The sequence below is a fragment of the Heptranchias perlo genome, chromosome 20 (genome assembly GCF_035084215.1).
Source record: "Heptranchias perlo isolate sHepPer1 chromosome 20, sHepPer1.hap1, whole genome shotgun sequence".
NCBI lineage: Eukaryota > Metazoa > Chordata > Chondrichthyes > Hexanchiformes > Hexanchidae > Heptranchias > Heptranchias perlo.
The window spans coordinates 7,883,395-7,955,483 of NC_090344.1; the positions used below are offsets into that span (position 1 = coordinate 7,883,395).

Here is a 72,089-nt window from a genome sequence, read left to right on the forward strand (position 1 = left end):
CGGTCTTGAAATCTTGGAAGAGAAGATTGGACGCCCAATTAAAAGTACCGGCCACGTTGAAGTATCTCTCATGCTGGGACAGAGGTAAATGCGGTCAATTAATTCCAATTTATGTATTTGAGCATTGAAGAGATCTTTAAACCGGAGCACTGCGAGCCGAATTCAAACCAAGGCAGGAAAACTCCATTGGGGTTTTGAGACAACAGCTTGAACCACTCGTCCATCGCAGCTGGAAACGGCATGTTCATTCAGACAGGATTCCATTCAGAAACATGTAAATTCTTCACAACCCAGCATTGGTGGTTCAGGGGTAGAATTCTCGCCTGCCACGCGGGAGACCCGGGTTCGATTCCCGGCCAATGCATGATCGTTTTGCATTCTGCACCAAGGAGGAACTTCGGAACAGGAGTTTGGTCTTTGATCCTTCCAGCCTGTTCCGTAACTCAATGAGTTGTGACCGAACTCCCTGCACCCGCTTTCCTCCCATATCTCGAAATACCTTTGGTTAACAAAAATCTATAAATCACGGGTTTGAAATTAACAATTGAGCTCGCATCAACTGCCGTTTGTGGAAGAGATTTCCACACTTCGACCTCCCTTTGCTTGTGGAAGTGTGTCCTAACTTCACTCCTGAAAGTCCTGACTCTAATGTTTAGGCTGTGCCCCCAAGTCCTCGACACCCCAACGAGCGGAAATAGTTTCTTTGTATCTACCCCATCAGTTCCTAATAATATCTTGATAATTTCGATCACATCAGCCTTTAATCTACTGAATTGCAGTGAATACAACGACAGTTTGTGTAATCTCTCCTCGTAATTTAACGCTTCGGGCCCAGGCATCATTCTAGTAAATCTACACTGCACTCCCTCCAAGGTCAGTATATCCTTCCGAAGGTGCGGTGCCCAGAACTGAACACAGTACTCCAGGTGTGGTCCAACCAGAGCTTTTTGTAGCTGTAGAATAATGTCTATTCCCTTGTATTCTCGTCCTCTAAATATATAGGCCACCATTCCATTATCCTTTTTGATTATTTCCTGTACCGGTCCATGACATGTTATTGATCTATGTACAGGGAAAACCTAAGTTCCTATGGAACGCCACAGTTTCCAATTTTTCACCTTTTGTAAAGTATTCTGATCAATCTTTGTGATGTCCAAAGTGGATGATCTCACACTTGCCAAAATTGAAATCCATTTGCCACGGTTTTGTCCATTCATTTATTATATTAATGTCTCTCTGGAATGTTATGCTTTCATCTACACTGCTTACATCGCTTCCCATTTTGTGTCCATCGGCAAACTTCGATATGTCGTTCTCTATCCCGTTATCCAATATCAATTAGACCGCCTGACCTTGGGGAAATTCACATTCAGCATCAATCTCTTCATCATCTTGAGACATTTTATTTACTTTACATGTGTTGCCCAGGCATAAAATGTAAGAGCAGTGAGGTTGTTCTTGAAATGAATATAACACTAGTTAGGCCACAGCTGGAGTATTGCATACAGTTGTGGTCACCACATTACAGGAAAGATGCGACTGCACGAGAAATGGTACAGATGTGATTTACGACGATGTTTAGAGGACTGGAGAATTTTAGCTATGAGAATAGATTGGATAGGCTGAGGGTGTTTTCTCTGGAACCGAGGAGGCTGAGGGGAGATTTAATTGAGGTGTACAAAATTATGACGGGCCTGGATAGAGTGGAAAGGAAGGACCTGTTTCACTTAGCAGGGAGGTCAATAAAAAGGGGGCAGAGATTTAAGGTAATTGGTCGAGGATTAGAGTGGAGCAGAGGAGATTTTTTTCCACCCAGCGGGTGGTGGGGGTCTGGAACTCACTGCCTGAGAGGGTGGGAGAAGCAGAAACCCACATCGGATTTAAAAAGCACTTCAATATGCACTTGAAGAGCCATAACCGACAAGACTACGGACCAAACGCTGGTAAGTCGGGCGATGCTGGATACCTCTTTTCCGGCCGGTACAAACACGATCGGCGGAATGGCCTCCACTGGCGTAAATTTTTCCGATTGTCTGATTCTCTGATATGATTGCCGTCTGTCTCGGCATGGTGATAACATACACTCTACCATAAGAATACTTTAATCAAATTGGTGATTTGATTCACTGTGAGAGCGACGATACATAAATGTGTAGACATTGGCTGCAGCAGCTGGGTTGCACCTTTACTTTTCCTACCGTCTCAGTCTTTCTTTAATCTTCTCTGCTGGTGTTGCAGGTTCGATCAGCCGTCGCCGTTCCATTTCACGCTCAGGCCTACCCGCACTCGGTACTGTCATGGCCTGAACACGTCTTTCGTGTTCTCACAGAAAATGCCACTTTTGCGAGCAGATTTCCCAGGAGCTGCATCGATTCGGCCCGTGCGTGCGTGTATTGTGGAAATGGAAACAGAGACACCCGCTGCTTGTGGGAGTATTTCACCTCAATTTTCCATTTCACGCTCAGGCCTACCCGCACTCGGTACTGTCGTGGCCTGAACACGTCTTTCGTGTTCTCACAGAAAATGCCACTTTTGCGAGCAGCTTGTCTGGACTGGATTGCACTGAGCTGGGACACTGGGAGTATTCAATTAATGAAATCAGTACTTCAAACAGAAATAAATCTTCACTCACTCATCCTGATAAATTAGGGTCTCATTAGAAGCCTAAAAAGCCCATCAGGCAACAACACAAGAGACAGAGATAGGGAGAGAAAGAGAAATGCATGCAAAGAAAATATAGGTTTTCAATAGAATCAGACAATCATAAAATGGTTACAGAACAGAAGGAGGCTATTCGGCCCATCGAGCCCGTGCCGGGTCATTTCAAGAGCAATCCAGTTAGTCCCATTCCCCCGCTCCTTCCGGTCGCTCTATATTTTTATGCCTTCAAGTATTTATCGAATTCCTTTTTAAAACCCACGATTGAATCTGCTTCCACCATCCTTTCAGGCAGCGCATTCCAGATTATAACTACTCGCTGGGTAAAAAAGTGTTTCCTCATGTCGCCTTTGGTTCTTTTGCCAATCACCGTAAATCTGTGTCCTCTGGTTCTCGATCCTTCTGCCAATGGGAACAGGTTCTCTTTATTTACTTTATCTAAACCCTTCATGACTTTGAACACTTCTATCAAATCTCCACTTAACGTTCTCTGCTCTCAGGAGAACAACCCCAGCACGGGGTAAATGCGATCAATCAGCTTCAATTCATTAATTTGAGCATTAAACAGCTCTTTAAACGTTACTGTGACATTATGGTAGCGTGGCCTCGCGGTCTAAAGTGTTCCATCAAATTTCTATGGAGGCGTGGGTTTGAATCCCACTGATACTAGAATTTCTGGCAATGTTTATTTTGATCTGTTCACAGAAAACCCGATTGTCGTGCGATGGAGCAGAGGATGTGAAAGAAGCTAATAGTGAAATGCAGATATTATTTTCATCAAGGGGACAGGACACGTTTCCACAGGTAAGCATCTCTCACCTTAAGATTCTTTCCAGCAGAGTGGGACAGTTGATCAGAGTGACCGGGCTCCAGCGGCGCAATCAGTCAGTGCGTCGTCCTTATATGACTGTACAGGGTCGGGAAATGGCGAGGTTGTTAGTTGAGTCTCACCGAGATAAACGAATCTTTTTCCTTTTGAACATTTCGAACGGAGCAAAAGGAATAATTGAGGTGTTCCAAAATGCATCAATTATTTGTCTCGCCACGTGGTTCCTCTTGTTGCAATAGCAGATGTGATATTCAGTGTTATCAGTTTACAGGAGGTAGACTGCGGAATTGGAGCCACGCACTATGATTTTGATCCATCTGTAAATTATGGGATTTAGCTTGAGCTTTGAACCAGCGCGTTCGACCGCTCAGCCACGATAATTTCCATCTTGCGATCTTCAGGAGCTACTTCTACAGCATAGAATTACTGCAAGCAAGAATTCTACCCCTGAAGCACCAATGCTTGCACGGCAGCCGGATGCATTTGTCCAGTTGGAAACCTGTCTGATGGAACATGCAGTCTGATAGAACCGGAAGTCCAGCAGATTGACTTTTGCGGTGAGCAGATGATGAGCCTCCTTCTTGAGAGTGTTTCGCCAATCCAACTCAGAGTGGATTAAGCATTATAAATTCGGGTGGGACTGGAGCCACTTGTATCAGAGGAAGTGGAGGGGGTTGTTTCCCTTCCTTGAAAGGCATTAATGATCCTGTTGAGGTTTTGATGCAAAATTTCACTTCCCAGCGCCGAAATCACCGAACCCTGAGCTAAAATTCAACGATGGTGAGATTTGGACATACAACTTTTGCAGTGATTAGAAGAAGTCCCACGTGCTACCCATGGCGCCACAAATCGGCTATCGATTAGGTTATTTCACGTTACCCATATGCTGTTTTGGAACTTTTGCTGCAGTGAAGTAAGTGGTTCAAAAGCTCAGTGGAGATTCAAAGCAGCTCCTGAGAAAGCGACACAGCGACGGTTTGTGCAATGCATAGTCCTCTCTCTCTCTCCCATTTGCTCACTCTCGCTTTCCATCTTGAGCTCTCACTCTCCCCGTTTATCTCATGAGCGCTGGAATACCAAGGGGTGGAAGTTATGTTAAAGCTGCACAGAGCTCTTGCAAGACCCCATCTGGAGGACAGCATTAATTTCTGGGCACCCCACCTCAGGAAGGATGTATGAACCTGGATGTTCGAGGGGCTGAATGGCCTACTCATGTTCCTATGTTCCAATAAATGAAAGAATAATTCAAGTATGGAGACCCGAATGCATCAGGATGAGTGAGTGAAGAATGTTTTCTGTTTGAAGTGCTGATTTCATTAATTGAATGCTCCCAGTGTCCCAGCTCAGTGCAGTCCAGTCCAGACAAGCTGCTCGCAAAAGTGGCATTTTCTATGAGAACACTAAAGACGTGTTCAGGCCACGACAGTACCGAGTGCCGATAGGCATGCGCGTGAAATGGAAAATTGAGGTGAAATACTCCCACAAGCAGCGGGTGTCTCTGTTTCCATTTCCACAATACACGCACGCACGGGCCGAATCGATGCAGCTCCTGGGAAATCAGCGAGGCGACGCAGGGCTGTCGTGGATCGTTTGAAGCAACTGGCACACACCAGATTCGGCCCGTTTCACGTGGAATCTCCTGTTTCTGAATCTTCTTTCCTTCCTGCTTCCTCTGCACCTCCAGCTGCCAGTTGAATTAGATGCTTGATGCAAACACAGCGAATACATGAAACCCATCTTGACCTGGTCAGCAGGGAGAGGGAAAGGATGGTGCTGGCCATTGAGAAGGGATGGATTTTGCACATACCGGGAAAAATAGACGCAAAGGTCTCATCTCCCTGCTTCTTTGCTTTGCGGAATATCTTAGCATTCAGAGATGATCTCACTGCCCCCCAGGCCCATGATCCCCACTCGCACTCTCCTTCCAATCTCAAACACTTTGCTTAGGTTTGAAATCGTATATGTTTTCACACTGGGATTTAATTTGCAGAAAGCGATGCTGTGATAACCCGGGGCTATTGAGGAGATGCAGTGCAAGAAGATACATAAAAGGCTAATGATAATAATGACTATTCTCACACTGTGAGCTACAGTTAAAGGCTGACAACATTTAAAGTCTCATGCAGCAGGTCTGGGCCCAAATCTTTCACGTGGCATCTCCTTCTGCTTCTGTCACTCCGTTTCCTCCACGGAGAGTTCATTTGGAATTCCTGTGCGGCTGCATTGCGCATTTTCCAGAACTGCTTCGAGCGCAATTCGCTCCAGTCCATCAATTGCAGATATTAGTTTGATCAAGGGGAGAGGACACCTTTTCACAGGCAAGGGCTGTTCATCCTGTTGTTTTTCTGCCAGATTAGCGCAGATGATCAAAGTAACCGGATTGGGTGAACTGTCCGGACTGGTGCCTGGTGGGCTCGTGGTTATGATTCGGCGCTTACACTGATATAATTAATTACATGAAACCAAATAAACTCTACGAACAGAGGAATATTTCTGTAAACACCATCAACCAACCTATAACATTTTGTTGCAGACTGAAAGAAACCCTAACATGGTTACCGAATGACACTCGCGAGTTTAATAATGATTTGTTTTGTATTTGAAACGCTTTTCCGACTGCATTTTAGGAGACTGTTTGGAAATGTTCAGTGTGTATGAGACCAGGAGTTTGGTGCAGCCGTTGTTAAATTGAACAGGAACAGCCAATTGTCGACCTATCAACACAGGATAAGAAACTCGCCCCTGGAGGTACATCTGGAGCAAGTTCCAATATAATGAAAAAATTCTGCCCGGGATCGAATCGGGGGCTTTTTGCGTGTGAGGCAAACGTGATAATCGCGATAATACAGAAACCGCAACACGGTAAGTATTTTAAAAAATGCTCAGTGTTTATCACACCAGTAACCTGGTGCAACCGCTGATCAATTTCACAGGACCGGTGCTTTGTATCAAACAGAAGTTAGCAGCAAAAAGTGTTATTAATGGTAATAGTGGGACTGAGAAATGCTCAAACAACCGGCACTCTGTAAAACAGAACTCCAATTATCGGTTTAAATAAAATCCTGAACTGACAGAGCGGAGGGCAATTAAAGATTGAATTATATCGCAATTCACTGAATCCAAACAACGTTTAAAGAAGTGAATCTCTCAGGAGTAGGATTCCTGCGCTTTTGGTGAGGAAGTGTGGTTGGCTGCTGCTTTCGTCCCCTGCACTCCCAGAAGCGCGGTGGTGGTCAGTACCGATCGCCATCCATGTGGATTTCGGATCCACAAGTTTCCTGTGGAGCTGGTGGCAGAACTGCAGCATCTGACTTCAGATCCGAAGACTAAGTGTTTGAATTACGTTGGGTCGCAGCATTTTCACTGCGGCTCAGGGCTCTGCGACTGATTTTATGTCGGGACAGTGTTTGAGGGATTGGATGTTCAGCATTTGCGCAGTAAAGCAAAATTACATTTCATACATCAATGTTTTTTTTCTGTTACTTTCTGTTTAGACCCTTTCCAGTTTTATATAGAAACAGATATCAGTATTTAAGGGATGTGCTGAGCAATGTTTGTGGAATCAGTGTAATTAAATTTGATACCTCAATGTTGTTTTTCTGTAACTTTCTATTTACACCTTCTCCAGTTTTACATAGAAACAGGTATCAATGTTTGGAGGGTGTGGTGTGCAAAGTTTGTGTAATCAGCATAATTCAGTGTAATACAATGAATGGCTTTTTCTGTTACTTTCTATTTAGACCTTCTCCAGTTTTATATAGAAACAGGTCTCAATTTTTAAGGGCTGTGGTGTGCAATGTTTATGGAATCAGCGTAATTAAATTTGCTTATTTAGTCTGTTCCGTCTCCAGCCCAAACTCTTGTCGTTAGATTTGTAACTTCACCGAGTTCAAACTGGGATAAATCCACCGTCCAGCCACTCGGCAATCATAAATTTTAATTGAACTTTACTCTGGCCCAGAGTCACCCGCTGTAATCCAGTCTTTCTCGGGCACATTAACATCATAACCACTGGTTTAAAAGAGAAAACTGCCATCCGTTTCACTGGAAGTGCAAGAGACAACTTTGTAGACACCGGCTCGTTGGACCTTCTCATTTCAACTCATCTCATTTTCAGCAAACCAGAACGTTACTGAAATAGAGGGTGGTGAATAACAGCTCGAAAAATCAATGTTGTCTATCATTGGGTGACTGAGTCTTCCAACATACAGACATACAGACATTTCGGGGCAAGGGGAGTTTGAAGTTCAGAAATAACACAGCACAGATTTTCACTCGTGCAAGCTGCACACCCTTTATTTTTGAAAAGTAAACTGATGGTAAGACCGCTGTTACATTGATCACGACAAGCTGAAGCTTTCGCTCGGTGAATTAATGGTTCAGTGCGCAAGACGTCGTGTTTCTATAGCGCAATTGGTTCCTGTTAATTAATAATGGTTGGTGGTTCAATTCCACTCACAGAGGGTGACTGTTACCTTAACATTCGTTGTCTCGCATTGCCGGGATTCTAAACTGCTGCTATCAGCTGAGCACGGCTGATATTCCAACATTTAACCTGCGGTCGGAGAGCAGGCACACGAACAATAAATAAAAAACCGAGATTGGCTTCAAGGTAATCAGAATTCTTCTTGACAGACCAGATCCGAAGAGAATGCTCACGGTTTGCCGGAGAGCTGTCTCGCTGTGACGTGGATATTTGTGCAGTGAGCGAGAGGCAAACTGTTTCCCATTTTTCCGTGATGAATGTCACTCCCCTTACTTTGGAAAAGTAAAATGGTATTCACATTCCGACAGGTTTCAGTTGATTTGTGAGGGATCATTAAAGGATCCTGCAGCGCTGCCTCCGTTAACAACAGCAGTTCTGAGCCGCATCTCAGAAGCAGCAACAATCCCATCAGTTTTTTGCTGTTCCCCAGCTCCTGGAGTGAGCGAGACCGTGACAGCAGCACCATTCAGGCCGCCTGTCCGGCCCTGCCCTCTCCAATCACCGGCTGCCGATGGAAAGCAGCGAATGCAGTCTCAGACCGAGCATTATTGCCCTTCCCTGGGAAACTGGATACCACGGCCCGACCAAATGTCCCCATACACCGAGCACAGGCAGAGGAAACTCCGGGGAGTTTATATACTGATCACTCGGCCTTCCAGCAGGATTTAGCGAGAATCAGAGAGAGTGAAACTGCCATTGGGCCTCACTGAGAAAATCGGGGTCAGTAAATTAGAGATTCTGGAGTCAGGATGAGCCAGCGGTTGAGGTCGCTGTATTCAGATCGCAGTTTCCCTAGTGTTGTGGTTTTGAATCCGAAATCTTCACATTCAGTCCTTGTACGAAATTCTTTCTTGTGCCTTAGGCTGGAGGTGTTTTTTTTTCTGCACAGTTGATTTGCTACTTCCAGAAAACCAACCCGACATCCGTCCCCGGCAGGTTTGTTTTTATTTGTTGTAAGAATGTGTAGTGTTTGGGGTCAGTAGAACACGGCCCGTGGAATCAATCCATTGTGGCATTGACCAGTTGTTCCAATTCCTTTGCCACGAGACTCATCTGGCGAAATGGAAATCCAGATGTGGCTCATTGCAATTGCGATTATTAAATAAAAATGAGTCATGGACACGGCCTTTAGGCCTATGGTCTCAATACTCATATTCGCATGTGGACTTTAAACTTTTTGTGTGTTGTTGATAAAATGGTGAAAAGCAGAGTGCGAATGTTTTTGATCGTTGTGAGTCCTTTACTTCCTCGGTTACTGAATGGTGGGAGATGTTTGTTATGAAACAGACACATATGAAGTACATCTCACTGTATATTGTGCGCGTGCAAGATGTTTTCTGCTAAAATTCGTTCATGTGACTTCAACAATGCCACCATAGCCACACCTGCGGCTAGTCAGCAATTTCTCTTGGACAACACTGACAGAGAGCATGGCCGAGTGCACTGAGTCCGGACATTGATGCTTCAGGACTGTCAGGGTGGGATTCGATTTTCGTCTCGAACAAAATTTCCATAGCAACGGAAAGAATGGCGGCTGCTGTTGCATAAACATCACAGTCAAACAAACACACACTCTTTGTATCTACTCACTTGAGGTTGTACAAGAGTGGGGGGCACTAGTTAATGTACTTTAACTGAGGCGGCACTAGTTGGGGTTGTATGATAGAGTGGAGCAGCCGTTGCCCTTCTGTATTACGAAGGTGGGAATCCAGACTGCTTGTATCACAAGCACGGAACATTTTTAACCAAGTCCTAAAATACCGCCTGTAAAATGAGAACTGGTGACAATTCAACACAGGGAAATCACAGCAAACTCATTTAAGTTTAGACTGTCACTTGTTAACCAAGGTGGAAAGCCAACAAAGTGGAGCATTGTTCAGGGATGTCCTGTTCATAATAGGCTGGAAAAAGCCAATCCGGCAAATTATTACCCCATCAGTCTACACTCAATCATCAGCAAAGTGATGGAAGGTGTCGTCGACAGTGCTATCAAGCGGCACTAACTCACCAATAACCTGCTCACCGATGCTCAGTTTGGGTTTCGCCAGGACCACTCGGCGACAGACCTCATTACAGCCTTGGTCCAAACCTGGACAAAAGAGCTAAATTCCGGAGGTGAGGTGAGAGTAACTGCCCTTGACATCAAGGCATCCTTTGACCGATGTGTCTTCAAGGAGCCCTAGGAAATTTGAAGTCAACGGGAATCAGGGGGAAAATTCTCCAGTGGCTGGAATCTTACCTGGCGCCAAGTAAGATGGTAGTGGTTGTTGGAGGCAAATTATCTCCGCCCCAGGACATCACTGCAGGAGTTCCTCAGGGCGGTGTCCGACGCCCAACCATCGTCAGCTGCTTTATCAATAGCCTTTCCTCCATCATAAGGTCAGAAATGGGGATGTTCGCTGATGATTGCACAGTGTACATTTCCATTCGCAATCCCTCTACTAATGAAGCAGTACGTGCCCGCGTGCAGCAAAACCTGGACAACATTCAGCCTTGGGCTGATGAGTGGCAAGTAACATTCAAGTGCCAGGCAATGACCAACTCTAACAAGAGAAAACCTAACCAACTCCCCTTGACATTCAACGGCATTACCATCGCCGAATTCCCCGCCATCAACAGCCTTGGGATCACCATTGACCAGAAACTTAACTGGACCAGCTACATAAATACCGTGGCGACAAGAGCAGGTCAGAGCATGGGTATTGTGCGGCGAGTGACTCATCTCCTGATTCCCCAAAGTCTTTCTACTATCTACAATATACAAGTCAGGAGTGTGACGGAATACCCTTCACTTGCCTGGATGTGTGCAGCTCCAGCTTCAATCAAGAAGCTCGACATCATCCAGGACAAAGCAGCCCGCTTGATTGGCACCCCATCCACCACCCTAAACATTCACCCCCTTCACCACCAGCGCACCGTGGCTGCAGTGTGTACCATCTACAGGATGCACTGCAGCAATTCGCCAAGGCTTCATCGACAGCACCACCTAAATCCGCGACCTCTATCACCGAGAAAGTCAAGGGCATATGGCACATAGGAACAACACCACCTGCATGTTCCCCTCCAAGTCACACACCATCCTGCCTAGGAAATATATCGCCGTACCTTCATTGTCGCTGGTTCAAAATCCTGGAACTCCCTTCCGAACAGCACTGTGGGAGAACCTTCACCGCACGGACTTTAGCGGTTCAAGGAGCAGGATCACCACCACCTTCTCAAGCACAATTAGGGATGGCAAATAAATGCTGGCCTTGCCAGCGACGCTCAAATCTCATAGAATCGTAGAATGTTCACAGCACGGAAGGAGGCCATTCGGCTCCACGCAATCGTAATCCAGCTAGTCTCACTCTCCCGCCCTTTCCCTGTAGCCCTGCATTTTTTTCCTTTCAAGCAATTATCCAGTTGCCTTTGAATCTGCCTTCACCACCCCCTCGGGCAGTGCATTCCAGATCCTAACCATTCGCTATTTAAAAACGTTTTTCCTCATGTCACCTTTGGTTCTTTTGCCAATCACCTGAAATCTATGTCCTCTGGTTCTCGACCCTTCTACCATTGGGAACAGTTTCTCTCTATCTATTTTGTCTAGACCCATCATGATTTTGAATTCCTCTATCAAATCTCCCCGCAACCTTCTCTGATCCAACGAGAACAACCCCAGCTTCTCCAGTCTGTCCAAGTAACTAAATTCCCTCATCCCTGCAATCATTCTAGTAAATCTCTCCTGCACCCTCTGTAAGGCCTTCACATCTTTCCTGAACTGCGGTGCACAGAACCGGACACAATACCATAGTTGTGGCCGAAACAGTGTTTTATAAAGGTTCATCATGACTTCCATACTTTTTGACTCGATGCCTCTATTTATGAAGTCCAGGATCCCGTATACCTTTTCAACCGCATTCTCAACCTGCTTTGAAGCCTTCAACGATTTGTGCACATAAACCACCAGATCTCTCTGGGCCTATACCCATTTTGGAGTTGCGCCCTTTAGTTTATATTGCCTCTCCTGGTTCTTCCTACCGAAATGTATCATGTCGCATTTTTTGTGTTAAATTTCATCTGCCACTTGTCCGCCCATGCCACAGGCCAATAGATAACCTCTTGAAGTCTGTCACCATCCTTCACACTGTTCACTACCCTTCCAAGTTTTGTGTCATCTGCAAATTTTGAAAGTGTGCCCTGTACAAGAAAGTCCAAGTCATTAATATAAATCAAGAAAAGCAGTGGTCCCAGCATTGACACCTGGGGAACACGATTGGACACCTCCCTCCAGTCCAAAAAACAACCAATCACCACTACTCTCTGCTTCTTGTCCCTGAGCCAATTCTGCATCCATGTTTCTACTGCCCCCTTTAATCCATGGACCTCAATCTTACTGATAAGCCGACCGTGCGGCACTTTATCAAACACCTTTTGAAAGTCCATATGCACCACATCAACTGTGTTGCCTTCATCTACCCTCTCTGTTAACTCAACAAAAAACTCTATCATGTTAGTTAAACACGATTTGCCTTCAACAAACCCATGCCGGCTTTCCCTAATCAATCCACAGTCGTCCAAGCGTCTGTTAATTCTGTCCCGGATTATCGTTTCTAAAAGTTCCCCCACCATTGAGGTTGAACTGACTGGCATATAGATGCTGGCTTTATCCTTACAACCTTTTTTGAACAAGGATGTAACGTTTGCAATTCTCCAGTCCTCTAGCACCACCCCCGTATCTGTGGATGTTTGTAAGATTATGGTCAGTACGTCCTGCTATTTCCACCCTTCCTTCCCTCAGCAGCCTACGATGCATCCCATCCGGACCGGGTGACTAAACTACTTTAAGTACAGCGAGCCTTCCGAGTACCTCTTCTTTATCAATGTTTAGCCCATTCAGGATCTCAACTGTATTTACCTTTACGAAGACTCTGGCAGCATCTTCTTCCTTGGTAAAGACGTATACAATGTATTCATATAATATCTCTGCCATCCTCTCTGCCTCCATGCATAGCTCTCCTTTATGGTCCCTTATCAGAGTACGGCTCCTACTGCCCGTTTAATGTTTACATGCCAGTTTATGTTGGCCGCCAGTTTATTCTCACACTCTCTCTTTGCCCGTCATTTCCTTTTTCACTTCCCCTCTGAACTTTCCACATTCAGCCTGGTGAATGAATGAATGAAAAACATGCTGGATTTCCGTCAGTCTGAAATAGAAAGTTATTGGTTGATTAATGGCGATTTGAACAACTATTCGTCTTTTTACTGAGTTTAATGAGCTTTGCGAAATTAATACAACAAACTATTTTGTAAAACTTAATCCCCTGAATGGGACCCGGCCCCGTCTCCCAGCACTGAGAACATTTGAAGACGGCAACTATCTTCCGAGCATTTCGTATAACCGTTTGCACAGCAGAGTTTCCGTAGTGTAGTGGTTATCACGTTCGCCTCACACGCGAAAAGTCCCCGGTTCGAAACCGGGCGGAAACATTTTCAAAACGTCATCCACTGAAAATAAATAAATATGAAAACACGCAAGATTTCACTCTGTAGTGAAATATGAATAAAATACAGAACTGGTATATTTTCCTTTCTCTGTCCAGTTCTGCACACACTCAAACATTACACAGATACCGAAAATATATCTCCCTCACTTCAGTTTCCTGCCCTGCCTGTGCAGAAATCTCCTCTCAAAGCTACTCATTGCGACTGTTTTTTGTTGATTTGTGAGAGATTTTTAAAGGACCCTGAACGGAAAGAAGAATTGTGTGTTTGGTTCTTCAGATTTAAAGATTTCGTACCGGCGCCTTTGCCATATCAGCTGACGCTAATCGCCCCCTCTCCCCCTGTAAACAAGTAAACTCGCACCTACTGTTGTAAGACGGTAGGCCAGAGGAACCCAAGTGCCCACGTGGGAACACTAAGAAGCAGATGCGTGACGGAACATACCAGTTGTACCTTGAACTCCGGTCAAAATGTTCGGAGTAAAATGCTCGACTGTTCTCGGTGAGGCTGAAACTCACAACCTGGGCATTTCTGAAGCTGATAAAAGTGCCGCACGCTGACCGCTTGCTCTACAAGAGCTTCGAGATCTTTCTCCGATTTCTCCAAGAAGCCTCCAATCAAGATGCACTTCGATAAATATCCGCAGTGGCCTTTAAAAGCCATGGAATCTGAAACAAAACCCCAGAAGATAAGAACTTTTAATGATATTATTATTAACTTAGGGACAATTTTTGATGGTGCTTTAAGGAGGATTTGGGGAAAGTGTGAGACGAAACTGGGAAACTCTCCCTGGGATGTCGTTGATTGAAGAGATGGGCGTTATTTCATTTGAAAACCGAGGCTCGGAACTTTCTGATGGAGAAGTGTGACAGAAGATTGTGGTTTGTGACAGTTGCCGGTGAGATCGAGAGGAGAGGGAGAAAAGTCAAAGTCACAGCTGTGACAGCTCAAGTGCCCTGCTTATCTGTAATATTTAAAAAGTAATGTACACTACGGGGCAAACCGAATTGGTATCGCTTATCAAAAATATTAAAAGACACAGGGTCAAACGCGGATTTGTGAAGAGGGAATGGTTTTAACCCCCAAAGCGAAATCATTCCACATGAATCTGAAGTGTCTTGGGGAAAACGGCAGTGCGAACCGTTACGTTCGTGTCATGACTTGAAAGACCCACCAATTACCGACAGTATCTTTGAACGAGTTGTGTCAGCAAAACCGTGATTGAAGCCGCTTTGCGTTTGTCAAACGTGTAGGGGACGATATTGGGATTGATAAAGGTCGATTTCAATTATTTGAAATATCACTATACGTCATGACCCGAAAATCGACTGTAAAATCGAGTTTTTCCTGTAAGTCGTGAATTGAAGGGAAAGGCGCACCAATCAGATCAGGGAAACGAAGAGCAGAATAGGTGAATGAAACTTGCACGATTGAAAATCCCTGTTTGTCGGAAGATTCAGTCCCCAGTGGTGGAGAGGATTGGTATTTCGAGCAGTTATTCACCAGCCTCAATTTCAGTAATTTCCCGTTGCTGACAATGAGATGAGTCGAAATGAGCAGGTCCAACGAGCCAGTCTGTAACACAGGCCAATGTCTCAGTGCAGCTCATTACCCAGTCACTGGGCTCCATTATAGCCGCTCCTGTCAGCAACACACAAAGAGAATTTGTAAATCTGAAACAGAAAGAGATAATGTATAAAACTTTATATCTACCACCAGGTTTTCCCTCTTTTCGGCTTTTAAAACAATCTGTTTCATTGTTTGTCAAACCCGAAACAGCCTCTGGGATTTGCCGATTGTAATTTCAATGGAAATTGCGACCGTCACTAATTATCGGAACAAATATACCCGCTGAGGTTTCGGGGTTGTTACTGGTTTATTTATATCAGTGAGTGACCGATTTTAAACTCGGTCAGGGTCTAAACATAAGGTAAGAGCCTGGTATAGACACGAGATTCTTCAATGTATCAAGTTAAATTACACTGATTCCACCAACACTGCACATCACATCCCTTAAACATTGTTACCTGTTACTATATAAAACTGGTGAGGGTGGAAATGGGAAATAACCGAAAAAAACCTTAATTGTATCAAACTTATTATTATTGTGATACAAACAATGTACAGCCTATCCCTTAAAAAAGACTCAATGTAAAACCAGTCGCCAGTCCCAGACCCGCTGTGACCGTGATGTGATTTGCATCCGATTCTGACTGACTTAGTATCTGACGCGCTCCCGTCCACAGTAAACGGATGGGGCGGGATTCATAAGAGAAAAATGAGGACCGACCTCCGCATAACCTGTCCTCATAATTTAACCATTTTAGCCCCGGTATCATTCTGGTGAATCTGCGCTGCACCCTCTGCAAGGCCAATATTTCATTCCTGAGAGGTGGTGCCCAGAACTGAATGCAATACTTTAAATGGGGTCTCAGCAGGGATTTCTATCTGTAACATACTTCCCCCCTTTGAATCCCGGTTTCCCTGAAATAAAGGCCAACATGCCATGAGACATTTAAATTCATTTTTCCAACATTCCACTGGCTTTTAGCGATTTCTGTACTTGGACCCCTAAATCTCTCTGCTCCTCCACAGTTCCTAGATTCTCACCATTTAGAAAATACTCTGATCTATCTTACTTCAGAAAAAAAGTAGATGAGCTCACACTTGCCCATTTTGAAAGTTTGAACAGACTGGGGCTCTTCTGTATAGAAATGAGAATGCTGAGGGGTGACCTGATATCGGACTTTAAGATTATGCAAGGGTTTGATAGGTTAGACGTAGATAAGGTGTTTGCACTTGTGAATGCGGGGACTCCAAATCATTGGGGCCATGATTATAAGGTAGTCACTATTTAATTCAATATGGCATTCAAGAGGAACACATTCACCCAGAGAGTGGTTAGAATGTTCAATTCGCTCCCACAAGGAGTAGTTTAGGCGAATAGCATGGATTCGTTGACGGCGAAGCTCGATAAACACATGGAGGAGAAAGGAATATAAGGGTCTGCACATACAGTTAGATGAGGAGGGGTTGGCGGAGGCTTGTCTGCAGCATAAACACCGGCATAATCCAGTTGGGCCGAATTGCCTGTTTCCGTGATGTACATTCTTTGTAATTCTATGTAACTCCATCTGCCACAATTTTGCCAACTCACTTAATCTTTCAGTTTCCTATGCTCCCATTTACAATATTCACTGTGACACCTAACTTGGTGTCAGCGACAAACGTGGATATAAGAACATAAGAACATAAGAAATAGGAGCAGGAGTAGGCCAATCGGCCCCTCCAGCCTGCTCCGCCATTCAATAAGATCATGGCTGATCTGATCCTAAACTCACATCTAAATCCATGTCCAATTTCCTGCCCGCTCACTGTAACCCCTAATTCCCTTTACTTCTAGGAAACTGTCGATTTCTGCTTTAAATTTATTTAATGATGCAGCTTCCACAGCTTCCTGGGGCAGCAAATTCCACAGACCTACCACCCTCTGAGTGAAGAAGTTTCTCCTCCTCTCAGTTTTGAAAGAGCAGCCCCTTATTCTAAGATTATGCCACCTAGTTCTAGTTTCACCCATCTTTGGGAACATCCTTACCGCATCCACCCGATCAAGACCCTTCACAATCTTATATGTTTCAATAAGATCGCCTCTCATTCTTCTGAACTCCAATGAGTAGAGTCCCAATCTACTCAACCTCTCCTCATATGTCCACCCCCTCATCCCCGGGATTAACCGAGTGAACCTTATTTGTACCGCCTCGAGAGCAAGTATGTCTTTTCTTAAGTATGGACACCAAAACTGTATGCAGTATTCCAGGTGCGGTCTCACCAATACCTTATATAACTGCAGCAATACCTACCTGTTTTTATATTCAATCCCCCTAGCAATAAAAGCCAACATTCCGTTGGCCTTCTTGATCACCTGCTGCACCTGCATACTAACTTTTTGACTTTCTTGCACGAGGACTCCCAGATCTATTTGTACTGCAGTACTTTCCAGTTTCTCACCATTAAGATAATAACTTGCTTTCTGATTTTTTCTGCCAAAGTGCATAACCTCACATTTTCCAATATTGCATTGCATCTGCCAAATCTCCGCCCACTCACCCAGCCTGTTGATATCCCCTTGTAGTTTTTTTATGTCCTCCTCACTCTCTACTTTCCCTCCCATCATTGTATCATCTGCAAACTTTGATGCATTACACTCGGTCCCCTCCTCCAAATCGCCAGAATATGCGGCAGTCTATTCCGTCGTCTACGTCATTTATACACCGGGTCTCTTCCTCCCACCTTCTAACCAACTCCCAAACCGTTTCGATAGGTTGCTTTAAATTCTACGCGCTCCCATTTATGTTAACAGTATCTTCTGTGGTACCTTATCGAATCCTTCTGGAATTCAATATTATATAACATCCATAGACACTCCATTATCTACCACGTTAGATATATCTTCAAAAAGTTCAACTAGCTTTGTTGGACTTGACTTACCCTTTATAAATCCATGCTGGTTCTCTCTGATTACTTCATATTTATCCAAGTGCTCAGGCATTCCTTCCTTAATAACGAATACTGGTACCGTCCCCACCACGGACGTCAGACTAATGGGTCTATAATTTCCAACTTCATCTCTGCTACCCATCCTAAATAATGGAGTGACATTGACAATGTTTCAATCAAAGGACCAATTCCTGAATCAAGATATTTTGAACGATCATGACTAAATCATGTACAATTTCCTCGCCTATTCCTCTTCGTCCCCTCGGGTGGTAACGATCAGGTCCTGGAGATTTGTCTATCTTTAATCTAATTATATTCTCCATTGCCATTATTTTACTTGTACTGAATCCCCATGATTTATTTGCAGTTGTCCTCGTGTCTCTGGTATGTTATCCTCATCCTTTTCTGTGAAGTAAATATTTAGCAATTCTGCTATTTCCTGATATTCAATTACAATATCACCTCCATCTGTCTTTAAAGGTCCCACATTACTCTTAGTCACCCTTCTTTCTCTTCATGTACTGGTAAAAATCTTGATTGTTGTCCTCATTTTCCCTCACAGGTTTTTCTCCTTTTCCCTGATTGTTCCTCTTCCGGTTTTTAGTTTCAGCACCGCAAGAAATAATACTTTGCAATAAAGTTCGGCTCATTAGTTCTTTACTGTCAGAGAGAGAATTGTCTGATCCCCTAATTTATTTAATGTAACAAACACAAGCACACATAATCATCGGTGTATCAATGCACTGATGGATACACAAAGATAAACACACCAAAAAATGCAGGAAGTATCGGGATGCACAGGTAAACGGACAAGCGAAATCGACAAAATCAAACGGTCTGAACCCCGAACAGACAATAACGTGTCGCTGATAGATGTTATTGAGAGGAGGTGTGAACAGGTTGTCACCAATTGGCGCTGTGGCTTAGCTGGTTAAAGCATCTGTCTAGTAAACAGGGGATCCTGGGTTCAAATCGCAGCAGTGCCTTATGCAACTTATTATTTTCACCTAATTTGTGGAATTAAGCGACAAAATAACACTGTGGTGTTTGGATTTGTTCAGGTTTCAGGCGGGAACAGATATCAAGATGACTGCTCAAAAACGCACTTTCATTATTCAGACAGACCTCTCATCAAATGTGTCTGTAACACGTTCTTGTTTCTGGTCTCGTTGGGGTCGGGGTATAATTCACGATTTGAAGTTTAAACCCGGAAGTAGTCCTAATTCTGACCGAGACTTGTGATCTTGACCAGCGGTGCAAACTTTTGCAAACTGGAAAATGAAAGTTCCCAAATCACTCCACCTGAATCCCCGGGCCCTGACGAAATATATCCCAGGCTGTTAATAGAAGCAAGGAAGGAAATAGCGGAGGCTCTGACCATCGTTTTCCAATCCTCCCTGGCTGCAGGTGTGATGCCGAAGGATTGGAGGACTGCTAAAGATGTACCGTTGTTTAAAAGGGAGAAAGAGATCGATCGAGTAATTACTGGCCAGTCAGAATAACCTCGGTCAGGCTGAAGGTATTCCATTAAATCTACACTGTACTTCCTCCACAGCCAATACTGGGAGGAGGGGACTCTTGACTGACAAGCCTCAGCTACACCAGGAGAGCAAACCCACGCTCACTCTTATTCCTGGGATGTGCTACTTTTGAAAAAAAAAAGGTGAGTATCTCTATACCTTTAAACTCTCTGTTTCACTGAACAGCATTGACAGTGGATTGTAGGACGGTGTGAGTGTCTTTATACCTTTAAACTCTCTGATTCACTGCACAGCATTGACAGTATATTGTAGGACGGTATGAATGGGATGAGGGTCTGTGGGGCGAATTGTAGCCGATTGGGAGCAGCGCCCATTTGCGGGCTGAGTATTGCACGTTTGATTTTGTCTCTCCCTTTTATCTTTCTTTCTTTCTTTCTTCCTTTCACCCCCCTCTCTCCCATTCTTTCTTTCACTCTCATTTCATTCCTCTTATTTCGTGCTTTTTCTTTCTGCCCCAGCACCTTTGTCTGTATCCTGTTTTTGTATTCTCGTGTGTCTCTGTTGGACGATCCAAAATTCAGACCAGCCGCTGCCTCCAGCTTTTTCTTCCTTCCACAATCATGGTCGATTTCATTGAGACTTTCCTGCGGCCTTGCCTACTCTAACACTCACTTTCACATTCTTACGCCTTTAAGTTTGCTCTCCATTGACCGCTGTTTCTCGGGGGCACATGTCCCGTTCGCATCAATGTTCATTTGTGCCTTGAAACCAGTCGATACATTTCCATCTGCTCCAGAGACAAGCTCAAAGAAAGCAGGGCTGGCATTCGGTAGGACAGCGCATACTTTTCCGTGAAATTTCCATGGGGTATCTTGTGACACGGGGGATGTTAACTGAAGAACTGGATTTTGTTTCCATGGTCGTTCGCGCTTTTCCCCGAACAGTTGATTTGCGGTGGAGACGGGCGGCGCGACATAGCTGCGAAAGACGGATGAAAGCTGGACTTTTAGCAATCTGGGCGGTGCAGGAAAGTCGGAAATGTTCCGCTTGATCGTAATAGGTCTGTGGAAATGTCCGATTGTAAAGGAATGAGGTGAAATGAAAAGAGCGGCAATGGTAAAAAAGTGTCGATTACAGGAGATTGGCCGTGACCGAAAGGTCCTTTGAATGTTCGTCGCGGAGGTGATTTTGTTCGGAAACAGTAGACTTTAAGCGCCTGGGGAAAGTGAAGTGTGAGCTTTGTCCTTGGGTCAAATTGGGTGTTTTCAGGAAAACGGCCATTGTGAAATCACAAGAATGAAAACAGAAAATGCTGAAAACGCTGAGCAGGTCAGGCAGCACCTGTGGAGAAAGAACCAGAGGTAATGTTTCAGCTTGATGACTTTTGTCATCCGAACTGAATGGTTTGCCGTGTGTGTGAGTAGCTTTGTTGTCTAAGATGCTGACTTCCATTTCTGAATTATGTTGGTGCGAATCGCACTGCTGCCAAAATTTGTAGAGCTTTTCATTTTGGCCGCCTCACCAAAAACCCTTCATTGGTAAGAAGTGCTTTTCCGCATTGCTGGTTTACACGTGTTTGAACAATTCAGCAAAGTCTGGATTACCACCCAACTGTATCTTACACGGAGGTGTTCGGAGTGTAAGGGGTGATCGAGGTGAAGTTTCAACCAATGTGCACAATGGCGCCCTGGTGAACCGAGTACCTCTTTTTCGTCAGCATAATATAAAAGATATGGACCATAATTATGAATTTCTTCTTTGCATCACACTAAGATTTATTATCAGAGAATGTACATGAGCAGGTCGATTTGCGTCACGCTCCGGTCGCTTTGCATCGCCTCCGACAAATAGAATAGAATCAAAGAAAGGTCACAGCACGAAAAGAGGCCATTCGGCACATCGAGTCCGTGCCGGCTCTCTGCAAGTGCAATCCAGATAGACCCACTCCCCCACCCTTTCCCTGTAGCCCTGTATTTTCTTTCGTTTCAAATACTTATCCAGTTCCTTATTGAAGACAATTATTGAATCTGCCTCCACCACTCCCTCGGGCGGTGTATTCCAGACCCTAAACACTCGCTGTGTGGAAAAGTTTTTCCGCATGCCACGTTTGGTTCTTTTGCCAAACACCTTAAATCGATGTTATCTGGTCCTTGAACCTTCCACCAATAGGAACAGTTTATCTCTTTCTACTCTGTCTGGATCCTTCATCACTTTGAATACCTCTATTAAATCTCCTCGTAACCGTCTCTGTTCCAAGCAGAACAACCCCAGCTTCTCCAATCTATCCATGAAACTTATGCCCCTCATCCCTGGAATCTTTACAGTAAATCTCTTCTGTGGGGATTCGGTATTAACATCGCCGAATCCCCCACCATTAACATACTATTGGTTACCATTAACCAGAAACTTAACTGGACCAGCCACATGAACACTATGGTTACAAAAGCAGTTCAGAGGCTGGATATTATGCGGCGAGTGAATCACCTTCTAATTTCCAAAAGCCGTTCAACCATCTATAAGGCGCAAGTTGAGTGAGTTGGAATAATCATGTGATGGCCATCGACCTGAAACGTTAACTCTGTTTCTATGTTTAAAGATTCTGCCTGACCTGCTGAGGATATACACATTTACAGTTTTGATTTCAGGTTGACAACATAGCCAGTATTTTAATTTTGAATAAAGGGGCTTTCGCATATTTTTGCGTGCGACGAGGTGACCGAGAGGTTAAGGGGATGGACTGTTAATCCATTGTGCTATGCACGCGTGGGTTTGAGTCCCATCCTCGTCGTTATTGTGTTTAAGTTTTGTTTCTCTCCTTCAATCCACACAGAAGGTCTGGTCAAAGTCCCATCCTTCTCGAAACGGCAGACAGAGGGTTTTGCATTATTTGCTGAAATCAGCAACAGTTCCTTCCAGGATGGTGTTGAGATTGTAAGGTCGCGAAGTATCAGATTGTACAGTGGTGTCATTGTAAAAAGAGTAAATCTTATGTTCAACCTAAGAGAAACGTATGTACCATCATGATGATTTATGTCCGGATCATTCAGTGTCTGTGTCTGTTAAAAAGGGATGTGCTGTAAGTCCCGGATCATTCCGTGTCTGTGTCTGTTAAAAAGGGACGTCCTGAAAGTTCCGGATTATTCCATATCTGTGTCTGTTTAAAAGGGGTGTGCTATAAGCCCCGGATCATTCTGTGCGCGTTTTACCCGATTTTCTTGATACCTTTTTCCTTCTGAACTGAAATGACGATCCTCTCTCGAGAAGAAGGTTCACCGCCTGCTTCGGGCAACTGGTTGGATAAGTAACAAAAACTGATGAGGCCAAGTTCATTCTGCTGGGCTTCCATTCCAATCTCCGCACTCTATCCCCCATTCAGACCCACCCCCGCCTGGACATTATAAGCTGCGATATTCATAAGGGAATGGAGAAGCCGAATATCACGGTTATAATTTTCTTGGTTGCTCAACGCTGAATAGCATCAATTACAATGATTCAGAAGGTAATCATAGAATCATAGAATCTTACAGCACAGAAGGAGGCCATTTGGCCGTCTTGCCAGTGTCGGCTTTTTCGAAGACCTGTCCAAATTAGACCCACAGCCCAGATTGTTCCCAATAATGCTGCAAATTAGTCCTCTTCAATTATGTCCAATTGCCTTTTGAATGATCCTGTGGAATCTGCTTCCACCATCCTTTCAGGAAGTGCGTTCCTGATCTTATCAAACCCTCTGTGTGAAAAAAATTCTCCTCAATTCCCCTCTCGTTCTTTTCCCAATTATTTTAAATCTGTGATCTCTGGTTACCGACCCACTTGCCAGACGGAAACAGTTTCTCCCTACTTGCTCTTTCAAAACCCCTCACTATTTTGAATATCTCTATTAGGTCTCCCGTTAACCATCTCTGTTGTAAGGAGAACAATCCCAGCTTCACCAATCTCTCCACATAACCGAAGTCCCTCATCACTGGTATCATCCAGGTCAACCTGCTCTGAATCCTCTTCAATGCCTTTTTATCCTAAAGTGTGGTGCCCGGACCTGTACAAAATACTTCAGCTGAGGCCGAACCACTGATTGTAAGGATTAGTATAATTTCCTTTTTGATATTCAATGCCCCTATTTACAAAGCCAAGTATCCCATACGATTTCTTAACCGCCTTATCAACTTGCCCTGTTTTATGAATATGAACTCCCAGGTCCCTCTACTCTTGGAACCCCCCATAAATTGTTCCATTTAGATTATGCTGCCTCTCCATGTTCTTCATCCAAAAGTGCATCACTTGACACTGATCGGCGTTAAATCTGTCACGTGACTGACCGTTTCACCAGTCTGTCTGTGTCCTCCTGAAGTCTGCTATTATCGTCGTCACTATTTACTACGTTGCCAAGTTTTGTATCATCCGCAAACTTTGAAATTGTACTCCCTATTCCCACATCCAAGTCATTTAAATATAACATGAAAAGCAATAGTCCTGATGCCGACCCCTGGGCGATTCCACTGCATATTTCTCCCCAGTCAGAAAAACATCCGTTCACTACTAACCTCTGCCTCCTATCCCTCAGCCTATTACTTGCCCACGTTACCACCGACCCTTTAATCCCACGTGCTTCTAGTTTTCGAATATGTCTGTTATGTATTAATTTCTAAAATGTGTCCTGAAAATAACTGTATCCCAGTAATTTTATTGTTAAACAATGAGAATACAGATATTAAGACCGAGTGATCGATCGGGTTCATTCCCATTACCCGAAGGTGACGGGACCCGAGGAGGGGAAATCCCATCTGGGTTTATATTTTTCGAAAACGGAGACGGAAAATAGCAAAACTCATTCCGTCGAAATCCAACAATTGGACGAAGATCCGACAAGCCTTTTCCCATCCGGGGTTTCCAGACCTGGCCGTTGAAGGAAGCTTGATAAGTCCATTAGGGAGCAACACCGAAAGTGAAGAAACGCAGAGATAGAGAGATACATGAAAAGAAAAATAGTATAAATCTCCAATTGTGTGATACAACAGAATTTAAGCTGCAGCTTAAAGGAAATTCTTCGCATGTCGTGAAATCTTAGAGGTGTATGTAGGGCTGGATTATAACTTTATTTCTGAGAGAAGTAAATACTGCCTGGAAACTACAGCTCTTATTGATTTAACCATTTTACAGTGGCGGTGTGAAGTGATTTCGAATCTCAGTGAATTTCAAGACCATGCTTGACCCACTCGTTTGGTCACCCACAGGTAGCACGCGGTTGGAGACTGCGCAGGCTCATCACAGGAACTCTGCCAGACTGCATGTTCCAGACTTGTATCCAACGCTACACGTGCAGCCTGCAGCCGTGTGTGGATTGGTGGTTCAGGGTCGAACCCTCGCCTGCCGACGGCGAAACCAGGCGTTTGGTTCCAGGCCAATGCAGCTTCCTTTACCTTTTGCATCTGTACCCATGAGATCGCCTGAATTGGGATAAATTCATGTGCCGGCTTCAATCTGTCCAACTTCTTGAAAGATTATCTTCATTTCGTCCACGTGTCTTTCGTGGACAAACCCTCTGCATTCTCTCCTCTCGTGTTCAAACATGCTCTGCTGGAGATAAGTCAAACCTGCCTTTTGCATCGCTGAGAAGCCAATTGGTGATTTTTGAGCAAAAACGGGGACACAACAGGGGTCATCCTGGATTTGAGCCAGTAAAACTCCCTCAGCGAGAATCAGATCCAAAGATCAACTGGCAACAGAGCCGTGCAGCCAGTGTAAAATTTCGCTGCCTCGCAGCCGATCCGCCATCCTTTCAGAACACCATGGCCATCCAATCTCGCTTTCTTGTACGATATACCGTGTGGAGCAATTTCAGATTCCACACTAATTATTTCAAATCAACAATATTAGTCTCTCTTTATCAAATTCGTTTTGAATGTACGACTTTTATTATCAAGTAACACTTTACAGAATGAATTGCTCTGAAACGACATTGTCGTCTGTCTCGGCACGGTCATAGTTTATACTCTACGATAAGTATACTTTACTCAAATTGCTGCTTTCATTCACTATGAGAGTGAAGATCCATGAATGTGGATACATTAGCTATGAATTTATCAGCTGGGTTGTACCTTTCCTTTTCCTACTACCTCAGTCTTTTTATTCTTTACCCTTCTCTGCTATTATTGCAGGTTGGATCAGCCATCGCCGATCAAGGAAGCCTGAGAAGTCCATCGGGGACAACACAGAGAGACAAGAGACAGAGACAGGGAGAGAAAGAGAGATGCATGCAAAGAAAATAAAGAGTATAAATGTCAGGTTTTGCAAACTACCAGAATTTAAGTTACAGATTGGGAGAGATTCCTTCTCTGGTCTTGAAATCTTGCAAGAGAAGATCTGACACTAATTAAAAGCACCCGCCACGCTGGAGAATCTCTCATTCTTGGAGGGAGATAAATGCGGACAATTAACTCCAATTAATCTATTTCAGCACTGAAGTGATCTTTAAACAGTAGCTCTGCGATCAGAATTCAAACCTGGGCAGGAAAACCTCAATTGAATTTTGAATCCAACGCTTCAAACACTCGGCCACCGCAGCTGTAAACGGCATGTTCATTCAGATCGGATTCCAAATGGACACATGCTGCTGTTACAAACGCGCGCATTGATGGTGCTTGGGGTCGAATTCTTACTTATTACGCTGGAGACCTTGGTTCGATTCCCGATACAATGCAGGATCATTCTGTAACAATGAGGAGCTGAGGAGCAAAAGTATACTATTTCGCCCCTCGAGCCTTATGCGCAATTCAGTGAGATCCTGGTTGATATGTAACCTAACTGCATATTATCGCCTTAGCCCCATGTCCCTTAATGCCTTTGGTTGACAAAAATCTATCAATTTCAGTTTTAAAATTCACAATTGAGCTCGCATCAACTGCCGTTTGCGGAAGAGAATTCCAAACTTCTACCTCCCTTTGCTTGCAGAGGTGTTTCCCAACTTCACTCCTGAAAGTCCTGACCCTAATATTTCGGCTGCTTCCCCGAGTCCGAGACACGCTAACGGGCGGAAATCTTTTTTTTTCTATTTACCCCATCAGTTCCCCTTAATATTTTGAAATGTTCGATCAAATCAGCACTTAATCTACTGAATTCGAGGCAAACCCGAGTTTATGTAATCTCTCCGCGTAATTTAAACTGTGGAGTCCAGGCAACATTCTAGTAAATCGACGCTGCACTCCCTTCATAGCCAATATATCCTTCCTAAGGTGCGTTGCCCAGAACTGAAGGCAATACTCCAGGTCTGGTCGAACCAGAGTTTTGTCACTGTATCATAATGCCTATCCCCTGGAATCTAGTCCTCTGGATATAAAGACCAACATTCCATTAACCTTTTTGATTATTTTTTGTACCTGTCCATGACATTTTAATGATGCATGTTCATGGACCCCTCAGTCTTTTTGGACCTCCACTGTTTCGAGCTTTTCACCATTTCGAAAGTACTCTGATTTATCCTTTTAGTTCCAAAGTGGATGACCTCACACTTGACGAAATTCATATCGATTTGCTACAATTTTGCACATTCATTTATTATATTAATGCCTCTCTGTAATTTTATGCTTTCATCTGCACTGCTTACAATGCTGCCCATCTTGGTGTCATCGGCAAACTTGGACATGTGGCTTTCTATCCCGTCATCGAATATCCGCCTGAATTGGGAAAAATCCAAATTCAGTTTCAATCTCCTCGTCATCTTGAGACATTTTATTTGCTTCATGTGTATTGCGTCGACGAAACTTCGGCATTCAGTCCACTGGAGCTCAAACATCCTCCGGATAGAATTCAGTTCCACCAACAGCAAAACTGAAAAGATGTGAGAAGACAATTGGTGACTTTTCACTAAAAGGAGAAACACATGCGGCCTCGTCCGGGACTTGAACCCGGGACCTCTCACATATCACTCAATAAAACTCCTGAAGCGAGAATCATAACCCTAGACCAACGAACCGCTGTTACTTTAGTTGTGCAGCCAGTGTAAAAGTTGGTTGCGTCTCACAGCCGATCGCCCATCCTTTCAGACCACATCGATCCATTCAATCTCGTTTTCTGTTCGGGTGGACAGCAATATCAAGTTGTGCACTAACTATTTCCATTCACCAATATTAGTCTCCCTTTACCAAATTGCTTTCGAGTGCACGACTTGAGATATCAAGTAAGACGTTTCAGAATTAGTTGCTCTTAAAATACATTGCTTGTGAGGTAACTCAGAGTCGTGTCGATTTATGGCACGCTCTGTTCCCTTTGCATTGCAACCAACACATAGAATTGAATCATAGAAAGCTTACAGCACGGAAAGAGGCCATTCGCGCCATCGAGTCCGTGCGAGATCTCTGCAAGAGCAATACAGCTAGAACCATTACCCCGCCTTTCCCCGAATCCCTGCATTTTTTTTCCTTTCAAGTACTGATCCAGCTCCCCTTTGAAGGCCATGATTGAATCTGCCTCCATCACACCCTCGGGCAGTGCATTGAGATCCGAACCTCTCGCTGTGTAAAAAAGTTTTTCCTCATGTCACCTTTGGTTATTTTGCCAATCACTTTAAATCTATGTCCTCTGGTTCTTGACCCTTCCGCCAATGGGAACAGTTTCTCTCCATCTTCCATGCCTCGATCCTTCATGATTTTGAATACCTCAATCAAATCTCTGCAAAACCGTCTCTGTTCCAAGGAGAACAACCTCAGATTCTCCGGTCGATCCACGTGAGTAAAGTCCCTTATCCCTGGAATTATGATAGTATTTTTTTCTGCACCCCCTCGAAGGCCTTCACATCTTTCCTGAAGTGCGGTGTCCAGAACCCCACACAAAATTTCAGTTGTGTTCGAACCAGTGTGTTGTAAAGTTTCATCCTGACTTCTATACTTTTATACTTTTGTACTCGATACATCTATTTCTAAAGCCCAAGATCCCGTATGCTTTTTAACCGCTTTCTCAACCTGCCCTGCCACATTCAACGATTTGTACACATAAACCCCTCTTTGTTCCTCTACCGCTTTTACATTTGTGCCCTGGAGTTTATTTTGCCTCTCCTCGTTTTTCCGACCGAAATGTATCACTTCGCACTTTTTTTGCGTTAAATTTCATCTGCCCCGTCTCCGCCCATGCCACCAGCATGTCTATATCATTTGAAGTTCATCACTATCCTTATCATTGTTTACTACTCTTCCAAGTTTTGTTTCATTTGCAAATTTTGAAATTGTGCTCTGTGCACTCAAGTCCAAGTCATTAATATATATCAAGAAAAGCAGTGGTCCCAGCACTGATCCCTGGGGAACGCCACTGTACACCTCTCGCCAGTTCGAAAAACAACAGATCACCAGTAATCTGTTTCCTGCTGTTCGTCAATTCTGCATTTATGTTGTTTCTGCCCCGTTTATTCCATGGGCCGCAATCTTGATGAGAAGCCCACCATGCGGCACTTTAGCAAACACCTTTTGAAAGTCCTTATACACCACATCAACTAAATTGCCGTTATCTATCCTCTCTGTTACCTCATCAAAAAACTCTAACAGGTCAGTTAACCACGATTTGCCTTTAACAAATCCGGGCTGCCATTCCCTCATCAATCCACCCTCGTCCAAGTGGCTGTTAATTCTGTCCCGGGTTATCGTTTCGAAACGTTTCCCCACCACTGAGGTTAAACTGACTGGCCTATAATTGCTGGGTTTATCCGTACACCCTTTTTTGGACAAGCGTGTAACCTTTGCAACTTTCCAGTCCCCTGGCACCACCCACATATCTAAGGATGTTGGTAGATTATGGCCAGTACCTCAGCAATTTCAACCCTTACTTCCCTCAGCAACCGAGCATGCATCCCATCCGGACCGGGTGGCTTATCTACTTTAAGTACAGCCAGCCGTTCAAGTGCCTCTTCCTTATCAATTTTTAGACCATCCAGTATCTCAACGATAACTTCCTTTGCTGAGACTCTGGCAGCAGCTTCTTGGTAAAGATAGATGCAAAGTACTCATTTGGTACCCAGGCCATCCCCTCTGCCTCCATGAGTAGACCTCCTTTTTCGTGCCGAATCGGCCTCACCCCTCCTCTGACTACCCGTTTACTGTTTGCTTGCCTGTCGAAGTCTTTTGGATTCCCTTTTATGTTGGCCGTCAGTCTATAGTCATATTTCTCTTTGCCTCTCATTTCCTTTTTCACTTCTCCTCTGAACTCCCTAAATTCGGCCTGGTGAATCAACGCATAAAAAAAGTCAGCATTTCTTTCAGCCGGAAACAGAAAGTAACTGGTTGATCAATGGCGATTTGAACAAGTATTCGTCTTTTTTACAGAGTTGAATGAGTTTTGCGAAATTAATACAGTGAACTAATACAGTAAAGTTGAATTCCTGATCGGGAACCGCCTCAGACGGCGCATTACTGCCCATCCCTGGGAAACAAGATACTATCGAAACTTTGACAACACATCTCAGGTCCCGCTGCAAAGTCACAGCTTGCCAGCTGTTCCGAAATGTGGAGCCTGGACAGGGAGTTAAACGCTGGACCTTCAGCTCACTACTCACTTTAAATGTCTGATACTCTACCGACTGAGCTACCCAGGCTCGATACTACATAAGCTCCCATCGTACATATTCATGGGAGATCTCTGAATTATCCCTGCAGCCGTCGAACGAGGGTGAGGTCCGTTTGATAAAATTCTCAGCAACGTGTTGAGGAGAATCCTTGTTTCTGTTGAACATGATGTAAGAAACATGAACAGTGAACTCGTGAGTTTACAATTCTTCTTGTTTGTGCCAAATGTCGTGTCATTCGTTAGCAGCAATTAAAATAGCACTTTACCCAGCGGCTCAAAAGCTGAACTTGTCCCACACGGGAGTTGGAAAAGGCCTCTCGACCTTTCAGCCTATTAACATCTGTAAGCTGAATAATTTCACCCGTGACACAGTGAAACCAGGCAGCATATTTCTCTTCCAAATTTTCCCAACACGAAACTTCCAACCGATGAATATCGGTTTAAAGAAAAGAAGAATTGTGTGTTTGGTTCTTTAGATTTAAATATCTTGTACCGGCCCCTTTGCCATATGAGCTGCCGCTAAAAGCCCCCTCTCCCCCTGTGAACAAGTAAACTGGCACCTGCTATTGAAAGACGGTAGGCCAGAGGAACCCAAATTCCCACATGGGAAAACTAAGAAGTCGATTGTTGACCTCCATACGTTTGTCCCACAAGAGCGTATTGTAAAAACGACTGGTTGTTAACAAGTTGCGTTATGGAAGATGCCATTTCTACCTTGAACTCCGATCAAAATGTTCGGAGTAAAAGATTTGATTGTTTTAGAAGACGCTCGAACTCACAACCTGGTCATTTCTGGAGCCCATACTGCTATAAATAAGTAACGCACGCTTCACAATTGTGCAACACGAGAGCAGCGAACAACCGACAGCATCAGCGCTCCTGTCAAACAGCTTTATTTTCGGTCTCTCAATTATTATGATGTGGAGATGCCGGTGATGGACTGGGGTTGACAATTGTAAACAATTTTACAACACCAAGTTATAGTCCAACAAATTTATTTTAAATTCCAAATTTAAAATAAATTTGTTGGACTATAACTTGGTGTTGTAAAATTGTTCTCAATTATCACTTCGAGATCTTTCTCAAACACAAGCCTCCAATCAAGATGCGCTTCGTTAAATAACAATTCCTAAATCAAGAGAGTTTTGATCGATCATGACTAAAGCATGTACAATTTCCTCACCTGTTCCATTTCATCCCCTGAGGTGGAAACCATCAGCTCCTGGAGATTTGTCTATCTTTCGCCTCCTCATTTTCTCCATTGCCATCATTTTACTTGTACTGAAACCCCTTGATTTATTAACAGTTTTCCTCGTGTCTCTGGTATGTTAGCGTCATCCATTTCTGTGACGACCGATGCAAAGTAAAAATTTAGCAACTCTGCCATTTTCTGATTTTCAATTACAATATCACCTCCATCTGTCTTTAAGCGGCCCACATTACTCTCAGCCTCCCTTCTTTCTCTCAATATACTCGTAAAAACCTTGAGAGTTGACCTAATTTTAAATCATAAGTTTTTCTCCTTTTCCCTTTTTGCTCCTCTTACGATTTTTTTAGTTTCAGCACCACAATAAACAACACTCCGCTGTAAAGTTCGGCTCAATAGTTCTCCAATGTCAGAGCGAGAATTGTCTGAAGCCCTGATTTATTTAATGTCACAAATACAATCACACATAATCATCCATGTATCAATGCACTGAAGGATACACAAAGATAAACTCAGCGAGAAATGCAGTCAGTGTCGGGATGCACAGGTGAACGGACAAGCGAAATGGACAGAGACAAAACGGCCTGAACCCCCAACATTGAAGTGTCGCTGATAGATATTAGTGAGGAGGTGGGGGCCCCATGTCATCAATTGGCGCTGTGGCTTAGTTGGTTAAAGCATCTGTCGAATAAACAGGAGATCCAGGGTTCAACTCCCAGCAGTGCCTTGTGCAGCTCGTTATTTTACCGAATTTATGGAATAAAGCGACAAAATAACAATGTGGTGTTCGTATTTGTTCAGGTTTCAGGAGGAAACGGATCACAGAATGACTGTTCAAAAACGCCCTTTCATTCCACAGACAGACCTCTCAGAGAATGTGTCTGCAACACGTTAATTTGAGGACACGTTCTTGTTTCCAGGCTCGTTGGGATCGGGGTATAATTCACGATTTGAGGTTCAAAGCCGGAAGACATCCTAATTTGGACCAAGACTTGTGATCTTGACCTGCGGGACAAACGTTTGCAAAGAGGAAAAAGAAGTCCTCAAATCGCTCGACCTGAATCTGCAGGCCCAGATGAAATATATCCCAGGATGTTAACAGAAGCAAGGAAGGAAATAGCGGAGGCTCTGACCATCATTTTCCAATCCACCCTGGCAAAAGGTGTCGTGCAGGAGGATTTGAGGATTGCTAACGTTGTACCATTGTTGAAAAAGGGAGACAGGGATAGATCGAGTAAATACAGGCCAGTCGGCCTGAACTCGAGCTGAAGTATGAATCGTCATTTAGAAAGGCACGGATTAATCAAGGACAGTCAGCGTGGATTTGTTAAGGGAAGGTCGTTTGAATTGAATTATTTGAGGAGGTATCAAGGAGGATCGATGAGGGTAGCGCGATTGATGGAGTCAACATGGATTTTAACGAGGCTTTTGACAAAGTCCTACAGGGCAGATTTGTCAAAAATGTAAAAGTCCATTGGATCCAAAGGACATTGGCAAGTTGACTCCAAAATTGGCTGAGCAGCAGGAAGCAAGCGGTTGTGGTCGACGGGTGCTTTTGTGATTGGAAGGCTGTTTCGAGTGGGGTTCCATGCGGCTTCGTACTCGGTCCCTGCTTTTCATGGTACAGATCATTGATTTGGACTTAAATGTAGGGGGCATGATGAAGAAATTTGCAGATGATACAAAAATTGTTCCTGTGGTTGAGAGTGAGGAGGAAAGCTGTCGACTGCAGGAAAATATCCATAGAGCAGGCAGGTGGAAAGAAAAGTGGCAAATGCAATTCAATCTGAAGAAATGTGAGGTAATGCATTTAGTGGGGTGGGGGGGGGGGGTCAAAAAGGCAAGGGAGTATATAATAAATGTTGCAATTAATTTGCCATTTACATGCCCATTCTGCAAATTTACTAATGTCTTCCTTTATTATTCGCATTTTTCTTTGTATTAACTACAGCTCGCAATGAGGTGTCGTCCCTAAATTTTGAAATTGTACTTCCGATTCCCGTGTCCAAATCATGAATGTAAATTTTGAACAAAAGTGGTCCCAGCACCGATAAATTGTGAACAACAGTGGTCCCACCACTGATAAAGTGTTAACAACAGTGGTCCTATCACTGATATATTGTGAACAACAGTTGTGCCAGCATCGATAAATTGTGAACAACCGTGGCCCAGCACCGATAAATTGTGAACAGCAGTGGTCCCAGCACCGATAAATTGTCGTCCCTGGAATTTTGATCTTGAACTGCAGTTGAAACTTTTGCACAAAAGAAAATAACGTCCCCAAATCGTCCCACGTGAATCTCAAATGCTTTGGGAAGAAGTTCAATAGAAACAATCAGGACTTTAAAGGCACCTCAACGACCTGAACTTTCGTTGAATGAATTGTGTTAGCCATTGCATTCGAACGTGAAATCGCTCTTGACTTTCATCTCATTGAAGCAGAGTGTGGCCGCTTTGCATCTGTGAGCATGTCGGTGGCGTGTTTAGATTTGATATTGATCGCTTCCAATTTGTAAAATTTCATCAATCGTCAGGAAAAGGAAACCGAGAATCGAGTTGTCCCTCTTAGCGATGAGCTGAAGGGATTGGTGATCCAAGCAGATCTGGAAAATTCATGGTGCAATCGGTCAGGAGTTCCAAATCCACCCTCCAGCCACTCGGCAATTATATTGAATGAACTTTACTCTGGCCCAGTGTCGCCGCTCTGAAATCGAGTATTTCTCCGGCATGTTTTTCTTCATAGTTGCTGGTTTAAGAGTGAAGACTGGCTGGTTGGATTTTCACTCCTACAAGCTTTAATCATTCATTTTTCACTGACTGTAGACAGTTGTTATATTGGTCGCTGCAAACTCAAAGTTTAGCCCAGTGAATTATTGGTTTAGCAGGTGATCTCTTCACCTGTTCTCGGCGGTGTTATCCGTCAGCGTGAAAGTTTGATGGTTCGAGCCCTTATTTTATTCTCAGGATTCATCGCCTCAAAGTTCCAGGGTTTCAACGCATGTTTTGGAATCAAGAAAATGTACCGGAATCATTGCCAGCTGAGCAGGGCTGATATTCTACCATTTACCCTGCGGTCGGGAATCAGGCACATGAATCATATAAAGGAATGGAACATTGGCTTCACGGTAATTACAATTCTTCTTGACAGACAAGCCCCTGAAAGGCCCGAAGGGAGGCCGCATTCGCAGCAGGAGAGCTGGTTCGCTGTGACATGGAGATTTCTGTCGTGAGCGAGACCAGACTGTTCCAATGTTCAGAGAATAAATTTCACACCCTTTATTTTGGAAAAGCAAAACGGTGGGGATTTTTGTCATAGCCCGATGCCTTTCGTGTTGTATCAGATGTTCCTCGTTTCGTTACTTTCATCTTGATCGGAGAACTAGTTCGGGCGTCCCTGTGATAAACAGCGACAATTGCCAGTTAATGTTAAATTTAACAACGACTCCACTGCGTTTTTAATCTCACTCTTAAGATGCAGTCCATAAAATGAAAAAAAATCATCACATTCAAAGCATAAAAATCTTATAAAGTTTTGACTGTGTCTCGGTAACCACGTCAACATCGCCTTCAGTCTGAAGTAGAAAGTTATCGATTGATTCATGGTGATTAAAACAGGGATTCAACTACTAACAGGATTCAATTAGCTTCATGTAATTAATTTAATAAGTTCATAACTCTTTTTAAAGTTAATTCCCTGACTGGGAATCGAACCTCGCTGCGGTGAGAGTACCGAATTCTCACCACCAGGCCATTGGGGAGCTCCCAAGATTGCGCACGAGACAAAGTGGAACTGATGACATTAGTTTTTCTTTCGCTCTTTCATGATTCATTCAGCTCTGAGTTTATTCTCAGGCCTCTTATCTCCTTCTTTTCAGCTTCTGACTGCGGATATTCCTGTGGCTAAATATGAATAATATAGAACATCTCACAGCCCCGATATATTTGCTGTTTCTCTGTGCAGTTCTGTGCAAAATCAAACTGCACGCAAATACCGACAGTGCCTCTCTCTCACTCCCCACAGAAGCAGCAGGAGATGCCACTTTAAACTGCCAGTTGCTTCAAACGAATCATGATGGACCTGCGTGGCCTTGCAGTTTTCCAAGGAGCTGCATTAATTGCGTGAATTTTGGAAATGGAAACATGTCCATCAGCAGCTTGTGGTGGTATTTTACCTCACTTTCCATTTCATGTACATGCCTACTTGCACTTGGTGATGTGATTGCCTGAACATCACCTCTGTCGCGATATTATTTCGAACAGAAAATGCCATTTTGTGCGAGCAGTTTGTCTGGCAGGAAAATGACCTGAATTACAAAGGGCCAAGTCGGAAAGGCCGCGTTGCTCTGCTTGTTCGCAGCAAAGAATTTTCAGCGTTTCATTGGGGTTTCGTGTTTAGGATTCGGCGCTTTCATCACCACGGCAAAGGTTCGATTGTCGGTCTCAACATCCGCATATTATACACTCTACCATAAGTGTACTGTACTCAAATTGCTGTTTTTTTCATTGTGAGGGGAAGAAACATAAATGTGTGGACATTAATTACGAATTCATCAGCTGGGTTGCACCTTTTCTTTTCCTACCGTCTCAGTCTTTCCATCTTTACCCTTCTCTGCTGGTGTTGCAGGTTCCATCATTCTTCGCTGTTCACGATGCCTGAGAAGTCCATCAGGAGAAAACAGGCAAAGTCAAGAGACAGAGACAGGGAGAGATGGAAACACAGAAATAAATTGTATAAATGTCAAGTTCTGCGAACGAGCAGAATTTAGAATGGAGCTTGGGAGAGATTCCTTCACGTGTCTTGCAATTTTGCAAGAGATCATTGGGCTCCGAGTTAAAAGCGTCGTTGGCGATGGAGCACCTCTCTGAGGGAGCGAACAAGGTCCGTTCGTTCAAGTTCATATTAATTTGAACAGTGAACAAACTTTAAAAATAGCGCTGCGAACAAGATTCGAACCTGTGCAGGGAAACCCCATTGGATTTCAAGTCCAACGCCTTAACCACTCGGCTTCCGACTCGATGATGCACAGCTATAAATCAGAATGCGTCGGGTTATCACACGAGATCTGTGACACTTTGTTCTATCAGACAGGTTTCCAACTGGAAACTTACAGCTTGTTCATGTGCTGACTTTGCTGTCTCGGTGATAGAATTCTCATTTATCACGTGAGAAACCGGGGTTCGATTTCCGGTTCGTTTCGGATTATTTTCATTCTCCATTCATGCGATCGCGTGAATTGTGCGACATTCGCCCTCAGCTTCAATCTGCTCACCATTTGAGACATTTTCCATTCTCCACGTGTGTTGCGTCGAAGCTGGGTTGGAAAATCACATTGCAAGTCTAACGCCTTAATCATTGGGTCATCGCTGCTGCAAGCGACAAATCTGACACGGCTGCAGAAGAGAATGAAGAAGTTTATGACAGGAGAACTCTGAGACTGTATGTTCTTTTAGACAGGTTTCGAACTGAGCGCATGCCGCCGGCTGCTGTGCGGACTTTGTTATTTCAGTAATAAAATTCTTGATTTCTGCGCGGGAGGCCCGGGTTCGATCACTGCCGAATAGAGGAGCATTTTTCATTCTCCATTCATGAGTTCACGTGAATTGTGATCCGTTGACATTCAGCTTCAATCTGAACACCATCTTGTGACATTTTCCTTTCTCCATGTGTGTTGTCGTCGACAGAACCTCTGCATTCTGTCCTCCATGCACTGGAATGAAGACAATCCTGCCGACTACACCGCTGACAAGACGTGAGAAGCCAATTAGTGATTTTGAACAAAAAATGGTAACACCGCAGGGCTCGTCCGGGATCTCTCACATAACAATCAGCAAATCCCCAAAGCGAGATATCATACCCGAAGACCAACGAGCCACTGATAACAGAGGGGTGAAACCAATGCAGAATTCTGTGCCACCCACAGCCGATCGGCCACCATTCTGTCCATCCTATCACTTTTTCTATTCCGATGTACGGCAATGTGAAGACGTACATTAACTATTTCATATTAACAATATTAGCCTCTCTTTACAACATTCCTTTCGAATGTGCGAGTTGTAATATCAAGTGCGACTTTGCAGAATTAATTGCTCTAAAGCTACATTGTTGTCTGTCTCGGCATCCGCAGATTATCCACTCTCCCACAAGTATAACAGTGACCACACTTCAAACATACTTCGTTGGCTGTAAAGCGCTTTGGGAAGTCTTGAGGTCGTGAAAAGCGCTTTATAAATACAAGACTTTGTTTTTATACTGGGCTAAAAGTACTGATGTTTTCACTATGAGGACGAAGAGACATCAATATGTGGACATTGGCTACGAATTCATCATCTGGGTTGGTCCTTTACTTTTCCGACCGTCTCAGTCTTTCGATCTTTACCATTCTCTGCTGGTGTCGCAGGTTCGATGAGCTTTGGCCGTTCAACGAAGCCTGAGAAGTCCATCAGGGGAAAACAGAGAGGGACAGAGACAGGGAGAGATAGAGAGATCTAAGTATAGAAAAAAAGCTTGATTATCAAGTTAGCAGAATTTGAAATGAAGCTTGAGCGAGATGGAATCATACATTCATAGAATCGTTACTGCACAGAAGGAGGCCATTCGGCCCATTGAGCCTTCCCCGGCTCTCTTTAAGAGCAATCCAGTTCGTCCCATTCCCCCGTTCTTTCCCTGTAGACCCGCTAATATTTTTCCTTCAAATACTTATCCAATTCCTTTTAGAGAGTCACGATTAAATCTGCTTCCACCACCCTTTCAGGCGATGCATTCCAGATTATAACTACTCGCTGATTTAAAACGTTTTTCCTTATATCGCCTTTGGTTCTTTTGTCAACCACCGTAAATCTGTGCCCTCTCGTTCTCGACCATTCCGCCAACGGGAGCAGTTTCTCTTTATTTACTTTATCTAAACCCGTCATGATTTTGAACACTTCTATCAAATCTCCTCTCAACCTTCCTGCCCAAAGGAGAACAACCCCAGCTTCTCCAGTCTATCCACGTAACTGAAGTCCCTCATCCCTGAAACCGTTCCAGTAAATCTTTTCTGCGCCACCCCACAGGCCTTCACATCCTTCTTAAAGTGCGGTGCCCAGATTTGGACACAATTCTCCAGTTGTGGATTATTGTGAAGTTTCCTTCACGCACCTTGAAGTTTTGCAAGAGACCACTGGGCTCCCAATTAAAAGGTCTGCCGCGGTGAAGGATCTGTCTGAGAGAATGAAATGCGGCCCGTTATCTCCAGTTCATATTTATTTGAGCATTGAACAAAACTGTAAAAAATGGCGCCGTGAGCAGGAATCCAATGATTCACCGAAAGACCCTGTCGAGTTTTAGATGTAACGGCTTAACCACTCGGCCATCACAAGCAGCGAGTGCTCGTAATGCAGGGCTGTAAATCAGAATGTGCAAGGTACTCAGAGGAGATTTGTGAAATTATATGTTGTTTCAAACAGGTTTCCAACTGGACACAGAGAGCCCGATTCCATGCAAACGTTGCTGTTTCACTGGTAGAATTTGCACTTACCACGCGAGGGAACAGGGTTCGTATTCCCGACCAATTAAGGAGCATTTTTATTCTGCACCTCTGAGATCGCCTGAATTGGGATAAATTCACCTTCAGTTTCAATCTGCAAACCGCCGTGAGACATTTTACTTTCTCCATGTGTGTTGCGTCGATAAACCGGCTGCATTCCGACCCCTTGTCCTCAAATATGCTCGAGAATTAAATCAATCCTGCTTTCTGCAACGCTGAAAAGATGTGAGAAAGAAATGAGTGAATCCTCACTGGAAATAGTGAAACAGGAGGGTTCTGGGATTTGAACTGGGGACCTCTCACATATCAAACAGTGAAACGGCCAAAATGAAAACCATAATCCGAGAACAAGGAGCCGTCAGTAACACAACCGGACAACCAGTCGAAAATTTCCCTGCTCCCCACAACCGATCGCCCATTCATTCAGACCGCTTCTGTCCATCGAATCATAGAATGGTTGCAGCACAGAAGGAGGCTATTCGGCTCATCGAGCCCGTGGCGGCTTTTTATAAGAGCAATCCAATTAGTCCCATTCCCCGGCCTTTTCCAGGTGCTCTGTATTTTTCCCCTTCAAATTCCTTTTTAAAGTCACGATTGAATCTGCTTCCACCACCCTTTCAAGCAGCGCATTCCAGATCAGAACTACTCGCTGCGTAATTAAGTTTTTCCTCATATCGCCTTTTGTTCTTTTGCAATCACCTCAAATCTGTGTCCTCTGGTTCCCGACCATTCCGCCAATTAAAACAGCTTCTCTTTGTTTACTTTATCTAAACTCTTCATGACTTTGATCACTTCTATCAAATCTCCTCTGAACCTTCTCTGCTCTAAGGCGAACAACCCCAGCACGAGGCAAATGCGGTCAAATGGCTTCAATTAATTTATTCGATCATTAAACAGACCTTTAAAGACAGGCCTTGTTTTGTGGAAGTGTGAGCTCGTGGTTTAAATCGCTGGTTTCAATGTTTGGTGCGTTTCTCGATTCTAATTTTACCACTGACAGAATTTCTGCAAATATCCATTTTGACCTGTTCACATAAATCCCGATTGCAGTGCAATGGAGCAGAGGATGTGAAAGAAGCTGAAAGTGAAAGTGCAGATATTAGTTTCATCACAGTGACTGGACACGTTTCCACAGGTAATGACGTCTCACCTTAAGATTCTTTCCAGCAGAGTGGGACAGGTGATCAGAGTGACCGGGCTCTCGCGGCGCAATCAGTCCTTATTTGAGTTATAGGCTCAGGAAATGCCGGGGTTTTTAATTCGAATCTCAGCAAGATCAAACAATCCTTTTCCTTGTGAACATTTCGACCGGAGTTGAAGGTAAAATTGATGTGCTCCAAAATTCATTTAATTATCTGAATTGCCATGTGGTTCCTCCGGACTACGCGGTTGCAAGAGCAGATGAGATGTTTAGTATTACTTGTTTACAGGAGGGAGGCTGCAGTTTTGTAGACACAAACTATGATTTTGATCCATCTTCAAATCGTGGGATTTAACTGGAGCTTTAAACCAGCGCCAGAGGCCGCTCAGCCAGGATACTTTCCATCTTACACTTCAGGAGCTAGTTTTACAGGAATAGAATTACTGCAAGCAAGAATTCTACCCCTGAAGCACCAATGCTCGCACGGCAGCAGGATGCATGTGTCCAGTTAGAAACTTGTCTGAAGGAACATGCAGACTGACAGAGCCGGAAGTCCAGCAGATTGACTTTCGGTCTGAGCAGATGATGAGTCTCCTTCTTGAGAGAGTTCCGCCAATCCAGCTCAGAATGGTTTAAGAATCATGAATCCGGGTGTGACTGGAGCCACTTGTGTCAGATGAAGTGCCGGGGGCAGTTTCACATCCTTGACGGACATTAATGATCCTGTTGCGGTTTTGCTGCAAAATTTCACTTCCCAGCTCCCGAACTAAAATCCAACGCCGTTGCAACTCGAATCCACAACCTTTGAATGGCTTATCAAACAAAACAAGTAGAAGTCCAACACACCAGCCGTTGCGTCACAGGGTCAGTTGCCAAAAAAACCCGAATAAAAAGAAAGACGTGTTTCTCCGGTCCAGGGGCAAAGTGACAATGGATGTTATTCAAAAAACTGTCCCCTCGAATCTGTCTTCATTTTTTTTTTGTAAAGCTTCGATTTTAAAAGTTATAAAAAGCCGAAATAAATAAAGTAAATTATAAGAATCGAATCCATGATCATGGCGTTACAACACTCTAAGCAACTGAGTTAACCGGCCGTACTGACGGTCCATTAGACATTTTAATTAATTTCTGTACTGTACGCTAGTTGGTAGCGCTTTCTGTACTTGGACCCCTAAATCTCTCTGCTCCTCCACAGTTCCCAGTTTCTCACCATTTAGAAAACATTCTGATTTATCTTTCTTAGATTTAAAGTGGATGAGCTCGCTCTCCCCCACATTGAAGTATATTTGCCGCAGTTTTGCCCACTCACTGAAACTATCAATTCCCACTTTTCAACTTCCTGCTTCGATCTGCATGACTTATTGCGTCACCAGAAGGCTGCGTGTTCAAATCACGGGGTAACCGTTACTTTTCGAGCTGATCGGATTCTGGATCGTTCCGGAATGAATATTTCATCTGCTTTTTCTTAATAAACAGAACCTTGCTGTAAAGTCTGCTTCCCTGGTTCTCAAATTTCAGGAAGGCGTCTCATTCTGCCCTCGACGTTTGATCTTGACCTGCGGTTGAAACTTTTGCAAAGAGTGAAATGAAGTCCCCAAATCGCTCCACGTGAATCTCAAACGCTTTGGGAAGAAGTTCAGTGCAAACAATCAGGAATTTAAAGGCACCTCAATGACCTGAACTTTCTTGGAATGAGTTTTGTCCGCCATTGTATTCGACCGTGAAATCGCTCCCGGCTTTCATCTCACTGAAGTGAAGAGAGTGGCCGCGTTCCATCTGTCAGAGTGGAAGTGACGAGTTTGTGGTCGGTATGGGTCGTTTATAACTTTTGAAATCTCACCAAACAGCAGAGAAAAAGTAACTTAGAATCAAATTGTCCCTGTCAGTGATGAATTGAAGTGAATATCGCTCCAAGCAGATCTGGAGAACTCGCAGTGCAGCCGCACAGGAGTTCCAAATCCACCTTCTCGCCACTCGGCAATCGCATGAACTGAACTTTACTCTGACCCAGTGTCACCGCACTGAAATCGAGTATCTCTCGACCACACTTTTTCTGAACATCATAATTACTGGTTTAAGAGTGAAAACTGCCGTCCGCTTCACTGTAAGTGCAAGAGACAACTTTGTAAACACCGAGTCGTGTCACAGACCTGCTCGTCGGACCTGCTCATTTCATCTCATCTCATTTTTAGCAAACCTGAATATTACTGGAATAGAGAATGGCGAATCACAGCTCGATAAATCAATCCTCTCGACCACGAGGGGACGGAGTCTTCCAACATACAGGTGTTTAATGGCAAGGTGAGTTTAATGTTCAGGAATAATAGAGCACAGATTTTCACTCGTGCAAACTTCACACACTTTATTTTGGAAAAGTAAACTGATAGTGGAGAGAGGTTATATTACTCGCTGCAACCTGAATTTTTAGCTCGTTCAATCAGTGGTTCAGAAACAAACGTGTACTGTCTCTGTGGCGCAATCCGTTAGCGCGTTCGCCTATTAATCGAAAGGTTGGTTGGTCGAGCCCACCCAGGGATGGTAGGATAACTTTTATCTTCATGGTCTCGCATTTCCTGGTTTCTGATGTTTGTTTTGGCTGCAAAACTAATGCTCGGTTTCGATCGCCAGCTGAGCACGGCCGATCTTCCACCATTGAACCTGTGATTGGCTTCGCGGAAATCTGAATTCTTCTCGACAGACAAGGCCCGAAGGTTGCAGGAGAGCCGCTTCACTCTGACATGGATATTTCTGCAGTGAGTGACGCCAGACTGTTTCCACAATGAATGTCACTCCCTTTTATTTTGGAAACGCAAAATTGTATTCACATTCCGATGGGTTGCAGTTGATTTGTGAGAGATCATGAAAGGATCCTGCAGCGCTGCCTTGGATAATAACTGTAAGGAATCTTACAACACCAGGTTATAGTCCAACAAATTTATTTTAAAATCACAAGCTTTCGGAGATTATCTCCTTCGTCAGATGAATGAATGAAAAGGTTCTCAAATCGCATATCTTATACGATGTTGGGACAGCATCACACCAATCAAAAGGTGTCGTTGTTATTCAAACAGGCCAGTCACGGAGAACAGCACGTCCCAGTACACTCGATATACATTGTGTCTTTTACACAGGCAGGCAGAAAGAAACTCAAAATGGCAGAGAGAGAGAGAGAGAATTTTAAAAAACATATAAATTTTTTCCCCCTTTTTGCTGGTGGGGTTACTTGTAGCGTGTAAAAGACACAATGTATATCGAGTGTACTGGGACGTGCTGTTCTCCGTGACTGGCCTGTTTGAATAACAACGACACCTTTTGATTGGTGTGATGCTGTCCCAACATCGTATAAGATATGCGATTTGAGAACCTTTTCATTCATTCATCTGACGAAGGAGATAATCTCCGAAAGCTTGTGATTTTAAAATAAATTTGTTGGACTATAACCTGTTGTTGTAAGATTCCTTACATTTGTCCACCCCAGTCCATCACCGGCATCTCCACATCTTGGATAATAACAACAGTTCTAAGCCGCATTTCAGTCGCGGCAACAAATCCTCACATCCGAGTATCTGCACCCTTAAATCCGAGTATTTGCAACCTTGCACCGGAATATCTGCACCCTTACACCGGAGTATCTGCACCTTTAAATCCGAGCATCTGCACCCTCACACCGGAGTATCTGCACCGTTGCACCGGAGTATCTGCGCCCTTACAACCATTGACTCATCAACTGTCCCCAATCATCTTTATCAGCGTCAGGAGCCCTAAACAAAACCCAACAGTGAAGAGATTTGCTTTATAATTCTTCACCAATGTACGGACACATTTTTATTTCCGGTCCTTTGAAGGAGATTTGGGGAAAGTGGCCGCTGATACTCAGAAACTACTGCTTGTTGCGTTTTTTTTCCCAGCGGGCTCGTTGGTCTAGGGGTATGATTCTCGCTTCGCGTTTGTTGCTTGAAATATGTGAGAGATCCCGGACGAGCCCTCATTTTTTTCCCCCCGACTTTTGATCTTGAGCTGCTGTTCAAACTGACAGGGTGTTTGGAGGTATCTCAATGATCTCACGTCCTCTGAATGCATTCTGCTTGCAATTGCAATTGACCTTGAAACCGCTCTCGGATTTCATCTCACTGAAGCAGAATGTGGCCACTTTACATCTGTCAGCGTGGAGGTGACGAGGTTGTGTTTGATAACCGCGGACACACCTGTACGGACATTGTTATTCAGAATGTACAAAATGCTGTCTCAAATACTCTGTTGTCATCCAGGGAGCTCTGATTTTCCATGCCCTATCTTTCCCCTCGTAAGAATGGAACCAGTCTGTACACGAGATATCTCCTCACTCAAAGCCTCCCATTGCTCATTTACTGTTTTACCTGCCAATCTTTGATTCCAATCCATCTGGACCCGATCCCTTTTCAACTCGCTGAAATTCGCTCTTCCCATTTGAGTATTTTCATATCTGATTTTTCCTTGCATTTTCCATAACTACACAAAACCTGCTGCAAATGCTCCCCCACTGAATCATGCTCCACTTGCCCCACTTCTTTCCCCTAAATCAATCCAACACTGCTTCCTTGCTCGTTGGGCTGAAAACATACGGATTAAGAAAGATCTCTTGTACACATTTCAGGAATTGCTCGTCCTCTTTGACTTTTACACTGCTATTTCCCAGTCTATATTAGGATAAATGAAGTTCCCTTTTATCACTACTCTAAAATTATTGCATCTTTCTGCGATTTGCCTGCCAATTTGCTCCTCTATCGCCTTCCCACTATTTGGTCGCCTATAGAATGCATCCAGAAGCGTAATAGCTCCTCAATTGTTCCTTAATTCGAAACAAATAGATTCTGCCTTTGAACCCTTAAGCATGGCGACCCTTTCTACCGCTGTAACAGTATTTTTGATCAATCGTGCCTGCTCCCCTCTAACCCCCCCTACCCCCCACTACATTTTTTCCCTGCCTTTCCTGAATACGTTGTAGACAGGAATATTTAAGTGGCCATTCCGCCGCTTGTTTGAGCCAGGTCTCCATTATTGACACGATAACATAATCCCATGTTACCATTTGTGTCTGCAGCTCACCAAACTTATTTATCAAGTGTGTTAAACACAATATCAGGGCATTAGGGTAGGACACGTTCCAATGCCCATTTAAATGTTCTATACACTAATGTACGTAGCATAAGTAATAAAACAAGTAAATTAGTAGCTTAAATTCAGCTTATAGTGCATAACGTAGTGCTCATCACTGAGACCTGGCTACAAACTGGGCATGTCTGGCAGATAAATATTTCAGGTTATGAGCCGTTTCGAAAGGATAGGGACATTGGAAAAGCCGGTGGAGTAGCGATATTGAGGAGGGATACTATTACTGCATTAGAAAGAAGAGATATCAGTAAAGGTGAGCACGCAGTCGCAACGCTTTGCGTAGAATTGAGTAACAGAACAGAATGCAAGACTTTAGTGGGAGTTGTTTATGGACTTCCGGATTTCAGTAAAAAAGTAACAGGATACACAAAAGCGGTAAGGGTGTTAGGGGTCTGGAACTCACTGTCTGAAAGGGTGGTCGAGGCAGAAAATCTCAACTCATTTGAAAAGTACTTGGATGTGCAACTGAAGTGCCGTAACCTACAGGGCTATGGACCAAGTGTTGGAAAGTAGGATTAAGTTGGATAGCTCTTTTTCGGCCGGCACAGACACGATAGGCCGAATGGCTTCCTTCTGTTCTGTAACTTTCGATGATTCTATGATTCCGTGTGGGAAGGGATTCACTCAGTCATCACACGTGCTGAGACACCAGGGAGTTCAAAAGTGACTGCAGGAGTTGGGTTCTGCTGTTAATCCCATCCAGAACTGAACCATTTTCATTCTGACATTTGGGGTTTGTTTCTTCTGATGTTAATAACCCTATAACTGGGCTGGAGATTAATATTCTGGATATCTGTTAAATAAATCTGCTTTGTTTTACACACCTTGTTGGAGATTTTGGTCTTTCCCACCTGAGTGTTTAGCATCACCTGACTGGAGCTCAGAAAGGACAATCTGGGGGGAGGATCGTCCGGTGCGAACAGAACTTCAGCCTGGACACAGTCCTTCAGGGCCACACTGAGAGGGGCAAACGGCACTTCGCTCTTTCTGGTCTCTCTTCACTGACAGCAAAGTGGCCGTGCGGCATCCAGTCTAAAAATGACTGTGGCAATTATTCTATGAAGATTTAACCTGTTTGTGTGACAGTCCTCGGTCGACCATTCAAGGCAGGCGTTAAATCATTTAAAATAAAAGCGCTAAAAATAAATGGGTTATGAATTGTGATTTCCGTGAAGCCAATGTTCCATTCCTTTATCTGATTCATGTGCCTGCTCTCCGACTACAGGGTAAATGGTGGAATATCAGCCCTGCTCAGCCGGCAATGATCACGTTACATTTTCTTGCAGACAAACCACACATTGAAACCCTGGAGCTTTGAGGCGATGAATCCTTAGGGAAAATAAAATTAGGGCTCAAACCATCAAACTTTCGCGTTAACCGATAGCATTACGAGACAGGTGAAGAATTTACCTACTAAACCAATAATTCACTCAGCGAAACTTTGAGGTTGCAGTGACCAATATAACAGTTGTCTATTGTCAGTCCAAAATGAACGGTTGAAACTTGCAGGAGTGAAAATCCAACGAGCCGGTCTTCACTCTTAAATCAGCAACTATGAAGTGAAGAGAAACGTGCCGGAGAAATACTCGATTTCAGCGCGGTGACACTGGGCCAGAGTAAAGTTCAGTTAATATGATCGCCCAGTGGCGAGAGGGTGGATTTGGAACTCCTGAGCGATTGCACTGCGCATTTTCCAGATCTGCTTGGAGCACCAATCACTTCAATTCATCAATTACAGGGACAATTCGATTCTCGGTTTCTTTTCCCTGACGCTTGGCGAGATCTTAAAAATTGGAAGCGATCAATATCAAAGCGAACCTCGTCACCGACAAGCTCACAGATACAAAGCGGCCATACTCTGCTTCAGTGAGATGAAAGCCCAGAGCGGTTTCAAGGTCGAATGCAATTGTAAGCAAAGCTCGTTCAATGAAAGTGCAGGGCTTTGAGGTGCATTTAAATCCTGATTGTTTGAACTGAACTTCTTCCGAAGGTGCTTGAGATTCAGGTGGAGTGATTTGGGGACTTCTTTCCACTCTTTGCAAAAGTTTGAACCGCAGGTCAAGATCAAAAGTCTCGGGTTAAATTTGGGCTTGTCCGCGCTCTGACTCTCGAATCATACCCCGACCTCAACCAGCCCAGAGACAAGAACGTGTCCTTCCATTGACGTGTTTCGGTCACATTCCATGAGAGGTCCATCTGCATAATGAAACGACATTTTTGAAGAGACATTCTGATCAGTTCTGTGTTTGCTCCTGAACAAGGACAAACACCGCACTGTCTGTTTTCGCATGTCAGATTCACTGAACATAATAAATTACATAAAGGCGCCGCTGGGAGTTGAACCCAGGATCTCCTGTTTACTAGACAGGCGCTTTAACCAACTAAGCCACGGAGCCAATTCCTGATATCGGTTTTCACTTCCTCTCATTAATATCTATCAGCCACACGTCACATTCTGTTGGGGGTTCTGACTGTTCCATCTTTGTCAATTTCGCTTGCCCGTTTCCCTGTGAATCCCACTGCTGAATGACCTCACATTTCCCCACTTTATACTTTATTTGCCAACTTCTAGCCCACTCACTTAACCTGTCTGTATCACTTTGCATCCTCTTTGCGTCCTCCTCACGGCTTACCTTCCCACCTAGTTTTGTATCGTCAGCAAACTTGGATACATTACACTCGGTCCCCTCATCTAAGTCATTAATATCGATTGTAAATAGCTGAGGCCCAAGCACTGATCTTCACGGCACATCACTGGTTACAACCTGCCAACCCGAAAATGACCTGTTTATTCCGACTTACTGTTTTCTGTACGTCAACAAATCCCCAGTACATGTTAATATATTCCCACAATCCCATGAGCCCAAATCTTGTTTAACAAACTTTTGGGTGGCACCTTATCGAATGCCTTTTGAAAATCCAAATATTCTACATCCACTGGTTCTCCCTTATCTACCCTGCAATCTACACCCTCAAAACCTCTAATAGATTTGTCAAACACGATTTCCCTTTCATAAAACCGTGTTCCATGTGCCGAACCATATTATGATCTTCTACGTGCCCTGTTACCACGTCCCGAGTTATAGATTCTAGCATTTTTCCTCCTACTATTGTCAGGCTAATCGCTTGTAGTTCCCTGTTTTCTCTCTCCCTCCTTTCTTGAATAGTGGGGTGACGTTTGTTACCTTCCAATCCATAGGGACCTTTCTAGAATCTGTAAGATACATAAAAAGGCTAATGATAACAGTGACTGTTCGGACACTGTGAGCTACAGTTAAAGGTCGCCAACATTTAAAGTGTCCGGCCGCAGATCTTTTCCAAATCATGACAGAATGGCAAGAAAACTACACGCAGACTTCGATGAGCGGCACGACTTTCGAACAGGAGGCATTTTACAGAAGGCAAGAAAGTGCATTGTGTATCGCTCTTATGGGTTGTAAAATTGAAGAATGATGGTCTGCCGGATGTTCAGGCAGGAGCGGTGAAATTGCTCATGCTGATCAGGAGCGAGCTTTGTGCTCAGTCGGGGAAATTGGTTGGTGCTATTTTGGTCAACACCAGGAAAGAGAAGTTCCCTGATCGAGAATCAAACATGGTGCCGCGGCGGCGAGAGCGCCGAATCCTCAGCACTGGACCACCAGCGAATCTACTGCAATTTTCATTCAAGCAAGCAGACCAACGCTGCCTTTCCGACTTGTCCCTTTGAAACTCACGTCACTTTCGCCCCAGATAAGTTACTCGCACAAAATGGAATTTACTGTTCGAGCATGAAAGACTTGTTCTGACAACGACAGCGCCAAGTGCGGATCAGCAGGTACATGAAATGGACAGTGAGGGGAAATAACACCACAAACGGCTGGTGTAACTGTTTCCATTTCCAAAGCGTACGCACCGAATCAGTGCAGCTCCTTGGAAAGGTGCAAGGCAACGCAGGACTGTCATGTCTCACTTGAAGCAATTGACACACACAAGATTCTGCCATCACGAGCCATCTCCTTCTCTTTCTGTCACTACTTTATCTCCAGCTTCCTCTGCTCCTCCAGATGCCGGTGAAATAGATGTTCAAAGTAAACACAGAGACTTAACGAGAAAAAAACCTTAACTGGAAAGGAGGAGAGGGGAAGAATGATGCTGGACATTGAGAGACGATGGATTTTGCAGATACCTGGATAAATAGACACAACGACCTCATCTCCCTGCTTCTTCGGATACTGAATATCTTAATGCTCAAGAGATGGGCTCACTGCCCCAGGCTCATTATCTCCAGTCGCATCTCCCACCAATCTTGCATATGTTGCTTCGCTCTGAAGCAGGACTCCCAGATCCCTTTGTACTGCAGTACTTTCCAGTTTCTCGCCTTTAAGATAATAACTTGCTCTCTGATTTTTCCTGCCAAAGTGCATAACCTCACATTTTCCAATATTGTATTGCATCTGCCAAATCTCCGCCCACTCACCCAGCCTGTCTATATCCCCTTGTAGGTTTTTTATGTCCTCCTCACTCTCCACTTTCCCTCCCATCTTTGTATCATCTGCAAACTTTGATACGTTGCACTCGGTCCCCTCCTCCAAATCATTAATATAGATTGTAAAGAGTTGGGGACCCAGCACCGACACCTGCGGAACACCACTGGCTACTGGTTGCCAGTCCGAGAATGAACCATTTATCCCATAATCTTTTATGTTGCACCTTGTCGAATGCCTTCTGATGTGTGATTGTGTGTATCTTTGAACTCTCTGTCTCACTGTACAGGTATTTAAAGCGTAATGGAGGATAATGTGAGTGTCTCTGTATCTTCAAACCTCTGTCTCAGTGTGCCGGAATGTAAAGTGTTTTGTCTGATGATGGTGTGAGTGTCTCTGTATCGTTAAACTCTCTGTCTCACTGTGCAGGTATTTAAAGTGTATTGGAGGATGATGGTGTGAGTGTCTCTGTATCTTTAAACTCTCTGTCTCACTGTGCAGGTATTTAAAGTGTATTGGAGGATGATGGTGTGAGTGTCTCTGTATCTTTAAACTCTATGTCTCATTGTGCAGGTATTTAAAGTGTATTGGAGGATGATGTGTGATTGAGTGTATGCTTAAACTCTATGTCTCATTGTGCAGTTATTTAAAGTGTATTGGAGGACCCGGTGAGTGTCTCTGTATCTTTAAACGCCCTGACTCACTGTGCGGGTATTTACAGTGTATTTTAGGATGGTGTGATTGTGTGTATCTTTAAACTCTCTGTAACATTGTGCAGGTATATAAATTGTGTTGGAGGATGACGTGACTGATTCTATATCCTTAAACTGTCTGTCTCACTGTGCAGGTATTTGAAGTGTATTGAAGGATGATGTGTGAGTTTGTGTATCCTGAAATGCCCTATCTCACTGCCCTGGTATTTAATGGGTATTGGCGGATGTTTTGATTGTCTCTGTATCTTAAAGCCCTCTGTCTCACTGTGCAGGTATTTCAATTGTGTTGGATGATGATGTGTGATTGAGTGTATCTTTAAACACTCTGTATCAATGCACATGTATTTAAAGTGTATTGGAAGAAGATGTGTAAATGTGTGTATCTTCTAACTCACTGTCGCACTGTGCAGGTCACAAAAGTGTATTGGAGGACGGTATGAGTGCCTCTGTATATTAAACTCTCTGTCTCACTGTGCAGGCATTTAAGGTGTATTGGAGGATGGTGTGAGTGTCCCCGTGTGTTAAACCTCTCTGTCTCAATGTGCAGGTATTTCAAGTGTATTGGAAGAGGTTGTGTGATTGTGTGTACCTTTAAGCGCCCTTTTCTCACTGTAATGGTAATTATAGTGTATTGGAGGATGATGTGTGATTGTGCGTATCTTTAATGGCCCTATCTCACTGCCATGGTATTTAAAGTGTATTGGAGGACGGTGAGACTGTCTCTGTATCTTTAAACTCTCGTCTCACTGTGCAGGTAATTAAAGTGTATTGGACAATGATGTGTAATTGTGTGTATCACTGTGCAGATAATTAAAGTGTATTGGAGTACTATGTGAGTGTCTCTGTATCTTTAAACGCCCTGACTCACTGTGCAGGTATTTAAAGTGTATTTTAGGATGGTGTGAGTGCGTGTATCTTTAAACTCTCTGTCTCAATGTGCAGGTATATAAATTGTGTTGGAGGATGACGTGACTGTTTGTGTCTCCTTCGACTGTTTGTCTCACTGTGCAGGTATTTGAAGTGTATTGGAGGATGATGTGTGTGTGTGTGTGTGTGTGTGTGTGTGTGTGTGTGTGTGTGTGTATCCTTAAAGGCCCTGTCTCAATGCCCTGGTATTTCAATTGTATTGGAAGATATTTTGATTGCCTCTGTCTCTTTAAACTCTCTGTCTCACTGTGCAGGTATTTCAAGTGTATTGGAGGATGATGTTTGATTGTGTACATCTTTAAACGCCCTGTCTCACTGCCATGGTTTTCAAAGTGTATTGGAGGACTCTGTGAGTGTCTTTGTTGCATTAAACTCTCTTTCTCACTGTGCGGGTATCCAAAATGTATTGTAAGATGGTATGTGAGTGTTTCTGTCTCTTCAAACTCTCTGTCTCACAGTGCAGGTATTTAAATTGTATTGGAGGATGATGTGGCTTGAGAGATGGTGCAGGAGTGAGGGGATTAAATTCATGAGGCATTGGGACCGATTCTGGGAAAGGCGGGACATGTACAAGCTGGACGGGTTGCACCCAAGCAGAACCGGGACCAATATCATCATGGGGGCATTTGCTAGTTCTGTTGGGGAGGCTTCAAACTAGAATGGCAGGGGTTTTGGGAACCAAAAGGCAGGTACAGAGAAATTCAGACCAGGAAGTAGAAAAGCAGTTAATGATGTTGTTAGCGACTCAGAAAGGCAAAAGAAGCAAAGGTTAAATCGTGTTCAGCACAGAAATTTCACGGGTTTAAAGGGTATATACTTTAATGCAAGGAGTATTACAAACAAAGCAGATAGGCGAAGGACACAGATAAGAACGTGGCAGCATGAAATCATTGCTCCAACGGAAACCTGGCTTGGAGAGGGGGATAATTGGCAGCTCAATATCCCTGGATATAGAGTTTTTCAGGCAGGATAGAGAGGGTGATAAAAATGGAGGGGGTAGCATTGTTGGTTAAAGAATCAATTACAGTTGTGAGAAGGGATGAAAAAGCTAAATGGATATCAATCGAGACCATATGGGTTGAGCTAAGAAATAAAAAAGGGGCAGTCACACTACGAGGATTGTGCTATTGACCCTCGAATAGCGAAAGGGGGATAGAAGAACAAACATGTAGGCAAATTTCTAAGTGCAAAAATAAGAGGTCATTGATAGCAGGGGACTTCAACTACCCTAACATGAACTGGGATTCAAACAGTGTGAGGGGCACAGATGGCGCAAAATTCTTGATCGGTGTCCAGGAATACACTTTTAGCCAGTACGTGACAAGCCCAACAAGAGGGGATGCAATTCTAGATTTAGTCCTGGAAAATGAAGATGGGCAAGTTGGTGAAGTGACAGTGTGTGACCATATTGGGGATAGTGACCACAATTCAGTAAGTTTTAGCATTATTATGGAAAAGGACAGAGTTAAATCAGGAGTAAACGTTTTGATTTGGGGGAAGGCAAATTTTACAGAACTAAGAGGTGATTTAGCAGAAGTGGACTGGACACAAAGACTTGAGGAGAAATCAGTGGCAAGATAGTGGGAGGCACTAAAAGTGAAATTCTACGGGTGCAATGCAGACACGTCCCCTCAAAGAAACAAGGTGGCACTGCCAAATTTAGAGCCCACTGGGTGTCTAGAAGTACATGGGGCAAGATCAAGCAGAAAAAGAAAGCTTATGACTGTCACAGAAAACTAAATACTGCAGAAAGCCTAGAGGAGTATAGAAAGTACAGGGATGACGTAAAAAAGGAAATAAGGAAAGCAAAAATAGGGCATGAAAAAATATTAGCTGGTAAGATTAAAGAAAATCCAAAGATGTTTTATCATTACATTAACAACAAGAGGATAGCTAAGGAAAAGATGGGACCTATCAGGGATGATAAGGGTAACTTGTGTGTAAAGCAGTGGATGTGGGTAGGGTTTTAAATGAATATTTTGTCTCCGTATTCACAAAGGAAAGGGATGATCCGGACATAGTCGTTAAAGAGGAGAGGTGTGAAATATTGGATAAGGTAAACATAACGAGAGAGGAAGTGCGACAGGGAATGGAATCCATGAAAGTTGATAAGTCACCAGGGTCGGATGGATTGTTTCCGAGGCTATTGAAGGAAACCAGGAAGCAAATAGCGGATGCTCTAAGGATCATTTTCCTATCTTCACGAGATACAGGGGAGGTACCGGAGGACTAGAAGACTGCAAACGTAGTACCATTGTTTAAAAAGGGTACGAGGGAAAGGCCGAACAATTATAGGCCGGTCAGTATTACCTCAGTGGTGGGAAATCTATTAGAATCAATACTGAGAGATAGGATAATCTGTTACTTGGAAAGGCATGGTTTCATCAGGGATAGTCAGAATGGCTTTGTTCAGTGAAGGTCATGCCTTACAAACCTGATTGAGTTATTTGAGGAAGTGACAAGGTGGATTGATGAGGGTAGTGCAGTGGATGTTGTCTGCATGGATTTTAGTAAGGCATTTGAAAAGGTCCCACATGGCAGACTGGTCAGAAAGGTAAAAGCCCATGGGATGCAGGGAAATGTGGGGAACTGGATCCAACATTGGCTCAGTAACAGGAAACAAATGGTAAAAGTCGATGGATGTCTTTGCGAATGGAAATCCGTTTCCAATTGTGTGCCACAGGGCTCAGTTTTGGGTCCCTTGCTGTTTGTGGTCTATATTAATGATTTGGACTTGAATGTAGTGGGCATGATTAGCAAATTTGCGGACGACACAAAAAATGGCCTTGTAATTGATAGTGAAGAGGGTAGCTGTAGACTCCAAGACGATATCAATGGGTTGGTGGAGTGGGCAGAAAAGTGGCAAATGGAGTTCAACCCAGAGAAGTGTGAGGCAATGCACTTCGGGAGGACAAACAGTAAAAGGGAATAAGCAGTAAGCGGGAATATATTGAGAAGGGTAGAGGAAGTGAGAGACCTTGGAGTGCATGTGCACAGGTCCCTGAAGGTGGCAGTACATGCAGATAAGTTTGTGAAGAAGGCATACGGAATGCTCTCCGTTATTAGCCGAGGTATAGAATACAAAAGCAGGGATGTAATGATGGAACTGTATAAAACACTGGTAAGGCCACAGCTGGAGTATTGTGCGCAGTTCTGGTCAGCATATTACAGGCAGGATGTAATTGCTCTGGAGAGAGTGCAGAGCAGGTTGACAAGAATGTTGCGAGGGCTTGAAAATTGCAGCTACGAGGAGAGATTGGATACGCTGGAATTCTTTTATTTGGAGCAGAGGAGGTTGAGGGGAGAGTTGATTGAGGCATACAATGTTATGAATGAACTAGATAGAGTGGACAGGAAGTATCGGTTTCCCCAAGCGGAGAGTTCAAGAACTAGATGGCATAGATTTAAGCTAATTGGCGGAAGGAGTAAAGGGGACATGACGAAAAACTTTTTTACCCAGAGGGTGGTGGGTGTATGGAATTCTCTGCCCGAATTGGTGGTAGAGGCAGGGGCCCTCAACTCTTTAAAAATTACCTGGACCTGCACCTAAAGTGCTGTAAGCTGCAGGGCTGAGGACCGGTTGCTGGAAGGTGGGATGAAAATGGGGACCTGGTTGTTCTTTGAGCCGGCGCAGACACGATGGGCCGAATGGCCCCCTTCTGTGCTGTATCTTTTCGATGGGTTCTATGGTTCTATGGAAATGAGGGAAGGAGGGTGGGTAGCTGACGAATTAGTGGACGGTGGGTTGGGTGGGGTTCACTTGTCCATTGGCCGAAGTTGTCTTCTTGTGGCGAGTGGACAGGTGGAGGAGATCTCGTCACCTCAGACAGCTGGAACAGCCCAGGCTCAGTACTCCACAGGATGGGTTTTGCAGCAAAACTTCGGCCAGGCAATGGGGGTGTTTATTAAATATGATTCACGCTCCCTCTTTAGGCCTTGTTGTGTCTTATTTCCTCCACCTTCCCCTCTTCAAACTCTTCCCAGTTCTTTTCTTTTCAGTCCTAAGCAAAAAATTCCAAGAGAAGATCCAGAAAATTGTCCCAAACGCAGACCTCTACTTCCACCTCCTGTGATGCGTATACCGATACATCCACCCCCATGCAATCGAGGTTATGATGAATCTGAATGAGTCAGTCAATCGCCCTCCTTCCAGGTAGATGTAGTTTGCCTCTATCCTTTCTCTCCCCCCTCCCCTCTACTCCAAACGTGAGAGCCAAAAGCCAACTCTCCTTAAACCCATCTCTTTGACCGAGCTTTTGGTGACCCCTCCTAATATCTCCTTCCTTGGTTCATATTTTCCCTCGACCCACCCTGAATCCCCTCAGGATGTTATTTCCACATTTTAGGCGTTGTATTATACAAGTATTTGTTGCTGTTGTAATAACTAGGCCTGAATAGCTGCACGCAGTATTTGGGCAGGTGGTGGCAACAGAATCTGGTTGAATTCGGACTGATATCTTGGTGTCAAGATGCCTTTAACCCTTTCAATGACAGCATCCCTGCTCTGGCCAATTGTTTAACATTTCACTCACACGCTAAATCTCAAGAAATACTGAATATTAAAAATGGTACTGGGAAATTCGGAGTTGCCTGAGTAATGTAATTTTAATAGAATATAGTTCATCGATTTAAATATCGTACTAAAACATTACGCAACCTCCTCCTCAGCTTTCTTCCATATTCTTTAATTAATCTGTTAATCTCCTTCATTTTTTTGTGTCTGTACCATCCATTTTAGGCCACAATGCTTTAAATCTCTACCTAATTGGTTGCTTCAGCTGAGCAATCAATAAGCTGATTGGCAGCTTTCGAAAAGAGCTGGGATTGGTGGGGATAATTTCTTTGTTTGATATCAGAATGGGTTGCTGTGTGGATAGAGCGCTTGCTGAACTGCTCGGGTTAAGAAGGGTTATTGCAGGGAAGGAGAGTGGTGCAGGATGCGTAAAGCAGATATAAGCCTCATATAAGTACTGGGAAACTTTGCTCAATTTAGGTTTGGGTGTTGAAGAAAAAAGTTTCAGGCCTCTTACTCCCCCCTCAAAATAATACCATTGAGATCAGGTGTTGGAGCAACTTCCTTGCTTTTGTATTAATAAATCCCAGTGTCCCGTATGATTTTTTAACAGCCTTCTCAACTTGTCCTTCCACCTTCAAAGATTAGTCCACATACTGCTCCAGGCCTCTCTTTTCCTGCACCCACTTTGAAATTGTCCCATTTAGTTGATATTTCCTTTCCTCATTGCCCCGACCAAAATGCATCACTTCACACTTATCCATGTCAAATTTCAGCTGCCCATCTGTCTGCCCATTTCCCCAGTCTGTCGATGTCCCCCTGAATCTGATACTATCCTCGACATTGTTGACTACATTTCCGAGTTTCGTATTGTGCAAACTTTGAACAGATTCGGAAAATAGAAGTGCATGGGATTAAAGGGACGTGGTTATTTGAGCACATTATTGGCTAAGGGATAAGGTGCAGACAGTAATGGATATTGTTCTGACTGGAGAGAAGCAGTGGGGTTCCCCAAGCATCGGTATTAGGAAAATTGTTTTTCTTGTTACATAGAAATAACCTGCACTTGTGTTTCAGTCGTACACTTTTGAAGTTTGCGTGTAACACAAAACTTGGCAACGTAGTAAATAGTGAGGAGGATAGTGGCAGGCATCATGAGGACACAGAAAGACTGATGAAATGGGCAGACACATGGCAGATGCAATTTAATAATGTTAAGTGATGCACTTTGGGAGTAATAAAATGGCGAGGCAGTTTAATCTAGATGGGACGATTTTTAGGGGGGGAACAAGAGCAGTGGGACCGGGGTGGGGTGATATTCCAAATCTTTGAAGGTGGGTGGGTAAGTTGATTTGGCAGTTAAGAAAGCGTATCGGATTTTTGGCTTTGTAACTAGAGGAAGACTGTAAAAAAAAGGAAGGCAAGCTAAGCCTTTATAAATCACTGGTTAGGCCTCAGTTGGAGTATTGTGTCCAATTCTGTGCACATCACTTTAGGAAGGATTTCAAGGCCTTGGAGAGAGTACAGAGGAGTACAGACTAGATAAGCTGTGGTTGTTCTCTTTAGAGCACAGAAGGTTGAAGGGGAGCAAAACAAAGGCATTCAACATGATGAAGGGTCTTGATAGAGCAACTAGGTAGGAGCTGTTTCCTCTGGCAAGTGGGTCAGTAACAAAAGGTCACAGATTTCAAATAATTGGCAAAAGAACTAGAGGGGAAAAGAGGAGATTTTTTTCACCAGCTGAAAGGGCGATGGAAACAGGTGCCGGAGGATGTTTGAAAAGGCGATTGGAAATGTAGTCGAAGCCAACAAAGTGCTGGGTTCGGGTTGTGGGAGTAAATTAGACGGCTCTTTCAATGAACAGGCGCAGGCACGAAGACGACGAATAGCCAACAGCTTTGCTGTTAAAATCGAAGATTCCATTAATATATGATCACCTCTACACCCGCCCCATTAACACAATGACCACCGACACCTACAGTCCCGGGATCTCCTCTACCTCATGCCCCCTTAACCAGCTGATCACCGACACCTACAGTCCCGGGTTCTCCTCCACCTCATGACCCATTAACACACTGATGGCCGACACCTACAGTCCTGGGATCTCCTTTACCTCATGACCCATTATCACACTGATCACCGACACCTACATTACCGGGATCTCCTCTGCCTCACGCCCTCGTAACAAGCTGATCACCGACAACTACATTCCCGAGATCTCCTCTACCTCACGCCCTCTTAACAAGCTGATCACCGACACCTACAGTCCAGGGATCTCCTCTACCTCCCGTCCCTTAACAAGCTGATCACCGACACCTACAGTCCCGGGATCTCCTCTACCTCCCGCCCCATCAACACACTGATCACTGACACCTACAGTCCTGGGTTCTCCTCCACCTGATGACCCATTAACACACTAATCACTGACACCTACAGACCGGGATCTCCTCTACCTCATGCCCCCTTAACAAGCTGATCACCGACACCTACAGTCCTGGGATCTCCTCCACCTCCCGTCCCATTAACACACTAATCACTGACACCTGCATTCCCAGGATCTCCTCTACCTCCCGTCCCATTAACACACTGATCACCGACACCTACAGTCCCAGGATCTCCTCTACCTCCCGCCCCATTAACACACTGATCACTGACACCTACATTCCCGGGAACTGCTCTACCACCCGCCCCTTTTAACACACTGATCACTGACATCTACAGTCCCGGGATCTCCTTTACCTCCCGCCCCATTAAGACACTGATCACGGACACCTACAGTCCCGGGATCTGCTCTACCTCCCGCCCCATTAACACACTGATCACGGACACCTACAGTCCCGGGATCTCCTCTACCTCCCGCCCCATTAACACACTGATCACGGACACCTACAGTCCCGGGATCTCCTCTACCTCCCGCCCCATTAACACACTGATCACCGACACCGACAGTCCTGAACTCTCCTCTACCTCCCCCCACCCCCGCCCCATTAACACATTGATCACAGTATGTAAAAAACAAAAAGATTAGTGAAGACAAATGTAGATACCTTACAGTCAGAAACAGGAGAATTTGTAATGGGGAGCAAGGAAATGGCAGGGTAATTAAACATATACTTTCGTTATGTCTTCACGGAAGAGGACACCAATAACTTCCCAGAAATGCTAGGGAACGAAGGGACGAGTGAAAAGAAGGAATTAAAGGAAATGAGTATTTGTAAAAAAAATAGTGCTGGTGAAATTAATGGGACTGAAAGCCGATAAATCCCCAGGGCCTGATAACCTGCGTTCCACAGTACTAAAAGAGGTAGCCGTGGAAATAATGGATGCATTAGTTGTCATATTCCAAAACTCTATATATTTTGGAACAGTTCCTGCGGATTTGAGGGTGGAAAATGTAACCCCACTATTTAATAAAGGAGGGAGAGAAAGCAGGGAACAACAGACCGGTTAGTCTAACGTCAGTAGTAGGGAAAATGCTCGAGTCTATTATAAAGGATGTGATAACAGGACAGTTAAAACATGTCAACGGGATTAGACAAAGTCAACATGGATTTATGAAAGGGAAATCATGTTTGACAAACATCCTGAAGTTTTTTGAGGATGTAAGAGGTAGAACACATACGGGAGAACCAGTGGATGTGGTCTATTTGGATTTTCAGAAGGCCTTTGATAAAGTCCAAAATAAGAGATTATTGTCCAAAATTATAGCACATGGGATTGGTGGTAATATATTGGCATGGATTGATAATTGGTTAACAGACAGGAAACAGTGAGCATGAATATATTGGTCTTTTTCGGTGTGGCAGGCAGTGACTAGTGGGGTACCGCAGAAATCATTGCTTGGACCCCAACTATTCACAATATATATATATCAATGATTTGGATGAGGGAACCAAATGTAATATTTCCAAGTTTGCTAACGACAGAAAACTAGGTGGGATCGTGAGTTGTGAGGAGGATGCAAAGAAGCTTCAAGGCGATTTAGACAAGTTGAGTGAGTGGGCAAATACATTGCAAATGCAGTATAATGTGGATAAATGTGAAGGAAGTAAAGACAGAAAGGCTGAGTATTATTGAAATGGTAATAGATTGGGAAATATTGATGTACAAAGGGACCTGGGTGTCCTTGTACAACAGTCACTGAGAGCAAACATGCAGGTGCAGCAAGCATTTGGGAAGGCAAATGGGATTTTGGCCTTCATTGCAAAAGAATTTGAGTATCGGAGCGAGGATGTCTGACTGCAGTTATACAGGGCCTTGGTGAGACCACACTTGGAATATAGTGTGTAGTTTTGGTCTCCTTACTTAAGAAAGGTTATACTTGCCACAGAGGGAATGTAACGAAGGTTCACCAGACTGACTCCTGGGATGGCAGGACTGTCAAATGAGGAGAGAATGAGTCGACTTGGCCTGTATTCACTCGAGTTTAGAAGAATGAGAGGGGATCTCATTGAAACATATAAAATTCTGACAGGGCTAGACAGACTGGATGCAGGGAGGATGTTTCCCCTGGCTGGTGGGTACAGAAGGAGGGGTCACAGTCTCAGGATACAGGGTAGGACATTTAGGACTGAGATGAGGAGAAATTATTCAACGTGAGGGTGGTGAACCTGTGGAATTATCTACCGCAGAAGGCTGTGGAGCCAAGTCACTGTATAGATTTAAGAAGGAGCTAAATAGATTTCTAGACAGAAAAGGCATCAAGGGGTATGGAGAGAGAGCGGGAAATTGGTATTGAAATAGATATTGAGATCAGCCATGGTCATATTGAATGGCGGAGCAGGCTCGAAGGGCCGAAAGGCCAACTCCTGCTTCTATTTTCTATGTTTCTATGTTTCTCCCGACCCATTCACACACTGATCACCGACACCTGCGGTCCTGGGATCTCCTCTACCGCCCTCCCTATTAACACAATAATCACCGGGACCTACAGTCCCGGGATCTCGTTTATCTCCCGCCCCATTAACAGACTGACTACCGACACCAACAGTACCGGGATCTCCTCTTCCTCTGACCCCATTAACACATTGATCACCGACACCTACAGTCATGGGATCTCCTCTCCCTCCCGCCACACTCACACAAGGCCACACTTGGAATACTGTGTACAGTTCTGGTCACCCTACTATAGAAAGGATATTATTAAACTAGAAAGAGTGCAGAAAAGATTTACTAGGATGCTACCGGGACTTGATGGTTTGACTTACAGGGAGAGGTTAGACAGACTGGGACTTTTTTCCCTGGAGAGTAGAAGGTTAAGGGGTGATCTTATAGAAGTCTATAAAATAATGAGGGGCATAGATAAGGTAGATTGTCAAAATCTTTTCCCAAAGGTAGGGGAGTCTATAACGAGGGGGAATGGATTTAAGGTGAGAGGGGAGAAATACAAAAGGGTCCAGAGGGGCAATTTTTTCACTCAAAGGGTGTTGAGTGTCTGGAACGAGCTGCCGGAGGCAGTAGTAGAGGCGGGTACAATTGTGTCTTTTAAAAAGCATTTGGTCAGTTACATGGGTAAGATGGGTATAGAGGGATATGGGCCAAGTGCAGGCTATTGGGACTATCTCAGTGATATAAACTGGGAGACATGGACATGTTGGGCCGAAGGACCTGTTTCCATGTTGTAAACTTCTATGATTCTATGATTCTATTGATCACCGACACCTACAGTCCTGTGATCTCGTCTACCTCCCACCCATTCACACTCTGGTCACCGACAGCTTGTATTGCTGTTTACTTAATTACCTTTTAATTTATCCCATATGGACAAACATTTCTTGCGATAGGTGACCACATATTATTTTAGAACTTGTCCTTGCATGTGATACACACTTTGACAAGATCTGTAAAATGAGTGCATCAATAGCCTCCGGTTATAAACGTTTCAGTGATTACATAAACACCCAGTGTTTGCAGCACCGCAGCCTGTCGGAATAACACCGATCTAACTCTGCAGTCTTCCGATCTTCGCACTATTTAATTAATTTAACAATTACAGTAAAGGGATATTTCACCACGTTCTTCAACTGCTCTCTGAATTTCGCCTGGGTCACGGCATAAATACAGGTGTTTGTGCAGCAACTCAGGAGCTGGAGCATAAATCCCAGTTCTTGTACAAGTGGATGTAGAATTACAGACGAAGAATCCAAATACAACAATCGTCGATTAATAGAATACAACATGAACACCACCCATAACACGATAAAGTTTCCTGATATAACAAACAGTAAAATCATTGATTTCCTGCGACTCTCCATCTCTGGGTCTCTGGGGCTCTCCCCACTGCTGTGACCCCGGAGTCTCCTGCGGGCTCTGCTGGCCACTAAAATGTGCCTGACTGTGAAAACATTGAGGAACACAATCAGAATAAATGGGACACACGGGGTGAGGATATAATGAAGGAGTTCGATTACTGCCCATACCGGGGATGTTGAAACACCCGTTACATCAAAGCAAAACCAAGGGTTATTGGAAAGCAGATATTGACCTTCGAACATAAAGTACCAGAAAATATTCTTTAAACAGCTCAGCACACTCACTGTTCCTAAAACCAGAGCTGCCGTTTTCTTGGTGCAATATTTAGTTTTCAGCTTCTGGCAACAAATGGCCACAAAACGATCAAAGGTGAAAGTGACGGTGAACCAGACAGAACAGTCCGTGACTGCATCAAGCAGAACAGCGTGGATATTACACACGGGAAAGTGGTCTAGAAAAGAGAACTGTGAACGATAAATAATTGGAATCTGCCTCAATAACAGATCGATGATAATGACCAGTAGATCCGCCGCTGCCATGGACACCAGGTAGCGAATGACACATTTGGAGAGACCGCACTTCCCACGAGACAGGATCATAATTGTCAATAAATTAACTATAAGGAAGCGAAATAAAGATTGAAATTCTAGATCAAGCTGTGACACTCTGTAAACAATAATAAAATCTCTGGAACCAACTATAAATACGAGTAAAGTCTCTGGATCCCCTGAAAATATTATTGCAGTCTCTGGATCGCCTGTGAATATTGGTACGGTCTCTGGATCCCCTGTAAACATTAGTACACTCTCTGGATCCCCTGTAAATATTAGTACAGACTCTGGATCCCCTGTAAATATCAGTACAGCCTCTGGATCCCCTGTAAATAATAGTAAAATCTTTGGATCCACTGTAAATAATTGCACAATATCTGGATTGTCTGTAAATATTAGTATGGTTTGTGGACCTCTTGTAATATTTGTACCATCTCAGGATGCCCTGTAAATATTTGTATCATCTCAGGACGCCCTCTAAATATTAATACGATCTCTAGCACACTTTAATATTAGTACCGTCACGGGACACCGTGTAAAAAAAAGTACAGCCTCTGGACCACGTGTAAATATATGCAACGTCTCTGGAACATGTGTAAAAAGTAGCACCGTCTATGGAACATGTGTAAATATTAGAACCGTCTCTGGAACATGTGAAAATATTAGAATCGTCTCTGGACCACGTGTAAATATTAGCACCGTCTCTGGGACATGTGTATATATTAGAATCGTCTCTGGACCACGTGTAAATATTAGCACCGTCTCTGCAACATGTGTAAATATTAGAACCGTCTCTGGACCACGTGTATATATTATTACCGTCTCTGGGTCCCCTGTAATTATTTGTACAGGCTCGGGATCGCCTGTAATTATTAGTACAGGCTCTGGATCCCCTGTAATTATTAGTACAGGCTATGGATCCCCTGAAAATATTCCTACCGTCTCCGGATCCCCTGTGAATGTAAGTACTGTCTCTGGATTCCATGTAAGTAATAATACAGTCTCAGGACCCCCTGTAAATATTAATACAGTCTCTGGATCCCCTGTGAATATTGGAACCGTCTCTGCTTCCTCTGTAAATATTAGTACTGTCTCTGGATCGCCTGTAATTATTAGTACCATCTCTGGATCCCCTGTAAATATTAGTACTGTCTCTGGATCGCCTGTGAATATTAATACAGTCTCTGGATCCCCTGTAAATTTGGTTGTGGTCTCTGGATCCCCTCTAAATATTAGTACAATCTCTGGATCCCCTATAAATTTTACGATCTCCCCTGGATCCCCTGGAAATATTAATAGCATCGCTGGACCCCTCTGTAAATCCTGACACACCCGAATGGCTTCGTAAAAACAGGCTCATGCTGGAGCTCCCTGAACATACAAACTCACTCCCAGGGACCCATCCTAAATTAAACCTATCACCTCGAAAACGCCCGTAAATATATTTCCCATCCATGTTCCCCCTATCGCTATATTTCCCATTCCACGTTAACACTTTAATTTTTACGGTGGCTATAGAAGCTTACCGGAAACTCGAACAGCAGAGTGTATGGCACAGGGAATGAGAAGAACAGGAATACAGTGGAACACGTTTTATTAAATTAACATTTGGATCTAGAGACTTACCAGGAACACCGACAGCAGCGAGGAGGGGATAGTAAATAATAAGAACAGTAATACAGTGGAACACGGTTTATGGAATTAATAGTTGGATAATGAGACTTACCAGGAACACCGACAGTAGCGAGGAGCGGATAGTATATTAGTTGCATACTCCGAAGCATAAAATATGTCCGCCCCACAAATGACATTGAACCATAATATGCAAACAGATATTGAAACACCCAGAATGAACTGTCCCAATCGATCGTTCTAAGATTCCGACCCATTTCTGCAACAGTCCAGTCTATTGTTCCAAGATTCCGATACATTGCTGTCACATTCCAATCGATTGTTCTAAGATTCCGACCCATTTCTGTAACATTCCAATCTAATGTTCCCAGGTTCCGATCTATTCTCTCCCTCTCTGCAGGGCCGCTAATCCCTGTTAGTGCCGGAGGTGATGCTCCCACTGACACTATGGGGTAACACATTGAATGTAGTCGTTTATTTATAGCAGAGGAAAACATTCCAGTGAGACAATTAGGGCCCATGGAGACTGACATTAATTTCAGTCACTGAACAAACAGAGTCGGTTAGCAACTTTAAACTGAACGAATATGACATCAAAACATATATTTAATCAAATATTACACAGATGGAAAGCCCAAAGCCCAGTTTATTATATTAATAAATATATGGAACAACAGAAACTATGAGACCCGCGGTCTGGCAGCATTGAAGCTGGATTATTGCTTCTGGCTGCTGGTACAATTGTACTTGTTTGTTGAAGCTTCCTATACTTGGATAGAGTTGCTACAGTATATAAAGAGCGGTTTGGCAGGTCTTACATTGTTGGTGTCATTTACAACAGTGCGCTGAACAAGATTCCTGGCAGCCATGGTTAACCTGCTGTGGCTCTCGTTGGCCAGAAAAGACGACTGGGAGCACGCAGAGAGGTCACGCAGAGCAGATTAAGCTGCGAGGAGAAGGAGGAGGAGGAGGTGCAGGGCACTGAGCAGGAGGCCGTATTTCATGAAGGCCTTCAGGGAACAATACTCTTATCTCAACATAAGCAGAGGTCAGTGCATCCGATGGCTGAAGTTCATGGAAGAGGTCGTGCCGGAGATTTGTCAACTGCTGCAGCCACAGCTGCAGCCTCAGAGCAGGGCAAGGACAGCATTGCCTGCGGCTGTCAAGGTAATCACAGCGCTGAACTTTTAGGATCTGGATCCTTTCAGGCCGCTACTGACGATGTGAGCAACATCTCACAGTTTGCAGTACACTGCTACATAAGGAAGGTCACTGATTGTCTGTACGAGCTGTGTAAAAGGTTCATCACATTCCCTTTTGACCGAGATAAGCAGAATGAACGAGTTCGAGGGTTTGCAGGCTTCCCCATGGTGCAATTGACTGCAACCACATTGCCATGTGTGCTCCACATATCAACTCGGCCATCTTCATGAACAGAAAGTGGTTTCACTCCTTCAATAAACAACTGGTGTGCGACCACACGCAACTCATCATACAGGTCAATGCCCACTATCCTGGCAGCAGCCATGATGCTTTCATTACACGGCAGTCCAACCAGCACGGCAGGTCAAAGGCTTGCTATTTGGCGACCAGATCTATGCCCACATGAGGTGGCTCATGAGTCCGGTCGGGAATGCACGCACACACGCAGAGCAGTCCGACTGACGGAGGCATGCACCCACACAAAACGTCATCGAGCACACCGTAGGTGTCCGAAAGCAATGCTTCCGTTGCCTGGTCCATTCTGGAGGAGCACTCCGCTGATTCGGTGTCAAGATTCGGCGTTGCATGCTGCACAACCTCGCACTGATGAGGGAACAGCCCTGGCTACCGCCGATCTGGCGAGAACCTGAGCAGCAGGCAGAGAAAGAGGATGGAGAGCAGGAAGAGGAGGAAGTGCAGGAAATGGAGGACGGGCCAAGGAGGCAAGAAGATGCATAGGCCCTGTCTGCCAGGACTCTGCGTGCTCACCTTATTAATGAGTGATATCAGTAACCTCAACAACACCACCCAAGCCACAAACAAAAGTCGGACACTCCCCACGTGTCCTCTCCCAATCGTCTTCCTCATCATCACACATCGCTTCCTCCTGCAGCGCCTAAATAAAAACTACAATCAACAACCTTCAGGCTTGGGCTGATAAGTGGTAAGTAACATTCGCGCCAGACAAGTGCCACGCAATGACCATCTCCAACAAGAGAGAGTCAAACCACCTCCCCTTGACATTCAACAGCATTGCCATCACCAAATCCACTACCATCAACATCCTGGGGGTCATTAACACTGTGGCTAACAGAGCAGGTCAGAGGCTGGGTATTCTGCAGTGAGTGACTCACCTCCTGACTCCCCAAAGCCATTCCACCATTTACAAGGCACAAGTCATGAGTGTGATGGAATACTCTCCACTTGCCTGGATGAGTGCAGCTCCAACATCACTCAAGAGGCTCGACGCCATCCAGGACAAAGCAGCCCACTTGATTGGTTCCCCATCCATCACCTTATACATTCACTCCCTTCACCGCCGCCGCAATGTGGCTGTAGTGTGTACCATCCACAGGATGCACTGCAGCAACTCACCAAGTCTTCTTCGATAGCACCTCCCAAACCCGCGACCTCCACCACCAAGAAAGATAAGGGCAGCAGGTTCATGGGAACAACACGACCTGCATGTTCTCCTCCAAGTCACACACTATCCCGATTTGGAAATATATCGCCATTCCTTCATCGTCGCAGGGTCAAAATCCTGGAACTCCCTTCCGAACAGCAGTGTGGGAGAACCTTCACCACACGGACTGCAGTGGTTCAAGAGGCGGCTCAACACCACCTTCTCAAGGAGAATTATGGATGGGCAATAATTGCTGGCCTTGCCAGCGACGCCTACATCACATGAACGAATGAAAAGAAACTGCGACTTCAAACACAAATTTATAAACTAACACATGAAATCATGTGAACACCATTGTACTATTTCACCTTGTGCATTAATTCAGTGCCTGTCACTCGTGTGCCTTTACCTATCCTCGTGCTCCTTCATGGTACATCCTTGTGACTGGAGCATGGTGGTGAGAGGCTGCTGACCTTCAATGGAGGAGAGTGCAGATGGCCGTGGCGGTCGACCTCGAGCATTTCTGGGTGACAGGGTCTGGCTGCAGACTGCATCATCTCGGCATGGGCTGCAGCAGTCTGGCCTGGTTGGCTGACAGGCAACGGCAATGGCACTGGCAGAGTGGCAGGGGTGGGAGCAGGAATGATGTCGCCCGGAGAGAGGACAGCAGGTTCGACTGACATGGCACCATTGCCACACTCTCGGAGCAGCGCGTCAGCACTTCTCGTTGGAGAACAGATTGCTGGGGAGTGATCTAACGTCCTGGAAGTCCCGTTTCACGGTGGTCCTCAGAGCCACGATAACAGCAGTCTGGAGCGCTGCAGTCTGGGCTTCCAAAGCAGCAGTCTGAGCTCCAGTGCAGACCTCCAGCACCGCCAGTGGCCATGGCCGCAGCGTTGGCCCATCCAATGATGGCCAGCACTGGCTCCTCCATGGGGGTAAGGACTTGTCGGCCTTGTCCTCCTCCAGTTCTTTCTTGCTACCTCCCGAAATGCGCCACCTTCTCCTGCAAGATAGAGGGAAGTGTGTCAGTGAGTGCCCTGCAAAATGTTTGGATGATGTGGCTGTTATGGTTGAATTGCTAGTATGTGTGTGTGACCTGTGAGTGTGCGGCTTGCAGCAGCGGTAATGTGTGAGGGTGAGAGGAAGATTGTACGAGTTGAGTGCGGCTTGAAAGAATTTGTCGGTATGTGGGTGATGGGGGATTTCGTGCGTGGAACAGTGGATGAGGCGAATGATACAGTTCATAGAATCATAGAAAGTTATGGCACAGAATGAGGCCATTCGACCCATCGTGTTTGTCGCTGAAGTTGGATGAAATGATAGGCAGTTCCTTGTCTTGCATTTATTTCAATGTTACTGTGCGATAAGCAGGATACAGTCAAGCCTAGGCACGAGCTCTTTAGACAGTACCCCCCACAACAGCCAAAGCGTGGTCCTGGTCCCATTATGCAACCTTTGCTCACACCTTGGACACGCCCACCGAACCCATCTTAATATATACAGACTGGGTATCTTTGTCTGTCACTCAAACACCACTTAAAACCAACTGGCTTTGGAACAGTCATTTCCCCCACAAAGACCAGTATGTCTTTGTTCACCACAATTAGGTGTGAGTTTTCTCCCATCAAGCTCAATCTTGCCCCGATTGCTGTGTCCTATTTAGAGCAACGTGTGGTTTCCCTGTATTTGACTGGTCTTTGTTTCCGAGACTGGTTGTCTCCGTTCATCGTTCACCAGGCAACAAGTACAATCTTATGTATATTTTCCCCGGGCTTTGAGTAATACCCAATTTACATCGGTACAACAGGAAATCAATTGTTAGGCATGGACATGGTCTCGACATGACTTTGGTTGTGTGGCTGTTCAACCCTCTCAGCCTTCATTGTTTCTCTTTCCCTCATTCATGTCTCAATAGTAGGAAACGCCACTTGACAGTTGACGTCACTCACCTTGACTAGTCGTGTCAAATCATTGAACTTCTTCCTGCACTGCTTCCATGTTCTTGGTGCTGCACTCCTTGCATTGAACTCGTTCACTACTTCCTCCCACTGCCATTTGAGTATGTGCCCGGAGGGCCTCTTGCCCAACACCCCCGACCAGCGGATAAAGGATGCCCCTCCTCCTCTCCACCTCTTCCACCAGAAAACCTTGCTGCTCGCTCTCACAGGCGCAGCCATTCACAGTGTCAGCTGCGGCTCAGTGGGTCGCCATCTCATCAGAGTCAGAAGGTCGTGGGTTCAAGTCCCAATCCAGAAACATCAGCACCAAATCTAGGCTGTCACTACAGTGCAGTACTGAGGGAGTGCAGCATTGTTGGAGGAGCCGTCTTTCGGATGAGACGTAGAACAATGTCACCGTTCTGCCCTCTCAAGTGGACATAAAAGGTTCCATGGCACAATATCGAAGAAGCGCAGGGGAGTTCTCCCCGGTGTCCTGGGGCCAATATTTATCCCTCAACCAACATCACTAAAACATAGATTATGTGGTCATTATCAAATTGCTGCTTGTGGGAGCTTGCTGTGCGCAAATTGGTTGCCAGGTTACTTACATTACAATAGTGACTACACTTCATTGGCTGTAAATCGCTTTGGTGTGTCCTGAGGTTGTGAAAAGCGCTATCTAAATGCAAGTCTTTTTTTTCCTTCAATATATTCCAGCATAGATTTACTTCCCAATGGGCTTCCACCAATTTCTGCTACCACATTTCATCTCTCATTTAAGACGTGCAGGCTGCCTTCAAGTAAAACGAGCCACTCCCTGTATCTGGACACCAGGCTGGTGCCTGCAGCTGATCAAAAGCGTAGGTAGCACTGGCTGCACACAGCAATCATTGAAATCATCAGGCAACAAGAATGTTAGGTGCTGCCTGCATCGCCACCAACGGGTGTGGGTTAATTCTGCACCGCGATGCCAACGTCCGTTTTTGGTGGTTATCCAACAAAAGCACCTCTGTATTTCTAAACACCTCAGTGTATTTCACCCAGTGTCGAGAACTGTGAGGTCTCCCCTGATGTGACAGCTTTCTGTGTTTATAAACTTGTATAGTAATGGCGAGGCCTACGTGCACCAAGTTTCTCAAACTACGCACTGGAGGCCTTTGTGGAGGAGATGGACGCACAGAGGGACATCCAGCATCCGCAGAGCCGGTGGGGTGGGGATGGAGGTGGCAGCAAGAGGCCCACCAGACAAATACTGCGCTAGAATTCAATGCCAGGAGCATTGCACCACACACATTGATGCAGTGCAGGAATAAGTTCAACGATTTTACATGAGTGGTCAAGGTGAGTAAATTCAACTGTCAAGTGTCGTCTCCTACCAAATGCATCATTAACCACAACCATGACAGTCACATCACCCAAACAACTTGCAGGACACTCACTGGACGAGACAGTGCTGGCCATCATTGGGCGGGCCGTCGCTGCGGAACTGGCTACTGGGGGTGCTGGAGATCTCGACGAAGGGGGTCTCGACAATGCATACCTCATGCTCCTTCTCGCTTCCCATTCTCCCTCATCCCACAAGCGTTTCTGGCTCACGTGCTGCAGATGATGTAAGCACGCACGTCTTACTGCCTCCTCTCCCCGCACCACAAATCAACCCGTGTCCAGTTGTCATTGTAGATACCCAAGCACCGGAACCTGCCCAGTCGGAGGAGGCAGAGGAAGATGACAGTGATGATGCAGACACACCATCACTCGATCTTATATTCCTAGCCACCAACTCGGAGACTCACACTGTGCATAGTTTAGAGGATGTATCGGCACATGGTGAGACACCGGGCACAAGTGCGCAGGAGCTGGGGCAGGGGGAACGGATACCACAGGTGCCAGCTCGCCGGAGGGCACTAGTTCTGCTGCCGAGGAGTCAGATGAGGACTTCAATGGGCCAGGCTACAGAAGGCGGCTGATGGGTGTACAAAACCAATTGCTGGATGCACTAGAAAGCATGAACACAATAACAAGGATGTGGAGATGCCGGTGATGGACTGGGGTTAACAATTGTAAACAATTTTACAACACCAAGTTATAGTCCAACTTGGACTATAACTTGGTGTTGTAAAATTGTTTACAATAACAAGGGGCATGGAGGAGTCCACTGGAACTTGGCACAGGGCTTTGCACAGAGCTTGGAGCCCATCCCTTCCTACACAGAACGGGTGATCACATCCAACAGCACACCTGTGGAACCAACCATGACGCAGAGCCTGTTGACCAATGTCACAGCTTCCATTGCAGAACGAACCACTGTCAAAGGTATGTATGCTTCATTTGGAAGCTCAGACTGTTGCGTTACAGGCTCCATTCTCCAGCAGTTCTCCAGGATTGCTGAGGCGCTTCCAGCCTTATGTGCGCCGGACGCCATCTTGGTAAAGGGTTTCGCGTTCCCGCAGATAACGAACGCTGGCAACGTGTAAAGTTGGGAGAAGATGCGTTAGATCAGTGTGCAACGCTGATTTAAAGTGATAGACACCATTTTGAGAATAACGCTCAAATCAACGCACAGTCTTAACCCCAACCATCTGAACGTGTCTTCGAGTGACTGAAGGACCCCCACCAGCGCTATTTAAAGGGATCATGCAGGATTTATAGTTTAGTTGCTGGATTATTGATTCTTGCTACTGATGCATTTGTACCATTTTTTGGAGGTCTCCTATAATTGAATACTCAGGCATGGGGACATAGCCTAACATTTAGAACCAGGGTGTGCAGGAGTGAAGTTATGAAACGCTTCTACACGCAAAGTGTGGGAGAAGTTTGGAACACTCTTCTGCAAACAGCAATTGAAGCTAGCTTATTATTGAATTGTAAATCTGAAATTGATAGATTCCTGTGAACCAAAGATATTAAGGAATATGGGGCTAAGACGGGTTTATGGAGTTCGGTCACAGGTCCATGATCTCATTGAATGGCGGAACAGGCTCGAGGGGCTAAATGTCACTGCCAGTCGCTTTCTCCTGTTATTCACCACCTTCTCCAGCAAGAAAGCGAGAATTGTGTCGGTGATCGTCCACCGGAATGTCTGGGTGATGTGCCTTTCAAGGTTCAATAGCTGCCAGTTTGTGTGACCTTGCAGCAGTGGTAATGTGTGAAGGTGAGGGGAAGCATCTGATAGGAAGAGTTGAGCACTGCTTGAAAGAGATTGTGAGTGATGGCGGGTGTATTGCGTGGAACAGTGGATGAGGCGAGTGATGCATTTGGTAGGAGATGCCACTTGACAGTTGACCTCACTCACCTTGACCACTCAGGTCAAATCATTGAAATTCTTCGTGCACTGAATCCATGTTCGTGTTGCTATGCTCCTGTCTTCCGTTGCCTCCCACTGCCTTGGCAGCATATGCCTGGAGGGCCTCTTGCCCCTCTGCGGATATAGGATGCCACTCATTCTGTCCACCTCTTGCACCAAAGTCTCCAGTGCATCATCAGAGAACCTT

The 72,089-nt window shown here is 44.6% G+C and overlaps 1 protein-coding gene and 6 non-coding genes across 7 annotated transcripts; 5 read left to right on the forward strand and 2 right to left on the reverse strand.

Moving 5' to 3' along the window:
- Nucleotides 1–293: 293 nt before the first annotated feature.
- On the forward strand, nucleotides 294–364 carry trnag-gcc (transfer RNA glycine (anticodon GCC)). Its single transcript has one exon. It is a non-coding gene; the product is annotated as a tRNA-Gly (tRNA).
- Nucleotides 365–13,366: 13,002 nt separating this feature from the next.
- Nucleotides 13,367–13,439, forward strand: trnav-cac (transfer RNA valine (anticodon CAC)). Its single transcript has one exon. It is a non-coding gene; the product is annotated as a tRNA-Val (tRNA).
- A 5,424-nt stretch (nucleotides 13,440–18,863) lies between these two features.
- On the forward strand, nucleotides 18,864–18,937 carry trnat-agu (transfer RNA threonine (anticodon AGU)). The gene has a single exon. It is a non-coding gene; the product is annotated as a tRNA-Thr (tRNA).
- A 3,201-nt stretch (nucleotides 18,938–22,138) lies between these two features.
- trnan-guu (transfer RNA asparagine (anticodon GUU)) lies at nucleotides 22,139–22,220 on the forward strand. Its single transcript has one exon. It is a non-coding gene; the product is annotated as a tRNA-Asn (tRNA).
- Nucleotides 22,221–31,834: 9,614 nt separating this feature from the next.
- trnai-aau (transfer RNA isoleucine (anticodon AAU)) lies at nucleotides 31,835–31,908 on the forward strand. Its single transcript has one exon. It is a non-coding gene; the product is annotated as a tRNA-Ile (tRNA).
- A 15,413-nt stretch (nucleotides 31,909–47,321) lies between these two features.
- Nucleotides 47,322–47,395, reverse strand: trnat-agu (transfer RNA threonine (anticodon AGU)). The gene has a single exon. It is a non-coding gene; the product is annotated as a tRNA-Thr (tRNA).
- A 14,189-nt stretch (nucleotides 47,396–61,584) lies between these two features.
- LOC137335602 (probable G-protein coupled receptor 139) lies at nucleotides 61,585–64,391 on the reverse strand. The gene is made up of 3 exons (XM_068000911.1): nucleotides 64,249–64,391; nucleotides 64,145–64,191; nucleotides 61,585–62,483 (listed from the first exon to the last, which is right to left on the reverse strand). The coding sequence occupies exons 1-3, from the start codon at nucleotides 64,389–64,391 to the stop codon at nucleotides 61,585–61,587; spliced, it is 1,089 nt and encodes a 362-aa protein (XP_067857012.1).
- Nucleotides 64,392–72,089: the final 7,698 nt, after the last annotated feature.

Coding starts and splice junctions, on each gene's coding strand:
- LOC137335602 (XM_068000911.1), bottom strand. CDS start 64,391: ATGGGTCGGAATCTTAGAACAATCGATTGGAATGTGACAGCAATGTAT. Junction 64,192..64,248: donor TTCTGGGTGTTTCAATATCT/GTTTGCATATTA, acceptor TATGCTTCGGAG/TATGCAACTAATATACTATC. Junction 62,484..64,144: donor CGCTACTGTCGGTGTTCCTG/GTAAGTCTCATT, acceptor GCTTCCTTATAG/TTAATTTATTGACAATTATG.